At 45.7% G+C, this 72,089-nt stretch overlaps 1 pseudogene; it reads left to right on the forward strand.

Moving 5' to 3' along the window:
* Positions 1 to 5,797: 5,797 nt before the first annotated feature.
* Positions 5,798 to 52,387, forward strand: LOC127188486 (vacuolar protein sorting-associated protein 16 homolog; annotated as a pseudogene).
* Positions 52,388 to 72,089: the final 19,702 nt, after the last annotated feature.

Here is a 72,089-nt window from a genome sequence, read left to right on the forward strand (position 1 = left end):
TTTACTGCCAACTCTATAAGCATTCAGGAAGAATGTAATTAAAATAGAGACAGGAGATGTGTAATAGTCTTGCAAACTTCTGTTGTTCCATTGTGCTTAGCATTTATAAAACCTTTAATTAATCTGCTTGATAGAGATGTGAGGCATGGCGGGCGGCAGGCCTGGGTGTGTCCCTGCTCTTCCTTCCCTTGCTAGGATGCTGTACAGTGGACCGATGCTCATGGCGGGGGGGGGGGGGGGGGGGGGGGGTGTGCGTGATAGAAACGTGAGGCTGAGTGACTGGCATGGAGCCATGGGTTCCTTCTGTCACTGACAGTGTATTGGCTGAGAAGTAGGTCCATGTCTGCAATGGCATTAAGCTTCAGAAGTGGACCTGAGGGTGTTGCCGTTACTGATAATATTTCATTATCTATCTATCTATCTACCTACCTACCTACGTATTTATTTATATGTATGAGTGCTCTGTCTGAATATACATCTGCCCACCAGAAGAGCGCATTTGATAGCCACCATGTGGTTGCTGGGAATTGAACTCAGAACCTTTGGAAGAGCAGCAAGTGCTCATAACTGCTGAGTCGCCTCTCCAGCCCCGACTGAGAACATTTTAAAAATCACAAACAAGAAGACAAGAATCCACATGAAAATGTAAGCTTTGAGATAATTTGAGACTTACAGGAAAGCCCAGCAAAACCATGCTACAATCTTTACCTGACTTCCCTGGTCTTGCTGTCTCGGAGTGATCAGCATACTGAAGTTAAGACGGATGCTTTACTATTAGCTATATTACCAGCCTTTTGAACTCACGAGCCTGCCCTCCCTTCCTCCCTCCCTCTCTCCCTCCCTCCCTCCCTCCTTACTCTCCTTTCTCCTTTTCTTCCTTTTTCTGGTACAAGGTGTCACTTTGTAGTCCAGGCTGGTCTTGACTCTGTCATTCCTCTTTGCCCTGACTTCTAAGTGGCAGGATTTACAGGCATGAGTCACTGTTGTCCTGCTGTGGCCGCGGCCTCCTCCTGGTATTCTTGGCTAGCTTTTACAAGGAGGCACAACTGCATGCAGTGTCATTGGCTTTTGTTTTAGCTGTGTAATATTCTAAATGGCGTTTAATTACAGCTGTCCAATCTGTAACAGCTCCGTGGTTGTTCCTTCTGTTTCATGACCGTGACATCGTCCACATGTGCTGGCATGCTGTTCTGTAGACTGTTCTCCAGTTTTGTTTTTGTGGCTACAGAGAGGCATTATGGTGTGGCAGGAGTGTCAGCTTGTTCAAAAGCGATCTTGTTGTTTTCTTAGTGCGTCATTAGGAGGTATGTGACCCCAATTTGTCTCACTGTCGGATGGTAGCCTCACCTCCTGGTTAAGGTGGAGTCTACCAGATCTCTCCATCTTTTGGAAAAGCCTCACCCCTCCACTTTCCTGTCTTCCTTCTCAGCATGGCAGACAGTTCTTTCTTCTTTGCAGAACAAGAGCTCAGAGGGCAGACAGCATTGCCGCTGCCGCTCACCCCACCCTCATCCCGTTTCCAGTGTAACAGCCCAGAATCCCTTCCTGGGCGGAGGCCAGCCTAGAGTCAGAAGGCGATGACAGTAAGGATGCCTGTTCAAAGCAGCTTAGGATGTTTCCTTCATACCACGTGGCTCCTTGAGTTCCAGCCTTTTCCTTCTTTGTGCAAAGTTCTCTCAGAACACGGAGATTCCTTAACTAGGGATTCTAAATGTTATGAGATCTCTGAGAAATAAGGCAATAGGTTTGAAAAAGAAAAAAAGCATTCCAAGGTGGTGACAGAGTAGGGTTCCCTGAATATTGACCCTTCGAGATGGTAGAGGTCACATCCTGTGTGGCCAGGCTGGCCCAGGCCTCGCAGAGCTCCCCTGGCCATGCTTACTCATCATCTTATTCTTGCTGGGACTTGGTCACACTCGCACGTGAGGCGAGTGTTGTACCATGAGCCACGTTCTTGGTCCTCCGTGGGCTTTGAGCTATGCTTAGGGACCTACAGTGAGCGAGGGCCTCAGGCTCGGCTTTCCACTCTGCCCTCAGCGGGCTGGAGGTCCCCACTGACCTCTGGCTGCTCCACTGCGTGACGGCGTTCATGCTTCCTTCCTCATCCTCCCAGGCATTCCTGCCACTGAGGGTGGCTTGGTCCTGGGAGCCGGACGAGCACATTGAGAGGCAGCGACCTCCCTGGGTTTTCTTTCTGCTTCTGCATTCCTTTTGGTTTTCTGTAACTGCTCTCCTGTGTTATTCTGCTTTACCAGTGTTTTGGGAAAGATTTAGTTAAGATTTTTTTGTTCAGTCTAAACAGGTTTTTTTTTTTTAATGGCATGTTGCACACCTGTAATATATCCCATAAAACCCAAGAGGACCCTAGTGATCCTCAAATGGTGTTCTTTAAGCATCGGAGCAAATTATGTTAATTTATTAGGTTAAAGAAGACTTCTCTGAGTCCTAAAGGTCCTTGCTGTTTAAATTTAGGTATTGTCCAATTTCACATCTATAGCTCTTCCTGATCTTGGAAATTCCTACAGGTTTCTATCTTCTGGCTCTCCAGCAGGTGGCAGCCAGCGAGCACAGAAGGACCAAGGTGACCACGGGCCTTCCTCAGCCTGTAGCCTCTCTTTGCCTTTCCCTTTCAGCTAGAGGGGCTTCTCCGGCAGGAGACAGTATCTTGGCTTGCTGTTATGTGGACAGGAAGAACACAGCCAAATTTGCTTTACTGATAGAAAAACATGTGTTTCTGTCAAGTAAGCTTTTAATTCTAAGTGTTTTATTTCCTCATTATATTCCAAACTTCTACAATTGCACTATGGAAAAACTATTCGTTTGGCAAGTTTCTGTGTTATAGAAAAATGACTCTTTTGGCCAGCTTTTAAGAAGTATCAACTCTATAAGCCATCTGTGCACGTGGACAAGGTGTGTTTGTATGTAAGCCTATAAGCGCCTGTGTGTGTATATGCTTTTGTGTGAGAAAGGGACAGATGTGCCAGCCACCACCTGACCCTTGCTCTCAGACATGGATTTAGAGCAACATAAGCCAGAAAGGTCAGAGACCATGAAAAGGGTCCAGGAAGCATAGGACACAGGGAATGTTCTGGCCACATAGCTCAGGCTCTTCCTTCAAACTGTTTGGGGCCTTCCCAACAGGTGTAGCAGTCACCACGGCTGGAGGGCTGTACCCCCATGGTCATCCCTTTCCTTCTGCACCATCTTGCTAGCTCCCCGGCCCCGTCTACACTCACCTGTATTCCCTCTCCAGTCCAAGAAGAGGCCAAACAGGCCTTCCGGTCAGTGGCGGCAGCATCTTCTCAGAGGAGGAGCACCCCTGTACCCACCAGTGCAGTGTGCCCCAGCACTGTCACACTGCCTTGCTGACCACTTCAAGAACTCTGTACCACCTGTCACTGTCTTCTTACTCCTCTGCCTAGCCCTCTTCTTCACCACCACTAAGATGTACACCCCGTGTCTTGTTAGCTGCTGTGCCACAGTAAGTGTGCCCAGGGGTGTGTCATTTGAATGGAACAGCACCAGGTTGGCGGTGGGGTGTGCTGACTGTGAATGTCCTGAGGTTATTTATTTATTTAAATTCATAGAAATATTTATTACATTGAATACATAGCTCAGATATAAAGTTTAAAAAAATTCATTGACACTTCATGCGTTCATATAATGCGTTTTGGTCATTAAAAAAAAAAAATTCCATTACTTTCCTCTCATCCTTTTCCTTCTTACAAGGAAACCCTTCCTTTTCCCAAAAAGCATCTCACCTAGTTTGGTTATTATTTGTGTGTGTGTGTGTGTGTGTGTGTGTGTGTGTGTGTGTGTGTGTGTGATGCACTGACTTTTGTTAAGGTTGCTTGCATAGGCATAAGTGAGGCATTATTTACTGGAGCCTGGGCAACTTCTCCTGATCAGAAATGACAGTCTTTTCAGCAATCATCACGTGCTGTTTTCCTGTAGTGAGGGTTGGGGCCTCATGAGTTCTTCCCCCACGATCTTCCTGGTTTAAGAAGGCCACTGCCATTGCCGCTGCTGAGCTGGGCCAGTTTTTCAGGGAACAGGAGGGCTCAGCTGACCTTCATGGTGGACAGAGAAGGGATTCTCATTGTTTTCGAACTTGCACTTCAAGAACAGATAGGTTCTTGTTTTCAGGAGTCCCAGTGCTTCGTTATCGGTCAGTGAATGGTGGAGACAGAGCTGGTAAAGGTAGCCAGCCGTTGGCCTGCCTTAGCCGGAACTGCTTGTTCCTGGGACTGGCCACTGCAGTGTTGCAGAACGTTAGATCCCAGTGTGATCCCTGAGATTGTGAACGGTAAAAACCTGTGTTTTGTTTGGCATGGTTGAGCCCTAGCACACACCTTTAATCCAAGAGCTTTCTGTACAGAGGATTTACTAAAGTTAACCCTAGGTCAAGAGGTGAAACAAGAAACCAGCTGACAGTGATTAAAGAGTAGGAGGGGCTTTGAGTTGAGGAGTATTCAAGACACCTGGAGAAGTAGAAAGGCTCTTTTTAGCTCGTTAGCCCTTTGGCTCTTAGCTCTCTCGCTCTTGAGCTCCTTAGCTCCTTAGCCTTTGGCTTTTTGGTCTTTGAGCTACCCAGCCTTTGGCCTTGAGTTTTTTGGCCTTTTCCTCCTGGTCTGTCAGCTGATCTAGTGAGCCTTTTGAGCCTTTTTCATCTGGACGTGAGCTGAGTAGGAAGGTCAGCTAGGTGCTTTCTCTGCTGCTCTGAGCTAGTAGGTTTTTCACCCTAGCATCTGGCTCCCGAGTCTTTATTGGTAAAATAGAATGATCTGGGATTTTCATTTAAAACAGCACTGCAGCATCTGTGTCTTTCCTACAGTCACGTTGACAGCATGCCTGACTATTTTTTAGGCCGCAGTTGCCCTGAGATATGCTGGGATGTGAGAAGAGGCTTCAAGAAGAGCATCCATTCTTCCTCTGCAGGGCCTCTGCAAGGGTCTCAGGCTCTGCACGGGGCGTGGGAACTGCTTCCCTGGGGCTTGTGGTGGGAGAAGAGGATTCTGGAACATCCCGATGCTTTCCTAGTGTGTGGTCACAGGTGCCTGGGGTCTGCAGCTGCCTGGACGGTGGGAGATCAGCTCGCTAGCCCCCAATCCCTAGGTAGAAATGTGTTCTTGTTTTAATCTCACATGACCTTTCCTGAGTCTGGCTGTTTTCCTGGCCTTCACGTGGATGAGGTGACATTATATAAGAGCAGATGGACATTTCTCCTAGTGTGAGGCAGGGCATTAGGTAATTGAAGGGTCCTTCTCTGGGGTTCAGAGCCCTCCTATTTCATAATATGGCCATTAATTATTTATGTTCTTATTTATTTACTGTGATTGAAAGCCGGACTGAGTAGAAACACTGGAAGAAGCTAGAAAAATGAACCTCTAACACATGTCTTTGCACTAACTCACGTGTTGATTGACAGATTACTGGAAAGAGTTGACTAGGGCAGAATTCTGCCTTTAACTTTATGAAGCTTTTAATTTTATGCTTCTTTGAGTACCGCTGTTGTTTTGGCTATAATTTCCTCTGTACACTTATCAGCGAGTGTCTGCTCTGTGCCTGAACCTTGGAGTGTGGAAACAGGAGGATCTGGAGGGAACTGGTAGGGTGGAGCAGAAAGTGGAAAAGAAGTCCATTTGGTTCATTTGCTTCTCCTTCTGGCAACAGGAGTGGCCTTTGATCAATGCTATGGAGTTCAAGTGATACCGAGAACAGACAAACACACATGGCTTCTGCCAGACATCCCGATACGGGTGTCCAGACATCCCGAAGCAGGTGTCCAGACATCCCGATGCGGGTGTCCAGACGTCCCGATGCGGGTGTCCAGACGTCCCGATGCGGGTGTCCAGACGTCCCGATGCGCGTGTCCAGGCAGCCCGATGCAGGTGTCCATGCACCCCAATGCGGGTGTCCAGACAGCCTGTCCATTTGTGGATTTGCAGTTGAGGGACCTAGCCAGAGAGAAATTCTGTCCAGAAGGAAGAATCACATGGATGCTGGCCACTTTGCTTTTTCATGGAGGAAATGCGTATGCTCCCTTTCCACTATTTCTTATGTTTAGCATCTAGTTCAGAATCCTCCAACCTTGCTTAGTTCCAACAGGCTCTGGTACTCGACTCACCGCAGAGGATGCTTGCAGGTCTGGTTGCTGGCATGGAACTTGGGTCTTACCACTTACTCACAGTGTAGTAGTCTGTTCTGTCACATTAGTTTACTAAAGAAGTACTGGCTGAATTTGCTTTATTTATGCTTCTGTTGCTCCTCCATTATACAGTTTGTGCTGTTGCTGTTCTGCAGTGTTTGTCATGGTCAGGGTTCTGGTGACACTGGTTTCTGGGATCCAGCCTGCTGTGTTGAAGGCTCCCACTAGGGTGAAGCAAGCATCTGGCTAGACCTCTTACCACATGTGGAATCCTGCCTGGTTTCTGGTTCTTTTGGTCTGAACATCTGCTTTCCTGTGAGTTATGAGCTAGTAACAGCCCTGTGGAGAGTGGGTTGGATAGTGGGGGCGGGGGGTGGGCTTCTGACCTTCCTCAGCTCTGCCCACTACCAGCCGCAGGCAGGTGTGTACCGGGCCTTGTTTACACTCAGCAAAATGCCCACGAACGACCACCCCAAACTGGAAAGGCTGGATCCCTCTACACGTCTGCAAGCAGACTCTCCCTGCTCGTGGGGAGTTGCCAGGGGGCCCTTTTGTTTCAGTCTTTTAGCTCATTTCCATGTGGAGAGTTGTCCTAAGTCATTCCACTGTAGCCTTAAGAAGAAGCCTTTCCAGGACACATGTGACCATGCCTCTCTGCTTGCGAGCCTGTGGATTGATGGTTGGATCAATTGACTTTCAACCATCTTGAATCTATAGCCCCAGTTAAGAAAATTGCAGAAATTGAAGTTGTTCCTTGTGATTGGACTTTGGATGGCAGTTTTGAGGCTATGATTCACAGTCCTTCTCTCTGACACACACACACACACACACACACACACACACACACACACACACACACACACACGTTTCTAATGGTGCTAAGGCCAAGCATCTATATCGCTCTACACCAATCCCTCAGGACACGAGTGGATTAGAAGTTTAAGCACTTCATTTGCTCCTGACACATTCGTGGTGTCAGGAAGATCTGGAGGGAATTTGTGCTTTGTACTTTGGGCGGAGTTTTCGTTATTTTAGCCTCTGGCCTCATTTGTGGTAGATGAACAATGAACTCTTCACCTTGCTGACTTGATCTGCCAAAGATTAAAACATCCCTTTTGTTTCTAAGAATTGGTCAATTCTGTTTACCCCTGGCCTTATGTTTTGAACATAGCAATAATTTCATCACAGAGACTCATGATTTTACTTATGAGTGATTTATCAGGGATCCTAGGTAATTGTAAGAAAATATTCTGCCATTCAGCTGTGTTTTGTGGAAAACTGTGTTAAGCATATCAGCTCGGAGCAGGAAGAATGGTCTGGAAATGATGGAAATGCAGCGTTTGCTCTGATTGCTTCAAGAAAGAGTTTAATAGAAAAGCACCTAGCTACATAAAGATTTCTGCCAAAACAACACGTTCTGGGGGCAGTTTAATGCTTGGAAAGGCTTTGCTGTTATCGAGCCGGGCTCTAAGAGAAGGTCACATTTGGGCGAGTGGGGCCTTAATTGGCTCAAGTGGGCTTTTGGGGGTTTACAAACTGTTTTGAGCTGAGCCTCGTGGTGTGTGTGTGTGTGTGTGTGTGTGTGTGTGTGTGTGTGTGTGTGTATGGAGTTTCAAGGACTTTTGTCACATTTGCCAGTGGCCTGGAAAATGGACTTGGGCCTGCTGTGTCTCCATCAGTGTCACTGTGGCCTGGTGACAGTATTAAATGAAGGGTGAGCTCAGGACTCAGGCCATGCAGGTACCTGGGGTACTTGCTGTAAGGCAGAGCTCTGGCTGTACCCACATTTTCTGAGCCAGAGCTCTGGGCGTGTCTGGGTGTGGGGTGCAGAAGAGAATAGATTTCTGTTTCTAGTCATGTTCTCCACAAGCACACAGCCACAGGAGAGCAGCTGGACCACAGGAGAGCAGCTGGGCCACGGGAGAGCAGTTAGACCACAGGAGAGCAGCTGGACCACAGGAGAGCAGCTGGGCCACAGGGAATCTGACATTGCCGTTTCCATCTGGCTCAGGTGTCGGTTTCTTCCAGGCCACCCCCTCCCTGCTGCATCATGTCTAAAAATACTCTGCAACCTGTGTTTGTGCAGCTGCTGGGGAGCAAGATGGCGGCTGGATTATTGAGGTCACACAGGAAGCTGCTCTGGTCTGTTAGTGCCCCTCCATCTTCTGACCCCAGTCCTATACATGCAGTGGCAACAGTGTCCCCCGAGTATGGCGCCTTCTTGACACAACTGCAGCTGTGTTTGGGAAAAGCCACTAGAGTACGTTAGTGACTGATGACTGGCCGCTCTGCTGAGCAGCACAGAGGAGGCTTGTGCTAGTGGAACCCTTGTTCCTTGAAAGCTCAGGACTCAACCTGTGCATTGTCTGATGGCCACACAGTGAGGTTATTTCTCAAAAAATAATTTACTGTTCTCTTTCCCTCTCTCCCCCTCGGGGGTAGGGTGGGGTGGGGTGGGGTGAGGTAGGGGTAGGGATGGGGTGGGGTGGGGGTGAGGTACTAGGTACGGACTGCCTCACTCATCTGTTGACATATTAATGGGACTCAAGTAAAACCCCAGGATAATCCACATCTTAGTCTTTGCATGGAAATTGCAATTTCTTGAAATCCATGAATGCTGATGTTCCCCTGGGCAGCTGGTGGCCGTTTACATTTAAATTCATGCTAGGCATTGTTAAATGCTCCCGTGTTATAGTGTGTTATTACCCATGAAGTTCACAGTGAAAGCTTCCGTTAGTGAATTGTCAGCCAGGTTCCTGCAGTTGTTTTCTGGTTGTTGAATAAGCATTATGACTCTTTAATTCCTCCAGTATAGTTCTATTTATCTATCTGAAATTAATTCCTTTTTTGTATGTATGTTGACATATCCCCTATTTTATTGTTGTTGTTGTTATTATTATTATTGTTATTATTATTATATGTGTGTGTTAGTGTGTATGTGTGAGAGAGTGTGGGAGCGTACTCCAGTGCATGTGTGGAGGTCAGAGGACGACGTATGGGAGGGAGTTCTCTCCTCCCACTTTGCTTTGAGGTAGTGTCTGTTGCCTCGGTCGTGCTTGTGCAGCGTGCTCCAGGCAAGCTGCCCCCCCACCCCAGCGCCTGCGCCATTTCCCCCATGTGCTTCCGTGTGCTCCAGGCAAGCTGCCCCCCCACCCCAGCGCCTGCGCCATTTCCCCCATGTGCTTCCGTGTGCTCCAGGCAAGCTGGCCCCCGAGCGCCTGCGCCATTTCCCCCATGTGCTTCCGTGCACCCACTGACGGGCCAACCGTCCCCATCTTTTAGGATCCGTTCCGGATAGTGTTTCATTCATGGCGCTTTCCTCAGTTCAGCTCTGACACAAGCATGTTCTCAGGGGAGGAACATACAAAATAAGTGTAATTTGAAATTGTATCAATAGTAAGAAAGGAAATGGGATCAGCTCTAGTAAATAAATGCTGCTCTTTCAAGCACAGGTGCCAAGGAGGGCACTGAGCTAAGGGCAGCAGGCTGCGTGCGAAGCAGGAAGTAGACTGTGGATGAGCAGGTTCAAACTCCAGGCCAGCGTAGGTGGAGTGCGGAAGTGCCACGTGGGCAGCAGGAAGTGACCGTGGCTTGGTCTGAAAGAACAAGGCAGCCAGGGCCAGGCAAGCCAGCAGTTACGACTGTGGCATTAGTGGACCAGGAGTTATAGAACGGGGAGCTTGCATGTGTCCGTGGCTGGAGGTGCTGTGGGTGAGGAAGGATGGGATTTGTAGACAGGGTGTCAAGGAGAGCGTTGCAAATTGCAGTAGCAGGTGGGTGAGCGGATGAGAGATTCTCCATGTGACGCGGAGGCTTAGAACTGCTCTGATGTCTGCCCCCCCCAGTAGAGTTTTGTTTTGTTTTCCTCCAGTGCTTCATGCTAGATTTCTTCCATCCTGTGGTCTGAACATCAGGACAGACTGAATTCTAACCTTCCCTGACTCATTGCAGGAAAGACCTTATTCTCCGAGGCAGGTTGGTGGAGGGAGTCCTTTGTGGGCCTAAGACAACAGTATACACTTGGAATCAAGGGTGTAATTTTTGTCCTTGGGCGTAGGCTGGGCACAAAATGAGATCCCCATTCAAAGGAGTTTTGCTGAAATAAAGGAAAAAAGAAAAGCAAGCAGATCTAGGGAAGCACTTCTCCTTTAAGGTCAGCAGGAAGCCAGATGTTTCACTGTTGCCCAGTTTCCTCTAAAATGCAAGCTAACCCTTGAGTTATACAGAGCATTCTTTTTTTTTTTTTTTTGGTTTTTCGAGACAGGGTTTCTCTGTGTAGCCTTGGCCATCCTGGACTCACTTTGTAGACCAGGCTGGCCTCGAACTCACAGCGATCCACCTGCCTCTGCCTCCCGAGTGCTGGGATTAAAGGCGTGCGCCACCACGCCCGGCTATACAGAGCATTCTAAACACCCAAGAAACAACATTTATATTGAATTCGATTTATGTACACCGCTGTAGCTGATGTTGTCAGAATCTAATTTTTTTTTCCCAGAATCTAAGTTTTTAGAGTTTGTCAGAGAGAAAAAAGATTTATTTTTGGAAAAGTATGCTCCTTGGTGTTCATTGATCTTGCAAATTGCAGGAAATCATTGTCAGAGGGAGGCGGGAGGTGGCAGCTGGGGGGGGCCAGCTAGAGAGGTGCCGCGGGCAGGTGGGCGGGCGTCCAGGGTGAAGGCGACAGGAGGCTCCGGCCGTGGACGCCAGTCCTTCCTGCTGGCGGCCTGTCCAGAGGCAGTCTCGTAGTCTCTTCATACCCTCCCGTCTTCCGCCATCTCAGTCACTTTTTTTCCCCTTTTTGTCAGTATGGAACACAAAAGCATTGCACTTCTGTGAAGATTCTTCACATGAAATTATTCCTTTGACTATTTTCCATAAAATGTGAAGTCAATTTCTTTTTCTATTTTTAATCATGAAAGTGAAGCCCGGAAGCCTCAATTTATGTGTAATGGAAAGATCTAAGTCTGTGGCCTTGTTTCCATTTTCCAGCCCTCCTCCTCTGTCAGGAACACGTTCCCCACATCATAGCCCCCGGGTAGTGGCTCCGTTTAGAAATGGCATTGCTGTTAGACTTCGGAGGGAGGGCAACGGCTTTTATTAACTGTTGGTGTCATTGTTGGGTCACGAAACCTTCGGGGGATGAATACAATTCCTATAGAATTTCATCAATCTCCAAATTCCAGACTGGGTTTCTGGGGGGTTTCTGTGTCCCCTCACCAGTTTCATGTTCCTTTGCCCATTCATTTCTCCTGGGATGAGTCTCTTATTATTGTAAATATTATTGTTTTTACATTTAAATGAGCAAGCATATAATGAATGGAAAGAACTAATTTAGAAAAGTTATTTTTAACAATGAGCTTTTAATAGTATTCCTGTGTAGAAAGGTATTTTTATAGAAACAGTTCTTTTTCCGTCATTTATTTTTCTTGTGAGCCCAGAAGACAGCATTTTATATCAGTTTTTTGTTACATGTAAGACATAAAATCAATATTCTTTGAAAAATTAAGGAGTTTAAGATATACCAAAACCACTTGATTCTAATCTTTCCTTCTTTGAAAATCAGTATTCTTTGAAAAATTAAGGAGTTTAAGATATACCAAAATCACTTGATTCTAATCTTTCCTTCTCTGAGGCAGAACTATTGATGAGTGGGTGCTGTTGATTTTCTAATCTTAATAAGATATGTTTATTTTCTCTCTTCATGGGGACTATGTAGTATCTCTTGGTATACAGACAGAAGTTTTATGTGTTGTGGTGGAACATACATGAACATGTGGTGGAACAGAACTTACTGTTTACCATTTGGGTACACTTGGTTCAGTGGCAATAGCACACCCATGTTGTCTGCAGCCATGATTACAGCTGTCCACCACAGAATGCTCCTGTGTTTCAGAACTCAGGCTAGACTCATTAAGTAGTAATTGCATTTCTGCCCTCTGGTCCTTGACGTGACGGCTCCTCTGTGAGTTTGGCTGCTGTGTATGCCGTCTGAGAGCCACACACTCTGCACATTGTCTGTAACTGGCTTTCTCTGTCATGATGTCTTCAGAGTTCATCCATGTCCAACCTTAAGCATGGGTCAAAATACAGTCCACTGTATAAAAACATGTTTTGTATTTTGTTTAGCCGTCATGGCCATTTGAGTTAATGTTCACATGTGATGTAAGCTATTCATACTTAGAGACCAGCTGGCAGAACACTGCTGAGGACTTTTTTTTTTCTGTGGGGCCATTTAAGAGTGAGTTGTTGGGGGCTGGAGAGTTGGCTCAGCAGTTAAGAACATTGGCTGCTCTTCCAGAGGACCTGGGTTCAATTCCCAGCACCCACATAGCAGCTTACAGATGCCTGTAATTCCAATTCCACGTGTCCTGACATCCTCACACAGACATACATGTAGGCAAAACACCAAGTAAAAATAAATAAATTATAAAAACAGAGTACTAAATTGTTGATCTGATGTCCCCGGCCTCTACACTCATGAATATATTTCCTCAAAATAAGGACATCCTCTCATAGAAATCCCAAACTCCTATAGAAATCCGAAAATTATCATTATTTTATGAGCATCCAACCCTCCAAAGCCATTCATATTCCACTACCTTTACCAGTAAAGTCTTTTATAGTGAAAGGATCCAGTTGAGACTCATGTTTTGTATTTAATTGTCATGTATTTTAGTGTCTTTCATTCTAAGTTAGCTTGTTCTTTTGTCACGACCCTGATTTGGTAGAGTCCAGGCATTGTTTAGAAGACTGTCTTTCAGTTTGCTCTATATGATGTTCTTCTGGGGCTGGATGCAGTGTTCACGCATGCGGACAGAAGCCCTTGGCCTAAGTGGGGTACCATGTGCAACATAGTTCTGAAGCTTGCTCTTGCCCGTCCTGCAGGGCGGGCACCTTAACTGCGAGGCTCTAGTTTATGAGTGGAGCATTTTGTTCAGCTGTCCTCTTCCTGATGGTTTATGGAGTCATTGGAAAGTTTCTGCTTTTATTAGTGATGCAGAAATTATTGTGGATATTTCCTTTTGTACATCAGGGTTTTCAAGGTAATAGAGAATTGCTTCTCTATAATATTTGTTATTAAAAACCCTCTGTGCTTTTAGCAAGTTTAAAATAATATGACAACTCCTAGCTGTACAAGAGGCTGATACTGGCTCTGAAATCTTTAAGTTGTTAAATTATCATCCCAGGCAATAAAGGCTGAGCCAAAGAGCGTTGCTGGGGCTTATTCTAAGTTTCTGTCTTACAGAGTGAGAATTATTATTAGTGATAAAATTGTCTCAAAAATATATGACCTTTTCAAACGCAAGATACTTTGGCGGAAGTTAGTCAGAGTGAAAAAAAAAAAAAAAAAACCAGTAGAAAATGTGGGCTTACCTCCCAGATACAATCTGTGAATACAATACCAGGTAGGCTCAGCCAATTTCTCTTTTAGTTTTCTTTTATGTCTATCTTAATAGGATTTAATAAAACGAAACAGGAGGAGGAGTCATCACAGGTTAAGAATAACAGGCCTGAAAGACTTGCCTGGATCCTGCCCAGAGTCGTCCCTCATCCTGATCCCTTGCTTGGCTCAGGTGGTGAGATGATACACACAAGGAGTCCCAGTGTAGACTTGTGCTAAGTCAGTTTGTAACCAGGAGAGGCAGCAGCAAGCCGAAGGGAGGGAGGGACCAGATCGGCTTTCGGCTTACTTTGCCAAACCGGTATTCTTTGGCGGACAGCAAATGAATTAATTGATCCAGGATTTGGAAAAGTGGTAATAACAGTGAAAAGAACTGTTCAGAGCTGAAGGAGGATCCCATCTCCTAATTGACACACCTGCAGGAAGAAGTGACCGGCCCACAGTCCCTGGACTGCCTGCAGCAAACACACGCCTTCAAAAGCATCACAATCCCACAGGCTCTGGGAAAAGGTCGTCATCATTTAGATACCAGCTGTAACCAGCTTTGGAGCTATGATTTAGAACACAGTCTCCTCACCTGCCTTAGTGGAGGTTTTGTGAGTTTTAAAATTGCTGTTTTGAGATGGGCCAGTCATATACATATTGATAAAGTACAATGTGATGCACACACACACACACACACACACACACACACACACACACACACACACACGAATGAGAATATGAGTGAACCCCAGGCTTGCCTTGAACTTGTAAACCTACTGCTTTAACCTCCTGGATAGCACGCACCACTCCATCCAGGTCAACATGACATTTAAATGGATACCATATGTAACAATCAGATCAAGGTAACTGGCTTAGCTGTCTACCACCGTCAGCATCTGTCGTTGCTTCGTATTGGGAGCCACTTCCCATTGGCTGCTTTGGACTCTACAGTTGGCCATTGCCAATCTTAGATGCTGGACTGTGCTGTACAACACTGGAAGTTCTATTAGAAGTTCTGTCTGCTGACCTCTCCCCAGTTCATTTCCGAGACACTGGTAACCTCTGTTCTCTCTTCTGCTGTGAAGTCAGCCTACTGTCTTCTGCATGGAAGTAAGAACACGGCATGTTTGCTTTCCTGTACTGACTCATTTCACTCGACTTAATGTCCTTCAGGTAAACCACAGTTCTCTCTTGAACGGCGGAATGACACTCCATTGAGTATATGTATTCATACCATATTTTGTTTATTCCTTTTCTGTTGGAGGACAGTGGTGTTTATTATTATCTTGGCCATTATGAATAAACACAGGGCTGTATTTGCCTCTTTAGGACCCTGATTTCCTTTATAAGAGGCTAAAGTACAATTGTAAAAACAAAGTGTCATTATGATTTGGAGTGAACGGCCTTTTTCATGCCCAGATCTTGTTTGTGGTCAGCGTGTTGGTGCAGCAGACCACAGCGTCCCTTCTTGTGGCCAGAGCATGTCATTTGCTCCATTTTCCTCGTTTTTAAAGGCTGTAGGAATGCTCACAATGCCCAGCATATCTTCTTCCTCTACTTTTCCTCATGGAGGCCTTTGGGGGCCGAGAGCAGAAGAGTAGATCAAAGCAAGGCTGGCAGCTCCATTCCTGGGAATTTCAGGCCATGTGCCCTGCTTGAGTCCTGGTCCTAGCTGGCTTCAGGTTGGAAGTTTGGGCCTGTGTTGTTTGGAGACCTTCCTGTCTCTGTCCTGGTGTTGACCCTTGGCCTCATGGAGGACTACTCGGTTGCTTAGCTGCCCTCTTTGGCTGTCTGCTGATACTTTTTTTCTTGGGGCTTTGTTTTCAAGAAGACATGGGCAGCCCAATTCGAATGGCTTGGAACTCTCCACTGGGGATTCTTGCGGCTTTGCAAGCTTTAGTCTCTATACCTTGATGGAAATCAGATGTCAGAGGAGAGCGGCGTGCATGTTAATGAGCCATATGGGCCTGATTGCATTTCAGGCTCATCAGCCCTGACCTTCAGAGATGAACCACTTACACTTGGCGTTAACTCGCGCTCAACAGAACAAAGTGAAGTGCCGGCACTGGGGGAAAGGCATCCCCACTTTCTCTGCCCTTCTAATCAATCAACCCCAAACTCTCAAAGGCCAAGTATTTCAGAAATAACAAATGCAAATAACTTCATGTTTGTGTTCCAAATACATGTTTTCCAGAACAGATCAGTGTTTTCATTGGCTTTGAGTGGGAGTCTAACCTCTATACTTGACCCACAAGCATATATGTAAAAATTGGCACAGTCGCCTGCATTTGGTTCCTTTTCATAAACCCTTGTTGACAGTTTTTTATATGTCAGATTCTTCACCATGAGAGAGAAGTAGGCATGGCTTCTTTCTTCAAGAGGTTGCTACTTCAGGAGGACAGAAGTCGTGCTGGGGTTACTGCTAGCGAGGTGTGCTTGTTAGGGCAGGTATATACCAGCACCTTGTAGACATCTGGGTGAGAGGCAACCAGGTGTGCTGGCTAGTCTTATGTCAACTTGACACACACATACTAGTTATCTGACAGGAGGGAGCCTCAGTTGAGAAGATGCCTCTGTAAGATCCTGCTAAGTCATTTTTAAACCAGTGATTGGTGTGGAAGGGCCCAGCCCATTGTGGGTGGTTCTATACCTGGCTGGTGGTCCTGGGTTCTATGAGAAGGCAGGCTGAGCAAGCCAGGGGGAAGCAAGTCAGTAAGCAGCACCCCTCCATGGCCTCTGCATCAGCTCCTGCCTCCAACTTTCTGACCTGTTTTGAGTTCTTGTCCTGACTTCCTTCGGTGATGATGAGCGACGTGTAAGGTGAAGAAGCCCTTTCCTCCCCAGCTGGGTTTTGGCCATGGTGTTTTTGTTGCAGCAATAGAAGCCCTAACTAAGACACCAGGTCTGAAAGTGTGATGCCTTTCTGCAAGAGTGGGAGCCAGGAGGAACAGCAGGTCTGCTGGTGCAAGAAAGCTACAGACGGGGAGAAGGACAGTGGGCCTAGAGAGGCTGCCAGATGAATGTGACACTCAGAGTGCTGGCATGGAACGTGCACTTGGCCCCTGGGCACTCTGCAGCCACTGAAGAGAGTTAAGCGCAGGGCTGAATGGGCAGATCTATTCTGTAGCTGTGACCTTGTAGTAAATGTCAGACAGTTTGGTCCGGACATGGCAGGGAACCTACTCTGGGTCTGGATAGAGAGTTGCAGAGCAGGAGACAAATGGACTGGGGATGACAAGTAGAGTGAGATCATCAGCTTAGGTGGGGCTCTACATTCGGGCAGTGCTTTCTCTGCACCCCTATATGTCTGTGTGTGTGTGTGTGTGTCTGTGTGTGTGTGTGTGTGTGTGTGTGTATGTATGTATGTATGTATTGTTCTTAACTATTTTATTTTATGTATATGGGTGTTTTGCTTGCATGTGTGTCTGTGTACTATGTGAAGGCCTAGTGATGACATCATATACCAGGAGACTGGAGTTATAGATGGTTGTGAGTGCTGGGAATCCAGCCTGGGTCCTTCGGAAGCACAGACAGTGTTCTCAACTGTTGAGCCAGCTCTCTGTGCCTGGGCAATGCTGTTCAAAGGGCCCTGCTGATCCCTGAATTGATGTGGCTCAGGACCAGTTGTTCATCTATCCTTTTGCCATCATTACTGGGGTATCCCTTGACAAGACTGGGATGCCTGTGGGTGAGTAAAGGGAGTGGAGATAAGCCCCTCTGCAGACAGTGTCAAGGAATAGTGTCTGCTTTATTGCTCGTGAGCAAGCACTTATAAAGTGGAGGCCTGTTGGCTGTGATGGCTAGCACATTACCTTGGACGAGATGACAAGCACTCACACTGCCAGGGTCTCCATGTGGAAGAAGAACACTAAAGGAGACATGGAGAGTGCAGACTCGCCTGTGGGCCAGCTCCTGGCTCCTCATGACTTCACAATTCTGACTATAAGAGCGTGGTGTCCCTTGCTTCTTATTTAGAAGCACAGTGTGCCAAGGAGGCCACTAGGTCATGTCAGCATTTCTCGTACATCCCTTCTCTTCATTTTGATAATTTTTTTTCCCTGCTGTAATTTGGGTCCAAAATGCTGCCCTCCATATGTTCAAGACTCACTTTCTAGCTACCTGTGGCTTAAGTGTTAGGCTGAGCCTTTAGGAGACGATGCTTGGAGGACTGAGGTTGGTGGAGCTGTTCACAGGCTGTTGGAGCCCAGCCCTCTCGCCTCTCTGTCTGCTTTCTGGCCACCAGAAGGTGAGCAAGCCGAATACTTCTTGCCATGCTTTGCTGCCGAACCCCCAGGTCAAAACAGTGGGACCACACAACTTTGGCCTAATACTGTGAGTCCACATGATCCTTTCCTCCCTGTTAGCTGCCCTGTCTAGGCTTTGCCACAGAGATAGAAGGCTGCCTCACAGAGTCCCCGATGGCCCTTGTTCCCTAGTTTTGTTTTGTTTTTCCTTTTGTTACGGCAACCACCATGACCCAAAACAACTTTGGGAGGGAAGGGTTTATTTGGCTTACAGCTTACAGTCAGTCCATCATAAAGGGCATTCAAGATGGGAACTTGAGGCAGGGAGGAATGCTGCGCACTGGCTGGCTTGCTGGCTCACATTCAGCCACCTTTCTTATATATCCAGGACACCTGCCCCAGGGTGGCCATACTCACAGTGGGCTGGTCCCTCCCATATTAATCATTAATTTTAAAAAATGCCCCATAGAGTTACCTACAGTCTAATCTGATGGAGACAATTTCTCGGATGATGTTCCCTCTTCCCAGATGACTTTAGTTTGTGTCAAGTTGACAAAAACTAACCGTCACACCTTAGGTATGGATGAAAGGCCAGATGACGGCTACAGGAAACTGCTGCGTTTTCTTCTTTGGTTGCTAGAAGGGCCAACTGCAGGGTCCACATGCTTGGGAGCTTCTGTTTAAGCTGCACTTTTCAAAACTGGGCATACAATCACCCATTGCCTGGCCTGCTCCCTAGACCAGAGGCAGCAGATCCTCTGGAAGGAAGGGGCCAGACATGGTTCCATCGAAAGTGAAGTTTGAGATCAAAGCTGGCCTGGACAAGGAGGGACCATGAGGACAGGGTTGGATGGACCTTTTTCTGGCCTCAATGAAGAAGGAAAATGCCAGATTACTTGGTCAGAAGGCACGGGGTTGTGGTGGCGGTAGTGCCCATAAAGGCACTAAAATGCCAAACTTTTTCTATGAACTCTAGTATCTGTCACGGTGCCTTTCCTATTAATATCATTCAAGCGAAGGAAGAATAAACATTGACGGCATGCACATGGCCTTTACCATTCTGAGCTGAGCATGCAGTGCCAGTTTTAAACACAGTTGACTCGCATGTGAATCACCAGAATGACTCACTTTGTATTTTGTAGTTCATTCATGTAGGTCGTGCAGTTCATTCCAACAAGAACAGTAGGAATTGGCTTAGTGGGTTTTGTTCAATGCTCATCACGCACATGTCTGCCAATACCCCCTCCATTACTGAGGAGTAATGAAAGATAAGGAGCCGGCAAAGGAGCTGCCAGCCCTGTTCTTCTTCTGTGTTGCTGCATCTAAGGCGGGTTATAATTCAGGCTGATAGTACAGAGCGAAAAGGCAGTGATGAGGCTCTTCCAGGGTTGGGTACCTTAGAGCCCTGCTGTTCTTTCTGTGCTCAGGGCAGTCCTGCTTAGAGGAGAGCTGTGGCCCGAGGGCTTCCAACCTCGCTTGTTCAGTCATAGGTTTGACTCTCCTATACTACACTTGCTTTGAGTACCGCTGGACCCCTAGGCATTGTGAGTCCATGGGAACCCTGCACCCAGAAAGCTGTGTGTTGACGGCAGCAGGGTAGACAGCACACACTCATACTGTGTGTCTCCTTTGTGCATGAGCATATGGCACGGCCTCATAAGACTTCACTAAGGAAAAGTAGATTCATGGGTAAACTTATTAAGAAACTCAAGATGGCAGTGGCAGAGCATTAAATAAATGCAGACCTTAGTGAGTGTGGGGACCATGTGCTTGTTCAGTTCCCATGCCTGTGAGCTCAGCCCTGTCCTCCTCCCTCCAACTGGTCTACCTTCCCATCCTCCTGGCCTTCCACTCACATGGTTTGTCATCCATCCTGGGGCTGCTCCGTGCCTCACCCCCAGGGTTTCATACTGCCCTTCCCATTCTTTTGTCAGATTTATTACCTCTAAAATCTTGTTTCGTCTGGTTATTTTACCTTTGGAACTTGATGTCTAGATTGTCAGTTCCCCAGGCCACGGGGTAGACGAGAGGCAGCTCAGAATGAATATGTGTCCTTTACTGCAGAAGTTTGGGCTGTGTGACAAAGGAGGCATCATACACTCATGACAGATGGAAGATTTCTCAGGAAGTGGTAACTGGGCAACTGGTTGGCAACTATGGAAAATTAATCATTTTAGATCCTTAGTTTATGCTACCCCTTAGAGTACATTTCAATGGAGTTAAAGAGATAAGTGCAATTTAAAAGAATCTCACAGAGGGTCCTGGCCTTCCCTAAATATCAAAATGTATTACGCCGCTGTAGTAACGAAAGCAGATGGTGCTGGCAGAGTGAGAGAGAAAGCTATTAGGAGCCTAGATGGAAGACCCGACAGAATCCAATTATTTATGTAGAGTTGGGCTCTCGTAAGGGAAGTATTTCAGATCAGTGGCCAGAGGTGGATTTTCAGAAAAGGCATTAGGACATATATTCAATTACTTTTAAAAACTGAGTGAATAGCGTGAAAATGCAGTAGATACACCATTATATAAAATAAGCATATCTGTAAAAAAAAAAAATACATGTAGTGTGATTCTATTTATGTGAAAACAGAAACCATCTGTTGGTATGCAATCAGTCTGGCTGCCTCCCACTATTGTGGATCCCTTGTGTCTAACACGTTCTGGTAAAAGAGTTTTTAATCCCACCCTCTTTTTTTGAGATATAGTTTAATATGTAGCACAGTCTGGCCACGAACTAGGGATTGCACTGCTCATGCAGTCTGCGTGCTGGGGTTGCAGCTATGTACTGCTATACGCCCCAAGGAGAGGGTTTACTATACCCCCCCCCCCCCCGCCCAAATCCTACGGCCTTTCTGCAGAGCTCTGCTGCTGTACTCCTGGTCCTACCGCAGACAGTGCCGAGCCTGGTAGCTGGACTGCTTCCTGACAGACCAGAGCCATAGACCATGCAGTGTGCCCTGAGTGACTCCACTTGCACAGCTGAGGCTGAGGCACCTAGATCTCAGGATTACTGTTTAAAGGGTTAAGGCATCAAACGAACACATTTTTTATCTATGCTGGGAGGCAGAATGCCTGCCAGTTGTCTGTCCAGAGGATTTGAGATGAAGCCTGGACGCCGACACACGCCCGCATGGTTTTCATGGCTTTGGAGAAAGCCTTGGAGCAAAAAGATCAGTGATGAGGCAGCATATGCATGGAGCTGTCTGAGGTGGGGACACTCCAAAGTACCCACACTTCAGTATGCACACATAATTTGTATTTTATTCTTAAAGATAAGTGCTCTTCTAGGCTTTTTGGAGGGTCCTCAGTAAATATCAGCTGGAAAATACTGGTTATATAAATAATTTTTAAAGTGGTGAGAGAAATGCCCCCTTTCAGCTTTCTGTTTTCTGTCTGGTAGAGTAGCTCTTAGGAAGAGTGAGTGTCAATCAAACTCTCGAGAGATCCCTTTACTTTCTGAGTTCCTACTCATCTTGCACAGGAACTGGCAGGCTGTCCAGAGAAGCACCTCTAGGTTTTGGCTTGAGCTGTGTATAGCCTGAGGGCCTCAGGGCTGGGGCAGGATTCCAGCCCTTGCGAGGTGGGGGGAGGGGGGAGGCGACAGCCCTCTTGGCTCATTTGTGATGTTGTCTGGGCAGCTCTACCCTTTTCTCTATTAGATAGGGAAGCATGGGTTGACTAGGCTCAGGTGATCCTCCTGAGGCCTCCTTGAGAAGGTGCAATGACAGATGTAGACCACCCAGGAGCAGGATGTGAGGGTTGCTATGCATTGGTTGTTTTCCTCAGTGCTGCCACCACCACCTTGGCAAGGAGCGGCTTTAGGGAAGGAGGGTCATGTGGCTCTAGTTTCACAAGCCATGATCACTGTGATGGCAGAAAAGACATGGTGGTGGCAGGAGCCAGGAAACAGAAAGGACAGGAGATGGGCAGACTCAGAAACCTCCATGCTCACCCCTGGCCTCCACTGTCCAGTTAGGCCCCACCACGAGGACCCCCTCTGCTGGGGATCAGATGGTCCAACCCACGGGCCCATGGGGAACATTTCACATCTCAGCCCACAGCATTCTACTTTCATGGCATCTTGGCCATCTCATATAACAAAATACGCCCATTCCAAATTCAAAAGTCCTTGTAGTCCTTAACACTCCAACAAAGTGTTCCAGAGTTCTGTTTATCACTCAAGGCAGCCTCTTCACTGTAAGCCCCTGTTTGTTTTTCATAAGGGTTTTATGTTTATTTTGCTTTACAGTGTATGAATGTTTTGTAAGCATTCATGTATGCCAGAGAGGTCAAAGAGACAATAAGAATGGGGTTGGGGATTTAGCTCAGTGGTAGAGCCCTGGGTTCGCTCCTCCACTCTGGGAAAAAGAAAAAAAGACAAAATAACAAAAAGACAAAAACAAAACAAAACAAAAAACAAACAAACAAACAAAGAGACAACAAGAAGACCTGCAAAATCAACTAACCTGGGCCCATAGGGGCTCACAGAGACTGAACTACCAACCAGACGGCATCTATGAAATAGACTTATTTCAGTTCCCTCTCCTACCATCCTCCCCACACGGATCCCTCATGTTCCCCTTCCCACCCCCTCTCCCACCTAGTTACCTTCCTCCATCCACCCCAGATGTCTATTTTATTTTCCCTTCTCAGTGAGATTCAAGCATCCTCCCTTGGGCCCACTTTGTGTTTACCTTCTTTGGGTCTGCGGACTGTAGCAAGGTTATCCTGGCTAAAATCCACTTGTAAGGGTTTCCTCACCCAGGGTAATCTTTCTAGCTTCATTCATTTGCCTGCAAATTTCATGGTGTCGTTGTTTTAATAGCTGAGTAGTATTCCATTGTGTAGATGTGGCACAGTTTCTTTCTTTTTCTTTTCTTTTTCTTTTCTTTTTTCTTTCTTTTTTTTTTTTTTTTTTTTTTTTTTTTTGAGACAGGGTCTCTCTGTGTAGCCTTGGCTGTCCTGGATTCACTTTGTAGACTAGGCTGGCCTCGAACTCACAGCGATCTGTCTGCCTCTGCCTCCTGAGTGCTGGGATTGAAGGTGTGCGCCACCACACCCAGCTTGTACCACAGTTCCTTTACCCATTCTTCCGTTGAGGGACATCTACATTGTTTCTAGGTTCTGGCTTTAAGAATAAAGCTTCTATGAACATAGTTTAGCAAGTGTCCTTGTGGTGTGGTGGATATCTTTTGGGTATATGCCCAGGAGTGGTATAGCTGGGTCTCGAGGTAGCACTATTCTCAATTTCCTGAGAAACTACCAAATTGATTTGTTGGTCTCTCACTTTGTAGTTAGTGAGCAGAGGCTGCTGATAACAGCTCATTGGCGAGAGTGTTTGCCTTTCATATACAAAGTCCTGAGTTTGATTTCTAGCATCACACAAAACTGGGCACAGTGGCACATGTAATTCCAGTACTTGGGAGGCAGCTGGCAGGAGGCTGAGAAATTCAAAGTCATCCTTGGATATATAGTTTGAGGCTACTCTAGGCTGCATGAAACCTCACCCCAAAAACAACAGCAATAGCAACAACAACCAAAAACAAAACAAAACAATATGTAAAGCAAAACCCAAGAAACCCAAAAGCAGTGTGTGGTGACTGTGACAAAGCCTGGACAAGATCCTGTCTTGTAACTCCCTCTGGCAAGCAGTCTATTACTTTAAAAAAAAAAAAATTAAGTTTTATTCTACATGTATGGATGTCTTGCTTACATGTGTGCCTGGTGCCTGCAGAGGACAGAAGAGGGTTTTGGGCTTTCTGGAGCTGATACTTCGAATAGGTAGTTATAAGCCACCATGTCGGTGCTGAAGATCGAGGTCCCTTATGGAAGGGCAGGCAGTGCTGCTAACTGCAGAACCAGTCCTCCAGCCCTCCAGCTCCCAGCTCTCTGGCTCTCTGGCTCTCTGGCTGTCCGGCTCTCCAGCTCTCCAGCTCTCCTGCTCTCCAGCTCTCCTCTCCAGCTCTCCAGCTCTCCAGCTCCCAGCTCCCGGCTCTCCTTCTCTCTGGCTCTCTGGCTCTCTGGCTCTCTTCTCTGGCTCCCTGGCTGCCCAGCTCTCCAGCTCTCCAGCTCCCACGACTGTTCTCATTAAGTCAGTCTCGTTTTACTTCTTAGCATGTAGGCAGAGCAAAGCCAGATTCTTTGTCAGAATACGACACAAATGCAAATGGTTCTAACTTCATTCCCAACAGGTTCCTTGTTTCCCTCCAAAACGCTGCGGTCCTTCCTCAAAGGCCTGAAGCAACATGCTCAGGGTTGTGACTACAGCAGCTGCCCCTCTTCTCAGGGCTGTGACCAAACACCCAACATGGAGCAGCTTAAGGAGGAAGGCTTTATTCTGACTACAGTTTTTTTTTTTCACCTGGGTATTTTTTTTCACATATACATTTATCTTATTAATAAATACAATAAACTACATACAGCAGGAAGAACCATGAAACAATCAGGAATTATAAAAATGTTACATTCATAGTGTTTTGGCTACTTGAGTTTGGCAGCCTTGAAGAAAACATCTTTCCTGTATTGGTGTGTCCAAAATTCTGAATGGAAATCAATATCTATTGTATCTTATCATTATCCACTTAAAACTTCTATCTACACCTAAAAACATCTTAACCCCTAAACAACTAAGCTTAATTGTAAAACTAAACTATTTGGTCTTCAACTCCATCAGACACTTGAGAAGGAATGAAAATTAATTACCAAAGTAAACCAGAAATGCAGGTTAGCAGCTTCCAAAATGAAAATGACAGACAGTTTGCAGCCTGAACAGCCACCCAAAACTCTACAACACTGGAGCATCATCTTCAGCCTTCTGGCCCAGTATATCTGGCAGACATATTTGTGAGGCAGGAACTATTGAGGACTTGCCTACCCTGTCTTGGCAGAGTTTGGCCGTTGACTCTGCCTGCATCCAAGCTTGCCCCTCTTTAGGCAGAATTCTGTCTGTGGGCAAAACATTTCGGCCATAGAGAGAATTCTGCCTGATTACAGTTTAAGAAGAGTACATTCTGTGGTGGTAAGGAAGACATGTTGGCAGGAGGGTGAGGCAGCTGGTCACATTGTATCTGTAAAGAAAGGACAGGAAATGGCAACAGACTAAGACATCTCAAGGCCTACCCTCAGTGATCCATTTTATCAAACAGGCCCTATTGCAAAGTCCATCCCCAGCTGTGGACCAAGTGTGCAAACACGAGAGCCTATGGGAGATGTTTTACATCAGACCAAAACAGATGCCTACCCTGTTACTGGTGTTCTGTTACTGTGACAAAGTTCCCGAGCAGATTACTTTGTAAGGAGGAAACGTTGATTTGGTTCACGATCTATGGTCAGTTGGTTTGTTGCTTTTGGGCCTCATCATGATGGGAGTGTGAGGTAAAGGAAGGCAAGAAAGAGGAAGAAGAGGGGGCTGGGGTGGCAACTCTTTTATGGGCATTTTCCAGTGACCTAACTTACTCCCTCTAGGCTCTACATTCTAAAAGCTCCATCAGTTCCAGGAAGTAACACACACCAGGCACCATGCTTTCAGCACACGGACATTCGAGGGACATTAAAGATGCGAACTACAGCAGCCACATGAAGGAGCCAGGTGTGATGTTTTCTGCTTGTTGGAGCCCTTAGGGAGAGGGAGTGCACTCAACTTGAGTCGTGGATGTGAGGTGTGTTAGCTGTGAGGAACTACAGCAGAAGAAATGGGGTCACAAAAGGAAAAAGTGTGTTTTTTAGACTGCAGAAGTCTGTGCCTATGCTGGGTATCATTGAAAATGACAAGGAAGGAGGTAGGCTTTCTCCAGAAGGACTTTATTTTTGTTGTGGTTGTTACTTGTGCTCACATGCTATGTGCATGTGGGGGTGTGGTTCATGAATGTGGAGATCAGAGGGTAACTTTGTGGAGTCGGTTCTTTCTGTCCATCTATGACTTGTGTGGTGAACACCTCTGCTAGCTGAACCAACCCCCTGCCCACTGTTGGATGGAATTTAGAAGAATTGTGAAGGCTGTCACGCATGCCCAGGGGTTAGCTGACCTCAGGGTTTGGAGCAAGGAGGTGCTTGGGAACAGGTATTGACTGACTTTATTTATTTTTTCCCTATTTAATTAATTTATTTAGATTACAACTCAATTTTTATCCCATCACTTGTATCCTCCCATTCCTCCCTCCCTCCCACTTTCACCCTATTCCCCTCCCCTGGGTCTAAGACCAAGGGGGACCTCTTCCCCCACTATATGGTCATAGGCTATCAGGTCTTATCTTGGTAGCCTGCTTATTCTTTCTTTGAGTGCTATCAGGCCTCCCCACCAAGAGGAGGTGGTCAAATATGGGGCACCAGAGTTCATGTCAGAGTCTTGACTGACTTTCTTAAGAAACAAATTTTTTTCTGCTAGTGTGCCTGAGACTCTTTTAAGCAAGAATGGTGTGTCATCCATGTCTAGGGCTCTTAGCAAGCAGATTGTGGTTGGATCCCATCCTACTTAATGAATTGAAGAATCATTAGAAGATTCATAAATTAGCTTTCTTTGAACTTATCTGTTAATTTAAAGTATATTAATATATGAAAGTAGTTGCTGAGTTTGACTTCAGAGTATGAAATAAGAATACTCAAAAATTAAAGCAGCTTTTGAAATCTGAATAATTTTACTTATTAGTGGCTTATAATTAATGTAAGAGGACTGTAAGCTGCAAACAAATGGTATGTTTTAAAAATGAGCTTCTAACTCATAAAATGCTAATTAGCTTTCTCTCTCTGGATAATGGCTCTGGCATTCTTCTCCCAAATTTGCTTTCTGTGTTTAGGTCAAATGTTAGAGAGCTGTTTTGGACAAATATATAACTTTAAAATTAGGCTTTGGTTTTGAAAAAATGAAGTAATTATACCCAAAGGAGAGCATTGTTAAAAAGCAGATCATGGTTATTAATGAGTCATATTGGAGAATCAACAATTTATGTTTCATAGCTTCATAGCCACACAATGGACCTGCACAGTCACCATGAAAGGGAAATATTAGGTCGTCCCCGTCAATGATTAGGTCAAGGTCACGTGGCATAGCTATTCGGTAAGAGAGAGAGGCTCTAATGGAAGATATCCTTCAGGCCACATTGAGTCAGATTCCTTCAGCTTGTATTTTCTCAGTTTAAAGATGGTCTGTTTAAACACTAGCATCTTGTCATTGCTCAGGCCAGCAAGTGATACTTGGTCCTCCAGGAGTCAGCTGCTCCACAAAATTTCCATGTTCTTGTCATTTGGTCACATGAATAGGTGAGTTTCCTGCAAGGTGTAGGAAGTGGCCTTTCTCTGCAAAGGCTGGGTGAGGCTGAGAGAATCCCTCAGCATCTGTCTGCAGACCTTCTTCAGCACTCATCTCCAGGCCAGCACTCTGAGAATCACACTGGCCAGCCCGCAGCACCCGCGCATCGCGCTGCTGACGATTCTGTCTGTATTTGACAGGTTGGAAAAAATGGTTGAGTGAAAGGTTAAATAAATTAAAGCCTTCAGCTTTATATATGTACAAGCAAAGGTTTTCCTGGTGTTAAAAGAACCTCCCCTTTTGAACATTTATCAGCATTAATGGTGTTCTTTTGGAGAGGTTACATTATTATTTTAAAAAGTAACCACGACTTAGGAAACAGGTGTTCCTGTAATCCCAGCACTGGGGAGGCAGAGGCAGGTGGATCGCTGTGAGTTCGAGGCCAGCCTGGTCTACAAAGACAGTTCAGGACAGCCTGGGCTACACAGAGAAACCCTGTCTTGAAAACTAAAAAATGAATAAAAAAAGAAAAATGAAAATGAGTGTTTATGGCTCACACTTCTGCCTTTCATTTTAACGTGCAATTTAAAGTAGCAACTTACTTTGAAGGATGCTTTTGGTTATTAAATGTTTACAATGTTATGGTAATCCTCTTTCAGCTTAATTTCAGTAATGACAAAACAAGAATCCAGATACTTAGGGTCAATAATAGTCAAGGGAATAAGTACCTAAAGCGAATGTTTCCAATTTGGTGTCCCTGATTTTCAAACAAGGTCATGAACTCTGGTAAATTAATCTAGATACAAATAGCTTCGATTACCACAGAATTTATGTGAGCGATGAGAGTGGACTAATGAGCTCATCCATTAGCAGCCTACTCCAACCACTGATGCCTTAGCCCAATTGCTTTCTTTGCCTGAATTAGTTTTCTTGCTTCTTGTAGTGAGTGCAATAATTTCTGTTTATCACAAGGGTTAGTCTGTTTTAATTATAGCAATTTTTCTGAGATACTTATCTTTTTAACTTTGTACTATAAAACCCTGAAACCCACATAAGTAGAGGTAATGTAACAGATTGTCATCCTTAATTCAGTGATCATCAGCTGTCCAAAAATGCAAATTTTAGTGTTGCTGTGTGTGGCCAGGCTGTAAGCACTATTGACTGAAGCCCAATTAGAAGCAGCGATCAGAATCCAGGGCAGGGGAATGGGAGGGGCCTCAAGGAAGCATGGTATTGAGTGGTAGGTAGTTTGTCCCAATAGATATCCTTGTTTATCAGTACTGCCTGTTCGTATTGTGTGGGCAGAGGAAACACCTACAAGATGAGTGCATATGCCTTTATTATGTTAGTTGTTACAGCAGACAAGCCCTAAGATCTCACTGGTGCAACACGGTGAAAATCATCTCACCAGTGCACTCCCTGCCTTTTTAAAGTTTAAAAAAGAACTTTATTCTTTTGAGAATTTCATACATGCAGATTGTATTTATATAATTTCTACCTCTTCCTCTGCCCTTCCAACTTCTATGTCCCCCTCTCCTTCCTTTCCAATTTATGACTTTTCTTAATTATTCACACACACATGAAAACATACAAATACATGCAATACTACTTATTTATTTTGCTTCTATGTACGTGTGTTTGGGGCTCACCATTGAGATTGGTTACCTGTAATGGGGCTTATTCCTGGAGAATATTGATTCTCTATTGTGTTCTAAAATTACATATATTATCGGTAGGCCCGGCTAGCGATCAATTAAGATATAGACACCTGTTATATTTTAAAATAGTCTCCCCGCCAGGGCACCTGCAGGCTGGAAGCACTGGCCAGCTTTTCCTGTCTCCTCTGCTCACGCTCCCCTGTGACCCTGTAGTGCATGAGAAGGGACCCTTGGCTGTGGGAGGGGGGCTCTGTGTCTGCTCCAGCTGTCAACGTTCTGGGATCTGTAGCCCCACCCCCCACATATGACACAACACACACCCAAACAACAGAGAATGGGAGGTTTGAAGTCAAGCTGAAGCCCCCACTCTCAGCTCCTTCCTTAATTGTGGCTGTGTTAGACAGGCCTTCCTAAGTACATTCTGGAAAACTGACACCAGAGTCCTTCAAGGAATAGTTTAGTGCCATTTAAATTTATGCCAATATTTTTTTGTCATTATTGTTTTAAGGTGAATTTTGTTTTTAAAACATTTAAATTTCAAGATAACTAGTTATAACCTGGGTGTGATGGCACATGCCTATAGTCCTTGCACAGGAGGCAGAGGCAGGTGGATCTATGTGAGTTCAAGGCCAGCCTGCTCTACAAAGTGAGTTCAAGGACAGCCAGGGCTACACACCCTGTCTCAAAAACCAAAAACCAAAAACCAACCAGTCAAACCAACTTAAAAAAAAAAAAAATCCAAACCACTACCACCACCACCACCACCACCACAAGAAAACCCCAAACAAACAAACAAACATAACTGGTTGTGCAAAGAAGTTACAGAAATAGCACACAGACTATTCACACATTACAGTTCTTCTATATCCAAAATAGGAAGTTAGCCTGGATCTGAGAGCTGTTTTGTCAAAGGTCAAAGGTAACCCTTTCATAGCTGAGGTCATGGTTGTGTTCTGCATTCCTCCTGAGTAAATGCCCAGGACACACTGAGAACCCCTCAGAGTGTTGCCCTCTGGGACCTGTGCTCCTCAGTAACTGCAGCCTAGTACTGGGCCTCTTTCCAGGAGCCTGCAGCCAACATGGCTGTTGGCAGAAACTGAACCAAAGAAAATGAAGGCAAAGCAGGGACAAGAACAGCTTTTTTTACTTATTAGGAAATAGACAAAGAATCCCCAGTAGTTTTAAAGATCTTTAAGAGAAATACTGCCTAAAATTGTACTTTGACCTTTATTTTTCCATAATCTTTTCCAATTGTGTGTAGCCATAGACAACACCTCTAACCCGTAGTGAGTTACACAGAAAGTGGCTTGTCACAAAAAGAGAGCAGAATACCCAGACGAGTCAAAGTTGTCAAGTTAACAAGCATTAGTGTCTAGTGAGCTCCTGGAGCACTAGAAAGATCCACGTATGCTTGCATTGTCACTGTGTGACACTTAAAACAGCGAATGCGTCCTGTCTCATACAGTTCCTGTGGGAGGAATTGAGGAGAGCTTTGCTTGGGCCTGCTAGGACTGGAGGTGGTGGTGGTGGTGGGGATCTTGTGAGGATGCAGTGGAGCTCTCTGCCCTTTGCTGGGCTACCATTCCCTGATGACTGATGGGACTGGAGGCTTCCTCTCCCAGGTACCTCATTCATACACTGTGCAGTTTGTGGCTGGTCAGTGGCAGAAAGTGTCAGTTCTTGCCTACATGGGTCTGCACAGAGAGGCTGCACACGGCCCAAGAGACAAGGTGGAGGCCACAGTGCCTTCAGGGCCTACCTTACAAACCGTGCACATGGTCATTCAGTATTGGATAGGACTACACAGGCCTGGATGTCAGACATCGATGGCCCTTGGGGTCCATTTGGAAGCAGGCTATAGCATTTGGTAGAAAGATGTAACAAAGCCCTGGACACTGAATCATGGTTTTATTCCTGGGCCATTTCCCAACAATAAATAATGTGAAAATGTAAGATTCTTCCATAGAGGAGTTTGAGTCAGGGGCTGAGGTACCTGTATCAGCTTCTGCTTTCTGCAGGTGAACAGAACAGGTCAGCATTTCCTGGGGCTTGCTCTCTGTAGCCAGGGTGGTGATGCTGGCTCTGCAGCCCTCACAGACTGATGGGAAGTAAAATTTTACCTTTTATAAGGTTTGCTATGGTTAATTTTAAAATACTTTTAAAAGAATGGCTTAAAAAAGTCTTTAATACAGATATGATGCCTCTTCACATAATCACATAAACACAGGGCACATAAAGATAAGTTTAAGTATATAAAAAATTAAGCTCAGCTTTATCATAAAAAAACTTAGAAGAAAACAACTATACTATTAGAAAAGTATTTTAAAAATTGCAATTAAAAAAATTGAGACAGGGTCTTGTTGTGAAGTAGTTTCCTCTAAGTGGAAACCTTCCTTTTTGGAGTTTTTCTTAAGACTCAGGAAGTAAACAACTCACAAGTTTGAGGAGTGCTCAGAGGCTTTGCACAGGCTCTTCCTCCTCTCTCATTATATAAGAGGTATAGACTTCTGAGAAGAACTACTCTGACCAAGGTAGGTGGGACCTTGGAGCTTCAGGGTCCCCTTTTTATGAGTCATCACCTGTGCTGGTTGAGCATTTGGTGATGTAGCTACCTTGAGTTGTCCAGGCTTCTGTAAGTAACCCCTAACCCCGTAGGTAACCTCATTAAATAAATAAAAGATAGAATAGCCTGTAAAGTTTTCCATGGTCTCTCAAAGTTAAAGCTGTTTGTTTGTTTATTTGTTTTTGAGACAGTGTCTCACTATGTAGCCCTGGCTATCCTAGAACTCACTATGTAGGTGAGGCTAGCCTCGAACTCACAGAGATCCACCTGCCACTACCTCCTGAGTGCTGGAATTAAAGGCATGTGCCTCTATGCTTGGCTCAAAATAAAAGCTTTAAGGGGGAAAAAGATTTAAAAAGATGTTCAATATTATTGAGGAATCAGAAATGCAAATTATAGGATCCCATTGTTTTGTTTGTTTCTATTAGTAAAAACTGAAAATAATAGTCAGAGGATGTTTGGTCTGGAGGGATGGTGCAGTGGTTAGGGTACTTGCTGCTCTTCCAGAGGACCCAAGTTCAGTTCTAAACACTCATGTCAGGCAGCTCACAACTGTGTATAACTCTAGGTCCAGGGCATCCTCGGGCACTGTACTCATGTGCACTTACATACACATACAGACAGACAGACAGACAGACAGACAGACACACACACACACACACACACACACGTGATTAAAAAATAAACTAAAAAAAGACTATTGACAGACATGGAAGGCTCTTTGGGACATCCTTGGTGAGGAGGAGCTGATGAAACAGTTTTTGGAAGACAGTTATTAACACTGACCAAGAGGAAGAGCACACGAGTCAATCTATTTTATGTTTGCAGATGTCTCTAGAAGTAGGCCCAGCATTCCTGAAGTAACCAGTAGATGAGACAGCAGGCACTGCCTCACACTTAGTGAAGGGTCCTGTGCACAGTTATCAAGGAGAAGACTTGCCTAAGTACACTGACATTTCAAAACAGGGGAGGGTGAGAGGTATCAGGTGCTTCCTGCTCCTTCAGTGCAGAAAGGCCATTGGTGAGTTTGGGCGTTTTGGTCAGGTGCTGAACATAGCTGCCTCAGATAACTCAGTTCTGATGGGGAGGTGAGGCCACAGGTAAGCTCTTTCTTCTCTGGCTCTTGCTGGACAGTTCCTTTTCTCTTATTGCTGTCTTAGAAGGAGGGTCCAAGACTCGGGGGTGGGGGCGTGACTAAGGTGGGAGCCGTGTGCATCTGGCTGTGCAGTGTCCCTTTGGTTTTCTGGTGGGACAGAAGGGTGCCATTAGTCCCCGATGAACATGTAGGGAGTCTTGTGTTCACCTTCCAATTTGGGAAGAAAGTTCATAAAAAGTATCCATTCAATAAGAAATTATAAGGCCACCCTGGTCTACAAAGTGAGTCTGGGACAGTCAAGGCTACACAGAGAAACCCTGTCTCAAAAAACCATAAAAACAAAACAAAACAAAACAAAAACGAAGCCTGGCGTGGTGGCACACGCCTTTAATCCCAGCACTCTGGAGGCAGAGGCAGGCGGATCGCTGTGAATTCGAGGCCATCCTGGTCTACAAAGTGAGTCCGGGACAGTCAAGGCTACACAGAGAAACCCTGTCTCAAAAAACCATAAAAACAAAACAAAACAAAACAATAAGAAATTATAAATAGCTCCTTTAATTTAATAAATAAACGTAATTTTCTTCATAAAACATATAGCTTCTGTATTCCAAGCTCATTTTGTGTGTTCTTTTCACTTTTTCCCAGTTAAAAATCTTTACTGTGAATTATTTACGATATAAAACAAGCAATATGATGGCATTTCTGTGTGACCACCTCGCAGTGTAAACAAGGTTTTTGCTCATTTGTACGTTCTTCTAGAATGTTCTAATGACAAAGAGACAGGCTGTGCTGATGTCTCTCATGCTACTGCTCTCTGAGCACTACTATGCATGAAGTTCAGTTTCATGCTGTTTCTCAGGGTATCCTCTGTATATTTTATTTGTATGGTGTGTTGTCTGCATGTATGTATGTGTTCCACATGTCTGCAGTGCCTGAGGAGGTCATAAAAAGGCCCTGGGTCTCCTGGAATGGAGTTACAGATGACTGTGAGCCTCTATGGAGGTACTGGGGCTCGAACCAGGATCCTCTGTAAGAGCAGCCAGTGCTCTTATCTGCCGAGCCATCTAGCGCCCCTCTAGCCTATTTTTTTAAACAGTGTGTGTGTGTGTGTGTGTGTGTGTGTGTGTGTGTGTGTGTGTGTGTGAGATAGCACTCTCCCATTTCCATGAGAGAGACCTTCTGACATTCCTGATAGGTGCTTGAAAACAGTTATAGTACCAAGCTTTAGCTGGGCAGAGTGGTTCATGCCTATAATCCTAGCACTTGGGATGTAGAAGGTAGAGACAAAAAGCTGGAGGATTTAATTTCAAGCTAGCCTGAGCTACATAGCAAAATTCTGCCCGCCTAAAACAAGAAACCCTATGAGATCAAGTTCTACATAGTGTGTGCTTTTCTTTCTTTCTTTCTTTCTTTCTTTCTTTCTTTCTTTTTTCTTCCTTCCTTCCTTTCTTTCTTCTTCTTTTTTTTTAAGACAAAGTTTCTCTTTGTAGCTTTTGCTGTCCTGAACTCCCTTTGTAGACCAGGCTGGCCTTGAACTCACAGTGATCGGTCTGCCTCTGCCTCCTGAGTGCTGGGATTAAAGGCGTGTTCTAGCACCTCTTGGCCCAGTGTATACTCTTCTTATATACAGTGCAATACAATGTATGTTGGCAAAAGGATAATTCACACTCTGGGAAGCCTGGGACTTATTTCATCATAAAGCATTAGATGCTTAAAAAAATATGAACTGTTTATTTCTGGAATTTTCCATTTGCTGTTTTTGGACTGTAGCTGACCATGAGTAACCAAATCAAGGGAAGCAGAGCCATGGATAAGGAACTACTGTGTGTGTAAACATAGATCTTCATATACACTGGGGAGAGGGAAGGAACGTGTGTGTGTGTGTGTGTGTGTGTGTGTGTGTGTGTGTGTGTGTGTGTGTGTCCAGTCCAAAGTGAGAACTTACAGTGCAACTAAAATGTCTTCTTCATTCCTAGGCAACAAATACCTCTAAACTTAGTGACTGCAGAGTGCGAAGAGCAGACTGGTGGGCATTTGTGAATCTGGGTCTCTGTGTGGCTGCTATCAGGGTGTCAGTCAAGGCCACAGCCATTGGAAATCCCAACCTGGGCTGGCGTGTCCTCTTGCAGGATGGCCATTCACTTGACTGGCAGGTGGACATTGGCTGTTGGCAGGAGGCCTCCCCAGGAGCTTGAGCACAAACTTCAAAGGCTTTCACATGGCAAGGGCAAGGAGGAAGCTGTGCTGACTCTTCTGACACAGCCTCAGAAGTGACTAGGCTGTCATTTCTGTAGTGTCCTGTAACTGTCTGGGCCATTGCTGTGGATGGTGGGCAGGCAGAGGGACGTGAAAACACAGATGCTAGGAGGGAAAGGTCTTTCAGAAGTCACTCTGTAGAATGGTGCTGAGTCTGCAGCAGATCTGGATGATGGCAGCGGGGGCATTGATTGATTGGCTGATGACCTTGGGGGAGGTAGCACAGAACCTTGGGGAGCCCTGGAAGGATTTTTAATAGGAAAATGGCATGCTCACTTTGCATTTTCAACTATATTCAAAGAAGTGGGAAGCAGGTGTGTGACCACAAGGTAGGTTCTCCTCAGAGGCTTGCAGCCCTACCCAGCCTGAGCATCTGGAGTGAGCTAGAGCCTCCTAGTGCCTCAAGTACCCTCTGCCCATTTCCCTCAAGGGAAACCCAGGCCACAGTTAATGGTGCTAGGGACTTAATAAGCTGGCAGTCACTAGAGTGGGCTTTGGAGGGAAAAAGCTGTCACAGTACTGGAAGTGCATATCATTCCTTATACGTTGCTTATTTTCTAAAAATTCAATGTGAATTAAGTGAAATGCTGAAGAAGACATATTGTTTATAGGTAAATGACTGAGTATCACTGGAACCATGAATACCCCTTTTTACCAATGAAGTGGGGGTGCCACTCAGTTTAGACACTGTTGAGAGCGCTTGGGGCAGGGACAGTTGGCAGTAGCGTTCACTGTCTGTATCTCTGTCTGGCCCTTCACTGGAGGACCTGAGTACTAGTCAGCTTGGCATCACTGTGAAAAGTCCTTGGGATATCCAGCTTATCAGGGGGAAAAGTTTCCTTTGGCTCATGGTTTCAGGGGTTTCAGCTCGTGGTAAGTTGGCTCTGGTACCTCATGATGGAGCGTGTGCTGGAGAAGCTTAGTACTTCATGGCAGTCAGGAAGTGAGAGACAGGGAGGGGCCAGGCTCCCAATATTCTTTCAGGGACTCAACTTCATTATCCTAGGCCCCACCTCCTGAAGGTTCCACCACCTCTTATTTGTACCTCGGGCTGGGGACCAAGCCTTCAAATGGTCCTCTGGGGGGACATCCAAGATCCAAATGATAATTCCCTGACATCCCCAGCAGCTGTCCTCTGGTTGTGGAGTCAGAGTGGCACTTCCAGCAGGCTCTCATGCGTCTGATTCTGCCTGTCGGACTAGTGTTTCATGGGATGTGTGACATGGCTGGATACTCAAGGGCCGGGGCAGACTCCCTGACAGTACCCAAAGCAGGAACTTCAGGCGCTGGGAAGGAACCTGCCGTTGCCTTTACCGTCATGCTCACATTAGATCCTTAGGCCCCAGGAACAAACTGAGTTCCAGGAAGAGCCTGGCCTACCTACCTCACTTACATTTCCATCAAATGCTGGGCTGAGCTAAAAACTCCACAAGTAGCTGGGATGATAGTGTGACATGTCCTTGGCATTTGGGACAGCCACTCTTGTCATGTTTGATGAAGCACTCATATTTTATGGCCTCGTTTGCAAGGATTACTTTGAGTCTGAGATGTTACAAAATGAGGCATGTCAGCTTTCATAACCTGCACTGTAGGTGAGATATCTTTGTACAAGAATTCCTGTGGCTGGGTGTGGCGGTGCATGACTTTAATCCCAGCACTCAGGAGGCAGAGGCAGGTGGATCGCTGTGAGTTTGAGGCCAGCCTGGTCTACAAAGTGAGTCCAGGACAGCCAAGGCTACATAGAGAAACCCTGTCTCAAAAAACCAAAAACAACTAGCTCTGAGACTGGCTGAAACATGAATGTCTAGGCATAGATGCTTCGTGTTGTCTACAGAACTCCTATGAGTTACTATTAGATGCCATTCTTCACATGGCATAAATGAAGATTTACAGAGGTCTCCTTTTCCTGCTCATACAAAGAGCAGAAATCCAGCCTTAATTGTTCTGTGCATCACGCACACCTTACACACTTATAATTTAGGACTGTATAATGCTTGTGAGAAATTGTGTCCTTTCAGAACAAGTGAACCAGACACTGACGTTGGATCAGGCCTGACAGGATGCACTCCTTGCAGCATACTGGACGCTGACATCCTGTTTGGAGAAAGGGGTTGAAAAGAAAGAAGGAGGAATATAGAAATATATAGGGAAGATAGGACAAAAAGTAGATTAGTGAATCTACTCCTCAACTTAATGCCTCAATTGTCACTCACAAGATATTTTTAATTCACTGGTGTAGAATTTTGTATGTAGATGCAAAATAAGTTTAATTCTAGTTACAGTGGTATATAACTAAAATGTAAGGTTATTCTTCACACATACACTATATATATATATATATACATACATACATATATATACATATATATATATATATATATACACTCTAATACGAGGTATTCTACCCATATAGCTCAATTATAATACAAGGTTTACTTCCAATGCTTTGAAAGTGCCATAGGAAGCTGTTTAGGAGAAATAAGTTATACAAATTAAATGTTAGTAGATTAAATTATTGTCATGTCAATTGCTAGTCTACTTTTACCACAAGAAGATACAACTTAGGAGCAGCAGATAGATATGACTCTGTAGAAAGATAAGGAAGGATGGACAAGGTCTTCAAAACCTCCAGAGACATGCAGAATATGACATTTAAAAATGTTTTTGTTACTTTAAAGATTCACTGACAATGAGACAGGTTAACTCCTGGCAACACCCAGCCTACTTCAAAGAGGATGATGAGCATCAAAAAACCTCCTTATGGAGATGGCTTCAAATGTGGCAAACAAGCCACTGGCCAAAATGTCCTAATTTCTACCACAGACAGAATTTTGCCTAAAAAAGGGCAAGGTTGGATACGGGCAGAGTTGATGTTCAAACTCTGCCAAGACAGGCTAATCAAGTCCTCAATAGTTCCTGCCTCACAAATATGTCTGTCAGATATATTGGGCCAGAAGGCTGAAGAAGATGCTCCAACATTATAGAGAGTTTTGGGTGACTATTCAGGTAGAAAACTGTCTCTGTCATCTTTTCATTTGGAAAGCTACTAACCTGCACTCCTGGTATACTCAGATAATCAAGTTTACTCCTTCTAAGTCTGTGATGGAGTTGAAGACCAGCTAGCTTAGTTTGACAATGAAGCTTAGTTGTTTAGGGGTGAAGATGGTTTAGATCTGTATAGGTGTTCTAAGTTGATAATGACAATATGTGATGGAGACTGATTTACATTCAGAATTTTAGATGCACCAAGAAAGGAAAGATGTCTTCTTCAAGGCTGTCAAATACAAATAGCCAAAACACTGAGAATGTAACATCTATATAATTTCCCATTGTGTCATGGTTCTTCTTGCCATAGGTAATCTATTGTATATATGTGTAAGAATATAAATGTATATGTAAAAAATAAAATACTAATACTAATAAAAAGAATATAGGATTTAAAAAACGCTCTCTTTTTTAACAGATTGTAAGCCTTGAAGCAGGTAAATGATCATTAAAAAATGCTTGCTTAGAGTTGTCACTCAAAAAAAAAAAAAAGAATTCCTGTGGCCTGCTGGTGTAGATTTAGCATCTCTTGCATGCAGCTTGCAAAGTGCATCTTTAAAAACAACATTTATTTTGAAATAATAATTTTAGACATGGAAATATTGCAAAAACAGTAATAAGAATTTCCCATCTTTCCTGAGCAAAGCTGAATTATCAAAAGTAAGAGATTATTTAGTTTTTTTTTTTTTTTTTTTTGATAGTTAAAAAGGAATTGTACTCACTAGTCTGCTCTGGGACCCACTTGGGCCACTGTAGAGCATTTCACTTGTCTGTGGCAGTGACTCAGACTAGTCACTGGGGGTACTGCCTGGATGCTCTGGGCAGCGTCTGAGTTTCTCTCTCTTTTTCTTTCTTTCTTTCTTTCTTTCTTTTCTTTCTTTCTTTCCTTCTGGACAAGGTTCTAGGCTTTGGCGAGGAACAATAAGATGAAGTGCCCTCCATTTCCTCTGCATGTTAGTCACCTGGAACATGCAATACTGCCCAGTCCCCTCACTGTGAAGTCACCATCTTCCCTTTCCCTCTTCTGATTATTGAGAGCAAATTACTAGTCACAGTCATCAAGATTAGGAGGGCATGCCTAACTCCACGGGGAGAAGTACCCACACATCTTATTTGTAGGGTTGCAGGATACCTGGATAAATTTGCCTTTCAGATTAACAAGGGTTAATCTTTTTTGGGGGAGAGCCCTCACAAGCTAGATAAGTGCTCTCACCGAATCATAGCTCTTAACCCAGCAACAAGTGTGCTTAAGTGTATATTCCTTGTGATATTAGAATTGTAGACTTAGCTGGGCATCCTGTGTCCTGTTAACTGGCCATGTCCAATGTTTGAAACGTGAGGTGTTTGGGGGAAGACTCTTCTCTCCCCTCCACCCCTAAGTTCGTCATCCATCTCCCCCGGTATCGAGTCTGATATGCTTTCGGGATGGTGCTTTGTCTACTTAATTTTCTTTTAAAGGGACATGGAAAATCATTTTGTTTGCTCCGAAAAAGGGATTAGTTTGTGTGTGTTTTAATAAACAAAAATTTCTCATTGCATGAGCCAAAGATCACATTAGTTTCCAGCTCCCATAAATGAAACGCAGAGTCGAAGGAGACAGGAGATTTGTGCTGAATTTCCAAGCAGGGATCACGGGCAGGGCAAGGAGGAGACACCAATGTCTCTTTAAGCAGAACCGCAGGTTACAGCAGCGCCTGGCAAACGGATTCCTTCAAACTTGGCAGTGCAAGGCACTCGTGATTGCTAAAGATCCCTCACGTCTAGCAGGTGTGAGAGGATTCTAAGTGGAAACAGAAATGAAGAAGGGTTGTTGGGAGTGGGTGAGGGGAGTGGGTGAAATGCTGAAGGGATCCGCGTGGTTTGCTTTTAAGTGGAGAGCGGACCTCTGGCTTCCTGGAACTGCACCTAGCCCGTCAAATCATGCTGCTTTTCATTAAAGCAGCACTCCTGCAGTCACGGTTACCTTGGGTGTGCTGTCCTCAGCAGCTGGTACCCATCAAATCAGAGCCTGCTTTTCATCACCAGCAGGTGCTCCAGGAAGCAGAAGTGACTGCAGAGCTCCAAAGATGGCTCAGTTCCTCTCGAAGGAGAGGCTGCGCTGTCACAGGGTTCCTGGTGAATGGCTCGAGGGCCTGCTGATCGGGCCAGGCCGAGATGGATGCTGCCTTCTCATCAGTTCATGCGAGAGAAGGGCGGCACTGGCTAGGACGCGTGGCAGTTGAAGCTGGAACACTACCTGCACACAGTAGGCGTGTTGTTAGTTTGCTGCTCCAGTGTGGGCATTCGTTTTTCCACCTGTCATGTGACATGTTCAGGCAGTCCTAAGAGATTGTGGTCTGGATCTGGCCACCTCACCTGCACTGACTTCGGTGTTAAGGTCACAGTCACCTGTCATTTCTAATTTAAGCCACTTTTTCTGAGCTCTAGGGTCTGCGGCTTGGGACCTGACTCTGTTGGGTCTCCATAGGCATCCTCAGTATGTGCCCCAGTGCCTGGCTCTTTTCACTCCTAGAGGCCATCCTTTCTGCCCAGGCTTCTCCTTCTGCTTTGCTCTCTTTCTGCTGCCACATATTCAGTACCCAGCACCGCACGTGATATGCAGCTCTTGAATTAGCAGACATCTCTACCTCAGGTTAGAATGCTTGCCTCTCCCGAGTGAGAAACACTTACACGCCCAAGATGGCCAGGGCAGGGCTTTCCTACAGCTGCACCCTACCGCAAATGGTTCATCAGAGCAGTCTGGGGCTGCCAGTTCCTGTCCACAAGAAAACGAGGAGCGGCCGTGTAGCACAGCTTTCTGCAGGTGTTGTAAATGTGTGTGTTTGGGTCTCGTAATGCTCTTGAACAGAATAGCATATGTGTGTCCATGTTTTTGGACTGTTTAGATGCCAGATGTCTGTAGTACCAGTTTTTATTGTCTGTTTTTGAATTATGTTTTGAAGCGTAACACATTTTGGGATACTGCAATAGAAATGAGTGCTGAGCGCTACCTGATTGCAGGCTATAGGTTGGCAAGCATTTTGAATTTTCTTGAATTTCTGCCTGTGGGATACTAGTATGTCAAATATGCAAACTGTAAACTGAGGCCACCTCTTGATGATCCTAGAAGAGAGCAGGCAGTTGTGTTTTCTGGGAGAACTTTGACTGTAAATGTGACCCCAAAAAATGGCAGCTGGGTTCTGTGGTTGCTTTTTTTTTTTTTTTTTTTTTTTTTTTTGAGGTGGGGCATTGTGTATAGCCCCCTGTTGTCATTATGTCAGCAGACCACACCTGTGGGGAAGCTTTATTTTGAATGTCAACAGAGGGCTTGTGGCTGGCACTACTGTTGTGGTGGGGATAGAAGCTGAGGCCTCCAGGAATTATGGTGAGGTGTGTCCCTCTGGGTGGGCACCCTTCCCTTTCATTTGCAGAGGATGTTCAGGCCACACTCTGAGCTGAGCTACTTACTCTTTCATGAGGAGAGTTGGACAGCTTCACCTGCCCTTTCCAGAAGGTTCTGCATCTCCACCTTTATACCTGCGCAGGGGGTCTTCAGGAGGTTTTCTTTTCAGCTTTAATGCCATCGAATTGAACATTTTTTGCAGCTGTGGCCTCTTTGTTTTCAGGTATCTGTTCCCCTTTGTTCTGGCTAACAAGCTCTCTGAGGTGCTGCCTCCCCCTGGTGTGTCTGTGGGAAGCCTAGCTTCCAGTCAAGGAAGTGGACTCCAGCGAGCACTTATTTCCAAACTGTATTGGCAGGGGAGCCTCAGTAGACATCTAATTGTATCTGGACACCAGTGAACAGCATGAGTCATTCTGTGAGGTGGAGATTGGGGGTAGTAATGTGCGAGGGGCTCAGAGCCATGCCTTTGGGGATGTGCCAGAAAAAGGCTCCTCCGGAGGGACCTCTGAGGAACCCTTGGTCACAGTGTGACCAAATGGCCTCATCTGTGCAGTCAGACATTCACAGGCATGCTGCTCAAGGGGCTGTCCTCAGTGTTGCCTCATGTTGTTCCTGAGATCCCACCCCTCCACCCCCGACCCTGGACAGTGACTCCCTCTGAGTCCTCCTTCTGGGCCTGCATTAAATTACAGGCCAGCTGCCTCTGCTTAGAAGTAAGGCACTCCTGCTGTTCCTCGGCTGGGTTCCTCTTTCCTTGTCCTTCACAGAGTTGCCATTGGCCCAGGCTTCTGAGACCTACCCCACTTCCTTGGCTTCCTTCACTTTCCTCCAAGGCCTGTTTGTCCACATCTTGGTCGTAGTAAATACAGCTTTAGAAGTAAAGGCTGGCTACGCCCTTGCTCCACATCAGTGCTCTGCTCACCTCTCACCAAGCCTCTAACTGATACATGGCCCACGCTCTCCATTTTTGATGTCACCATTCAAGATGAGCGATATCGCTTCCACAGAGTTATTCTAATTGCTCCCATGGCTCTGCATGCAAGGGCTCCTGCACTGCGCTGGCATCCCACCGGCTCCTTGGCGTGCTCCGAGTACTTTGATCACAGTAGTCTCCTCTGCAAGTCCTTGCAGGATCAGTTTCCTGTGGGGTAAATATCAAACTTAAGCCCATCAGGGCCCTGTCTGCAGTGCATGCTCCACTGCTTCCCTGTGGGCATCATCAGCATATACACGCTTGTCCTTGTCATGAGCCTGCACCGGCAGCTTCACCTACCTGCCTGCACTTTTGTGCACGTCCCTCCGGCCCTCCCTTTGCAGGTAGGAACATGTCTCAGCCTTGGATGTGAATGGCAGCTGTGGCCACATGTAGAGACTGCTGACCTGTGCAGCTGTTTGCTGACACGCTCCTGTCCTGAAATGTAGTCATTTCTATTTGCGTTCTCAGGGGCACATCTCCTGTTATGAAATTACATGATGGGCTCCTTAAGACCAGAGCCAGCCAGAAGGTAAACATCCCAAGGCCCAGAGCAGGCTCTGACAAATATTTGCATTCCATCACAGTTGTAAAGAAAGTCATTATGAGAGAGAAAGAGGGAGACTGTGGCATGGCTAATTCTCTCGCTCTGCTTTGGTCTTGTGCTTCATGGCTCCATGAGAGCCTCACTCAGAACTCAGCAAGCAGGACAGTGTCTGTCTGTCGAGACACTGAGTCACCATTTCCACCAGTGCACGGTGTCTGCAGTGCTGCTCCGTTCATGATAACTTCGCATCATTTCTTTTAGAGTTGGTCACGTGGACTGACTCTGTAGGTTCTTGGGTGTGCTGGCTATGGAGCTGTGGGCCACAACCCTGTCGGGGTGGGAAGTAAAGAGGTGCTTTGCTACTCAGCCAGCGCTCCAGGAGACCGTTTGTGCCCTGTAAATGGACGTGAACCCTGCTGTGCACAGGGGCTTGCACTGCTCAGTAAAGGGCTAGGGGGTGGGCGGGGGTGGGGACCGTGGTGGCAACTGCTTCATATGACAGTTTTGCTCTAGGGCTCTCTTCTCTCATCTGAGATCTTGGCTCATTACTGTTTAAAACGTGTTCTCCCACTTTTTAGCAGCTTGTTTAATTGAAAGCATTTCAATGAGAGAATGTTTAAAACATAGCCATGGTAAATGATCTGGGGTCACGCGGAGGTTTTAATTGATCCCTGTGATGAATGGTACACTCCCCAGCAAGGGCCTCCTTTTCGTTATTTCTCAAGGCCTTTATCCCAGCCGCAAGCACAGGGCAGCTTAATGTTTCTGGCTGGTTGTACTCTGAATTACGGTACTTTTTTTTTTTTTAAAGCATTGACTTTGTAACCTAGAGCTGAAGCCAGAGTAAGCTGGCTAACTTATCCCTGCGCTTTTTATTGCATAAGGCATTAAAACAGCACCAGCTCCGTCATCTGTTTTGCTTCTCATAGGCATTGTCATCACTTTATTTGGCTGTAGTTAGAACAGATGTTTTAAAGGGACTATTTTGGCCTGACTATATTTGCTTACTTTCTGAAGACTGTGGAGTGTGTGTGTGTGTGTGTGTGTGTATGTGTGTGTTTTGGTTTTTTGAGACAGGGTTTCTCTGTGTAGCCTTCTCTGTCCTGGTCTTGCTTTGTAGACCAGGCTGGCCTCGAACTCACAGAGATCCACCTGCTTCTGTTTCCCCTAGTGCTGGGATTACAGGACTGCGCCACTGCACTTGATGTGTGTGTGTGTGTGTGTGTGTGTGTGTGTGTGTGTGTGTGTGTTAATGGAGAGCTCAGTATTGGGGAAGCAGACTAGTCCTTAGGCTTTTACCAGACCTGGTCCTGGAAAGAACCAATGGGGTTGCCGGGGAAGAGGTTTGGGCACAGGATGGTGAACTTGAAAAGCTAGGCTTAGTTTACAGCCAATACAATGTTCAACAGCAGCTAAAATGTCAAGCTGCCTTGCAAGACGGCTCTTAAGAAGTTTATGCCAAAGCCAAGTTACAAGTGTTTAAAAGTAAGCAAAATCCAAGAGAAAACTGTAAATCTGTTTAGAGAGAGCATGCAAATCAATTAAGGTCCTATAATTTCACTACCCTTGTAAAACCATGAATTGATTTCAGACGTGGATGCTCATTTCCCATGTCACACCCAGTGTCGAGCACGTTTAACTGGTTAGTTTTAGTCTGAGGTTAGGCATTCATAGTAAAGCTTATGGAGACCGGTTGAATGTCATCTTGATTGCTATGATAAGAGCATGAACAAAAGCAACTGAAAGGAGGAAAGGTTTTAGCTCACAATTCCAATGTACAGCTCTTCACCAACAGAGTTACTCAAGTAGCTAGTCAGGTGGTGTAGTCAGGTGGTGTAGTCAGGTGGAGTAGTCAGGTGGTGTAGTCAGGTGGTGTAGTCAGGTGGAGTAGTCAGGTGGTGTAGTCAGGTGGAGTAGTCAGGTGGTGTAGTCAGGTGGTGTAGTCAGGTGGTGTAGTCAGGTGGTGTAGTCAGGTGGAGTAGTCAGGTGGTGTAGTCAGGTGGAGTAGTCAGGTGGTGTAGTCAGGTGGAGTAGTCAGGTGGAGTAGTCAGGTGGAGTAGTCAGGTGGTGTAGTCAGGTGGAGTAGTCAGGTGGAGTAGTCAGGTGGTGTAGTCAGGTGGGTAGTCAGGTGGTGTAGTCAGGTGGAGTAGTCAGGTGGAGTAGTCAGGTGGATAGTCAGGTGTGTAGTCAGGTGGAGTAGTCAGGTGGAGTAGTCAGGTGGTGTAGTCAGGTGGAGTAGTCAGGTGGAGTAGTCAGGTGGTGTAGTCAGGTGGAGTAGTCCGGTGGAGTAGTCAGGTGGTGTAGTCCGGTGGAGTAGTCAGGTGGAGTAGTCCGGTGGTGTAGTCCGGTGGAGTAGTCAGGTGGAGTAGTCAGGTGGAGTAGTCAGGTGGTGTAGTCAGGTGGAAGTAGTCAGGGGTTGTAGTCAGGTGGAGTAGTCAGGTGGTAGTAGTCAGGTGGTTGTAGTCAGGTGGAGTAGTCAGGTGGTTTAGTCAGGTGGAGTAGTCAGTGGTGTAGTCAGGTGAGTAGTCAGGTGGTGTAGTCAGGTGGAGTAGTCAGGTGGTGTAGTCAGGTGGAGTAGTCAGGTGTGTGTAGTCAGGTGGAGTAGTCAGTGGAGTAGTCAGGTGGTGTAGTCAGGTGGTGTAGTCAGGTGGAGTAGTCAGGTGTGTAGTCAGGTGGTGTAGTCGAGGTGGAGTAGTCAGGGGGTGTAGTCAGGTGGAGTAGTCAGGTGGTGTAGTCAGGTGGAGTAAGTCAGGATGTGAGTAGTCAGGTGGTGTAAGTCAGGTGGAGTAGTCAGGTGGAGTAGTCAGGTGGTGTAGTCAGGTGGAGTAGTCAGGTGGTGTAGTCAGGTGGAGTAGTCAGGTGGAGTAGTCAGGTGGTGTAGTCAGGTGGAGTAGTCAGGTGGTGTAGTCAGGTGGTGTAGTCAGGTGGAGTAGTCAGGTGGTGTAGTCAGGTGGAGTAGTCAGGTGGTGTAGTCAGGTGGAGTAGTCAGGTGGAGTAGTCGTGTTTAGTCCAGGTGGAGTAGTCAGGTGGTGTAGTCAGGTGGTGTAGTCAGGTGGAGTAGTCAGGTGGTGTAGTCAGGTGGAGTAGTCAGGAGCAGAGAGAAATGAATGCATCCATGCTGCCAGCTAGCTTGTTTCTGTGTTTAATTGGCTTTCTTCACTCATCCAATTCAGGGCCCTGAATAGGGAATGGTGCTGCCATTAGTTAGATCAATTAGCATCAAACAGTTTCCGACAGAGGTGCCCACAGGCCAACCTCTTCTAGACAGTTCCTCAATTGAGAGTCTTCTCTGGTTATTCTAGGTTAAGGCAAGTTGACAAAAACTAACCATCTCACATGCCAATTAAGAAACAGGCTTGTTTCCATGCAAAAGTAAAAAATGTATTTCCCAAATTGCTATTTGCTAACAGTGTTTGCAAAATAATATTGTAACAGCCAGATGATTTAGATTTAGAAGAAATCACTAAGGATGAAAGGATTATTTTAAGGGGTCTTTCCCCTTATATTATTTGGGTAATTCTCAGTCTCCTTTTGGAAATTTGAACAGAGGTGGGATTCTTGGTTAAAACAAAGCAGCTACCCCTTACATTGACCCACCCCCCCAAAAAAAATCACCATTTAGAAGAAATCACCCTGTATCCCGAGAAGCACAGAAAATTGCTTTTTGCTTGATATAGGAGCTGATTTGGGGCTGTACCAGTGTGGCAAATCCTTGCTATAATCAGTTATGAGCCAGGCAGATAGATGGTGCGAAATCCACAGTGAGACGTGCTGCTGCTGTCCTGAGTCCCGGGCACGAGGGCTGTCTGGACCATAACAAGCTCTCAGTAGCTGTCCATGGAGTTAATGAGTTGTGGAAAGAGTTAACTGGCCAGATACCATTTGTACATAGGGAGCCGCTTATCGATGAAGGGCCATCTGGTTTTCTTGGTCTCACTGTTATCTTGGAATGCTAATTGATAGCCTGGCTCTGCAGTCTGTTAAGGATCTTCAAGTCCTAACTCAAAGATCTAACGTTTGCTTGGCTGTTAGTGGGATTTGTTTCTCTTTGATGTCTTGAACCATTGGAGGCCCATTGACGAGTTGTCTTATACTTTATCTCATTTTGTACTTTCCTGACACCTTACAGTTAATAAGATACTTAACCTTTTCTGGTATGAAAATGCTATAAATCCAACCACATGGCAGCATGTTCCTCTGCATCATATTTCCTTTGTGTCTGTTACTCATTTTTACATTTCACTGATGGAGTGGGTGGAAGAGACTTAATTCTTATGAGGCTTCTGCTCTTCTATAACAAGAAGGGAATAGTCTAGATGGAGAGTTTTCATGTCAAGTTTATGATTATTGACTTTGTAGTTATCTCAGTTGATTAGGAAAATGGAAGCGTGATTTTGGAATACTGTCACTCATCATCGTCAGAGGAGCTGTAAGTCGAAAGCCTGGTCTTTTCATATCTAACCCTTACAGAATGGGGCCCTGGTATTTCTAGTCTGCTCTGGAATAAGTGCAGTCTTTCCGCCAGCGGTACAGGGTTAGCTTGCTGACTAAACTGGCATAGAGTGCTTTTCAGCATGGCATCCCACTAGGTCACTGTCAGTGTGAGTCTGGTTAGATTTTCCTATTAAAAATGTTTCTGCTGGGCATGGTGGCACACGCCTGTAATCCCAGTATTTTGGAGTAAGAGGCTGGTGGATCACTGTGAGTTCGAGGCCAGCCTGATCTGTCTCGAAAAACCAAAAAAAAAAAAAAAAAAAAGCAAACAACAACAAAAAACCAAACAATGCAATGCTGGGCTGGGGCTATGGCTCAGTCAGTAGAGTGTTTGCTTGGCATGAACAGAACCCAAGCACACTATAAGTCAGAATGAGGGATGCACATCTTTAATCCCAGGAGGTAGGGCAGGGTCAGAAGTTCACGGTCATTCTCATATTCATAGCAAGCTCCAGGCCACACTGGGCTACACAAGACCTTGACTCAAAACAAATAACAAGGTTGTATGAAAATCATGTAAAACTCTACATTAAGATTTTTTTTGTCCATTTAGACCTCACAGTTTAAAAGCTCTAGTATGTGTATTCTTCTTTGATGGCAACCGTTTCGGAGTCACCTTTTCAAAAACATTGGTGATAAAGGAGAAAAGATACCCAATTTTTCTTCTTAAATTACCTAATTAAATTTCCCAGGTTCATGGGTTTTTCTTGTGAGTGCATTTTTAAATTTACTTACTCCATGTAGATTTATTTCAGAGATACTTGGGTGACTTTCCCTCCATTTTCTAACTTGATGTGAGGTTATAAATATACCCAGGAACCATTGCAACTCTAAGCGGTAATAGTTTTATTGACTTGGAAGCCCAGCTGTCTTGATTTCCAGTGGTGACTTGCAGTGTTTAAAGTAACTGACAACCCTGCAATCATTACCAAAAGTTTATGATTTGGAAAAAAAAATAAAAGAGGAATGAGGAGAGTGGGGAATGGAAAAAAATGTTGTTTGAATTACAAACTGCTTAAAGCAGCTCCATAGGGAGGGCCATTAACCAGGTCACTTACAACATGGCCCAAACATTGAGAGTTAAAAATAATTATCTCTGGAGAGGACCTTAGGAACAAATCTCAAAAGAAAAACCCAAAGGAGCTCAAAAGCACACTGGAGGGTTATAGGCCGAATGCACAACTTTAAGAGTTTCTTTGTGGGAAGTTATTTATTGTGTGTGGTGGCTCCATTTTGGGGACACATAGGGTCTTGTGACCCCAATTAGTACCCATGTTTCTACTGACAAGGTTCTGAGCTGGGAGAGTTGGTGTCCTTGACCCCTCTGGCTCCTACAATCCTTTCTCCCCCACTGCTCTGTTTAATGTTTGGTTACGGGTCTCTGCATCTGCTCTCATCAGTTGTAGGTGAAGCCTCTCAGATGACAATTATGCTAGGCTCTCGTCTACGAGTATAGCAGAGTATCATTTGGAATCATTTCACTGACTTTTTTCCCCATCATATTTGGTTCTATCTAGACTCTGGCTCCTGACCCTCCAGGCAATGTCATGGGTGGGCTCCCTCTCGTGGTGTGGGTCTCAAGTTGGAGAGCAGTTATTGGTTAGGACTGAGTCCCTCTGGGGCCCAACCACAATGAACAGTCTAGGAAGTCTCAAGTCTACTTGCATGAGCCCACGGGAGGCAGCCATGGGAGGCAGTTCTAGAGAGTAGGGGCCAAGAATCAGGTAAGAGGAGGCTGGCAGTGGAGAGTCTGGTGGGGATGGCCCTACCTGGGTGGCTAGGAGCACAGCCTTCCACCTGACCCTCAGCCATAAGCCTGAGGTCAGCAGGTGGCCCACACGCTGAGCCTCCTACTTGCTACAGTTCACTTCTTGTGGGACTGAGAACTGTGCAGTTCCCACAGAGCGGCTGACTTTTGCCGCCTTATCCCTCCAGCAGGGTGTTCAATGTATAGTAAGGTTTGAAAGTGTAGAGACTGGTCGCCTTGGACAGACGTCAGTGTTGTCTGTCTTCCCACTCCTAGTGCACTAAGAGACACCACCTGATGAGGACATGCGCCTTCCGGCTCAGCATGGCTGTGCCAGTAATTCATTTCATAAGTGTCTGCTTACTTATTTTTTCTAGTCTTTGGTCTTCACTCTTGCATTTATGGCTCATGATGGTTTTGCCTATCTCCAGATATTGCTCAGTTAGGACTCAGGATTGTTCTGTACATTTCTCCATCTGGTTGACTGTACAGCACTGTTTTCTATACTTTTCCCCTGTATCTCACATTCTTCCTTCTTCCTCCTCCTTCTCTAACCTTTGTACCTCCTCCTCTCTTACTCCTCAGTTGTAGCCTCCCATAGCTTTAACAACCACTGCAATCTGTGGACTCTAATGGCATCCCATGTCCCTCCTCAGCAAGTGTGTAGAGATACTGAAGCAAAGCCGACTGATGCTGGAAATGGAAAACAGAATGTTGTATCAAAGGCATTGTGAAGTCTCAGCAGTAGGAGAGGACAGAGTATCTGAGCTTAAAGAGGAGCTGGAGCAATCAAAAAAGGCCAAAGATAGGTATGAGACAGCAGTGGGAACTCAGGGTGTGTGTGATACTGTGAAAGGACCAAATCCATGCATAGAACCATTCTATGCCTTTTCCCCCCTAAAGACATAGAAAACATTTCAAAGAAAAGTCATAACAGAAAATTTCCCAGACTCCGGAAAAGAGATGCTAATCCAGATATAGAAAACATATGGAACACCAAACAGAAAGGAATCCCCACTTCGTGTTATAGTTGAAACACTAAACATACAAAACAGTGAAAGGATATACAATGAAAGGATTATTGAAAGTGGCAAAAAAGAAGCATCAAGTTGTATATAAAGGCAGGCCCATTCCTCCAAACAAAAACAAAACCCCAGCAGACTATTGAACCGAAACTTTAAAGCCAGGAGGGCCTGGAGAGGTGTATTTCAAGTTCTGAAAGACCACAGCTGCCAGCCCAGGCTACTATATACACAGTGCTGTTTGTCACAACTGAAGGAGAAAGAAAAGCTTTTCATGATAAAAATAGGCTAAAAAGCATTTATGAACACTGAGCCAGTTCTGCAGAGGATATCTGAAGGAATATTTCAGGCTGAAGAAAAAAATCCATATACAAGTCACAGGGAGAAACAGAACACATATGGAACTCAAAGGGAGGAATACTGGGGGTGGAAGGTTTAGTTAAGGGTGAGGGTGAAGGGAGAGGGGAGAGAAAAAAGTGGGAAATGGGTCAACCCAAACTAGGGACATATGGAAATAAACTCAGATGCATTCAGAATCCAACATACACATGACCGGAGAAGAACTTCTCCACAACACGTTAAGGCTAAGTTGCTCAAAATACAAAACAAATAACAGTTTAAAATCTGTAAGAGAAAAATATATCTCACGTACAAAGATGAAAACTTCATAATAACTTGAAAACTCTTAACAGAAACCATAAAAGCGAGGAAACTGTGGAATGATATATTTCAAGCCCCCAAAGTGGTTGCTAACCAAGATAGTTATATAAGCAAAGTTATCTTTTAAAATTGGAAATACAAAGACATGTCAAGAAAACACAAACTAAAGCAATCATGCCCTCCAAGCCAGCATTACAAAAGATACTTAAAGGACCCTAAACACAGGGAGGGAGAAAGTCTCAATCACAAGAGCAATGAAAGAGCAGTTACCTCAGAGGAAAAGATGAAAACGCTGAGATGGGCAACAGCCAATCATGTCCAACATAGTAAACCAGCAAATGCCTATCATGAATAAAGCAGAAAGAAGAGAACACACAATAATCGAACCAGCCAGGAACAGAAGCAACAAGATCCCAAGAGTCCGCAGCACGCCACAGTAATAATGCTACATGTAAAATCTTAATTCTTGGGTGTTGCCTTGGGGCCTGTAGCCACCAGCTGTACCAGACATGGACTGTTACGCTGCGGACTTGAGGACTCTGCCTTTTCCCAGGGTATGAACTGTACAGCATGGACCGGGACCTGACAGAGGAACTCAAGGACTGCGTGGTGGCTGCTGCACCCTATGAGGGTTCCATTGCTCTACTGAGGAACTGTTGGAGAAAAGGGAAAGCTGCCAGCGTGTGGCCAGTACTGGAGATCTACTCCGCTTCTGGCATGTCACTGGCCAGCTGAGTGTGGAAGAGTGGTCCTGTGGCAGCCCGTGGCTGTCAGCTGAGGAGGAGCTGCTCTGTGTGCAAGAAGATGGCGCAGTGCTAGCCTATGGACTTCATGGGGACGTCGGAGGCAGTTCAGCAGGGGCAACGAGGTACTTCAGAGCCATATCCTGGATGCTCGGATCTTTCACACTGAGTTTGGTTCTGGGGAAGCCATCCTTACAGAGCCTATCGCTTTACCCTGAGTGCCAACGTGGGTGACCTCAAACTCCGTCGGATGCCAGAGGTGCCAGGTCTGCAAGGTGCACCCTCATGTTGGACCATACTGTGCCACGAATGCACATTCTTCTGGCCTGACCTTTACCTTCTGGGCCATGCCACCTTCTCCACAGTGACGCCTGCTGGCCTACCCCAGGAGTGAGCAGCTTCCTGCACATGGCTGTAGCCATGTGCTGTACCTAAAGATTGAATTTAATCAAGGAGACTTTTTTGTGATTCTCCAGAGCCAGCCTATGGCCCTGAGTTTGTGTTGATGGTTCTGGCAGTGTCAGGAGCTCACACGATGAAGGATCTCTATAATTAGGTTGACGGCCACCAGGAATCGGGCAGCTTCCACATCAGAGCCAGCTATCTCTGCAGACAGCCGCTGATGCCTTCTAAAGGCCAGGAATGGATTTGTAGCCAAGGCCACAGAGGATCCAGGGAGACTCCTGCAGCTACAGCAACGTCTGGAAGATGAGCTGGATGGGGCGCAGTTCCTAGACGTGTCTCTGGGTGACACAGTCACCACTCTTAGCCTCGGAGGCCACAACAAGCATACAGAGCTGCTGGCACGTGACTTTTGCATCCCTGACAAGAGGCTCTGGCGGCTAAAGCTGGCTGCCCTGGCAGAGTTGGGAGACTGGGAGGAGCTGAAGAAGTTCTCCAAGAGCAAGAAATCACCAGTCGGCTACCTGCCCTCGGTAGAGATCTGCACGAACCAACACAACAAATCTGAGGCCTAGAAGCATGCTTCCCATGTGGGCTCTGAGCAGCAGGTCAAGGCTTTGCTTCTTGTTGGGGACGTGGCTCAGGCTGCAGATGTGGCCACTGAGCACCAGAGCAAAGCAGAGCTGAGCCTAGTTTTGTTCCACTGCACTGGAGCCACAGATGGGGCCACAGCTGACAAGATTCAGTGAGCCAGAGCACAAGCCCAGAAGAAGTGAAATGCCTGTCTTTTAGGGGCTAGTTAAAACCCAGGGGTGTCCAGATGTAAATAAATTTGGAATACTAAAAAATAAAATAAAATAAAAATAAAAGAAGAACAGCAACAACAAAAAACCCCAACAACTTAATTCTCAAAAGTCACAGATTCATTGACTGGAATAAAAAGTGTGGCCCAACTATGTGTTGTGTATAAGAAACACTCCTCATTGGAAAAGACACATAAGCTAAGAGTGAGATGACAGAAGTCAATATATATAAGAAAATGGAAGCACCAAACAAGCAAGGTTAGCTATCATAAAAATATCTGATAAAATATTCATGAGGCCAAAATTAGAATAGATAGGAAAATCATTACTTATTAATAAAGGGAATAATCTATCAAGACAATGTAACAATTATGTATACACCCAACACTGGAATGCTTCCAAAACTTTTTATGAAGCCAGTTACCCTGAACACCAAACCCATATCAGAGAATGAGAAAGATGGCAACTATATAGATCAGTTTCTGTGAACATAAATGCAAAAATTTTCAGTCAAATATTTGCAAATATACACCACCATTAGGCTGGTTTCATTTCAAGGATGCAAATATATACAAATCAATAAGTGTAATACAACAGAGAGTTAGGGATCACACGATCATCTCAATAGATATAGAAACACTCTTAGACTAAAATTAATATCCTTTTCATGATAAGAGAAACTAGGAATAGGTGGAGCACATGCCTCAACACAATAAAAGCCACATACAATAGACCTGAATGCTGGGGTGGGGGTGCGCGAATTGAAAATGTTTTCTCTAAAAGCAAGAGACAAGACACTTTCTTCTCTCATTCAATATAGTGCTTGAAATGTTAACTAGAACAGTAAGACAAGAGAAAGAAAGAAAGGGTATATGTTTATAAAGGAAAAAGAAAAATGCCTGGTATCTGTAGACGGTATATAAGATTCTATACTTATATGAACTTGAAGACCCACCAGAAAACCGTTAGGTCTAATAAACATTTTGAGCTTAACTGCTGAAAGAGAAATCAGGGTAGGAGGGGAATCCCATTCACCATAGCTTAAACACATCTAGAAATAAACCTAACCAAGGAAATGAAAGAACTCTGTAATTATGACTGTAAGACACTGACTGATTAAGGAAATTCTAGGACGGTTCTAGAAGACGGGAAGACTTCCCATGGGCATGGGTTGACTGATTAATACTGTGAACATGCCTAAATCACTAAAACCAGCCTTCTGATCCAGTGCAGTTCTCATCAAAGTGCCGATGACATTCTTCACAGACTAGGACAAACAGTCCTAAGCACTCATATGGACAAACAAGTGACATGAAGTAAGTAAAAGAACCTCAGGAGAATGAGCAATGTGGGAGGGATCACAACTCCAGGCTTGAAGTTGTGTTGTGTACACGTGGCAGACATGGTTAATAGCCTGGCGATCTTTGCACTATCCATGTGGCTGATACCTTCCCCCAGACCCTTAGCTTGAGATTGTTTTCTTAATCTGTAATGCTTTCTGTGTGGCTGAGGCCACACTGGGTCCTCCTGATTTTGGGTTGTTTTCTCAGTTAATGCATAGTTCCTGTCTTTATAGAAGAGGTCATCTGTGCTTTACAAAGAGTTTCAATGTAGTCATGTCTGAAGTGCTGTTGTATACATGGAATTGAGTTAATAATCACCAGGAAACTTTTAACCAAATTGTGCTGTGCTTAAATTTGCCTAAAATAAACTACTTGAGGTCAGCCGACTCTCTAAGTTTGAACAAACACCAGCTGCTGGGTCTGTTGATCTGATCTTGCCTCCCGCAGATTGTTACTCTGCTGGCTGAGGTGGTCGAAGAGGCCCCCTCATGTCCACATGCAGAATTCAGAATGGATAAAACCCTATAGTTTAGGACCCAAATCTCTGAAACTGCTAGAGGAAAACACTTGGACAGGCAAGGACTTTCCGTTTCAGGATGCCCAAAGCCCAAGAAATAGCAGCAAGGACTGTCAAAAGGATCACTTGAAATCAAAAGCTTCCGGGCAACAAAACAACATGGTGAAGAGACAAATGGGAGAAAACTTTTGTCAACAATACAGCTGACAGAGGATTAATATCCAGGGTCTAAAAAGAACTAAGACAATTGAGCACCAAATCCTCAAAACGGCCAGGCAGGATAGTGCATGCCTTTAGTCTCAGCACTCAGAAGTGGATCTCTGAGTTCGAGGACAGCCCAGTCTAATAGGGAGTTCCATGCCAACCAGGCTATGTTAGTCAGGCCCTGGCCTCAACAAAACCAAACAAGATACCCACAACCATCCAGTCAAGAAATGAGTAAATGAACTGAGCAGAAAGTTCTGTGGAGCAATACAAATGGCCCAGAAGCACACTCAGATGCACCCAACAGACTTAGCTTATATGGAATGCAAATTAGAACTATGTTGAAATTCTATATTCCCAGTGGCTATGGTCAGGCAAATGACAACAAACGTGGATGTAGGTGTGACTGAAACAAATGAGTGTGGTTATGTGTGAAAAGGAGCTCTGATGCACTACTGTTGGTGGGACTGCAAACTAGTGTATCCATTATGGAAAGTAGTATGGAGGCTTCTTGAAAAAAGCTAAAATGGAACCATCACAGTCCTGCCATGCCATGCCTGGCATATTATCTGGGGATCTAAGTCAGCATACAGCAAAGATATTTGCACATCCGTGTTTGCTGGGGCTTTCCAATAGCTAAGATGACACAATGGCCTAGATGCTCATTAGCAATTAGTGGATAAAGAGAATAGGACACACACACAGTGAGGTTGTAGTCATTGTAGAAGAATGGCATTAGCAGGCAAAGTATAAAATAATGTATATTGTGCATAATAAAATGATAAGTAGTATAACTTTATATTGATATAATTTCATATAATATAAAGGTGACAAAGGTGTCAGAAAACTGCATATTCATGTGTAGAAAAATAAAACTAAATCCGTATCTCTCACTGCATATAAAAATCAATTCAAGATGGACCTACCTGTTTTATGTCTTATGTATATTAATATAGTTATTTATATATCATATGATCATAAATTATATGTTGTATATAATTATAAATGATAGTGCAATATAAAATACAACATGTTTTAAGACTTAATGCATGCATATATAATACACAAAAATACATAAAATACATGACATACAAATGGGGGTCCTATAAGAGGAAAAGGGGTATAAGTGGAAGGGCAAGAAAGGTTAGTGCCGTGCAACTTGGGCAGAGGAGGATACCCAGAGGCCCGCACACTGCCACGTGGTGTGGGCAGGCAGGCAGAAGTCACCCAGAGGCCTGCCAGCCAGCTATATGGCCTTCCCGCAGCGGGAGCCACTACAGTGTGCAAGACTGTGGCGGGCACATGGGAGAGGAGGAGAAGCAGAACAGTTTGAACATCATGAAGTGAGGTGGAACTGGAGATACAAGGTGGAGAGGAACAGCCTGATGTGAGTAGCCTGTCTGCCACCTGAGGCCATGGTGAGGTCCCAGCCAGCCCTGAGGGCCATGTCTGGGTCATGGCCACACAGCAGCAGGAGTCCGTGTGTCAATGTCCAATGTCGGTGGCTCATGCTACTACTAAAGACCATGTGGACGTCCCTGATTTGGCCTAATGCCCAGGCCTTGATATCCAAGGGCTATGCAGGGCTGACCCCACCCCTGACTGGCTGTGGCATTCTGGAGAGCTGGCCTCACCTCTCACTAGTTGCAGGCCCTACACCTTGCCTGGGTACAGCAGAGCTGGTCCTGGTGGTGATAGGGGTGCTGTGGGGCAAGTAAGCTGCCAGAAGGGCGTGAGCACAGCACAACTGGCCCTGCCTATTGCCAGATGTAGGATTGGGTGCGTAGATGGGACAGGGCTAGGGAGCTTGCCCTGGTGGTGTGGCTGCGGGAAAGCTGGCAGGATGACCAGCTCCACTACTACCCAGGCCTAGATCCAAGGCTTTGGGTTTGGCCCGTGCCAACACCTGCCTCATCGTGAACTGCTGGAGCGTGTGAAATGGCCAGCCCTACAGACCCAAAGCTGCAGCTTTCATAGGGGAAGGTTTCAAGGCTAGAGAGTGGATTGGGGTGCATGATGTGAAACTCACAAAGAATCAATAAAAAGTTTAAAAGAAGGTTAGTGGCATAGAGAAAGACAAATATGTGTTTGCTCTTGTATGCCGAATGCGTATGTACCTAGATCGATCATTGCGGTATTTTTGCCCATCTTGGAATATTTTCTAACCTCAGTTTCAAAACATTCTTTACTCTATCATAAGATGTGTCATGGTTCATTCAGCAATCTTCCTGTTAGCAGGCACAGAACTTCTGCACTAGCTTTCCTCTTGGAGCACTACTGAGGTGAACTGAGCTGTGTCCTGAATCATGCTGGGAACCCAGGTTGATTGGCTCCTAGCATGGATTTCCATGTCTGTCACAGCCGGACCAGAGAGCATAGACATGGCTGAAGCTTTGACGCTGCTCCCTGCAGTCCCCTTGTGTGACATTTGTAGCATTTCCCTTTAAAGGGCGGAGTCCATGTGTGCCCCACCCTTCCCCTACTCACTCTGAATCTTTAGAGCTTGTGGATTCTGGAGAGAGAAAGCAATTTTGATTTTCTGAGATATGTTTCATCTTTTAAAAATCTCAGCTAACTCCTAGTCGCCCAAAAGAGGCTGGGTGGGAGTGGCTTGTGTGTGTGTGTGTGTGTGTATGTGTGTATGTGTGTGTGTGTCTTAAGGAAGTGGGGAAGAAGGAGGAGGGTGAAACACAATAAGGATGTCTGAAAAAGTTGCGAGGAATTATATTATTAACTATTTACTTAAAAACCCTAATACACACAACTCAGTGTATAAGTATACATATGTAGTTGTAATGAACCTCTCTCATATGGGCTGACGGGAGTCCCTCCGAGAGCCAACGGCCATCTAACCAAAGTCCCCACAGCAGACGTGAGGCCTTCTTTTAAGTTGTTGGCCAGTGCTGTTCAAGAGACTCCTGAAACATGGTCCATTGCTGCTGTCCTTCACTGCCCCCCAGAGGTAAGTCCTTATTGCTGGAGGCACCATGCAGTTCAGAAAAAGCCCAGAAACAGCCCAGAAACCGCTGAGACGGAGCTGGCCTGACAGCCCCCTCCCTAAGGACTAGTTTTCATGGTAGCAGAAGGCACCATGCAAGCTTCCAAAGGAGTGAGGTAACCGGTTGTCCTGCTCAGTTTTGGTGCCTCTGAAGCACATCAGTAGCCAGCAGCCTAAAGGGTGCAGTGGTGGCCTGCGCGCCGTGGTGCTAGCCGGCAGCTCTAGAGCTGGGCTTGAGACCGTCTCAGCAAGAGGGAGCCTGTCCCTGGTGCTGGGAACATACCTGTCTCCTTAGTGCTAGTGAAGTCTTGGTTATGGGAGGAGAACCCACAGCCACTATTTCACTAAACCAACAGAATAGCTGACAGCCACCTCCACACACCGTCCTGACACGCAGGGGTAAGTGTAGTCTTCACGCTTTATCACATAAATGTCCTTTTGCAACAGATGGAGACCACGACAGAAGACCACAGCCAATCAAAGTGCACAGTTGTAGAGTCCCGCCCCAACGGATGCAGCTACAGAACAGTCCCGCCTCTGAGGCTCAGGGAGCAGTGTGGAAGAAGATTGTTGGAGCCAGGGCATAGGGGAGTTTGCTGTGAGGTGATGCCTCCTAGTCACAGCAGGAGCTACACCCGGAAAGCCTCACTAGCATGTCTGCCATGCCAAAGTGCATGGCCCACCAGGCCTCAACCCTACACCAAGAGGTGGAGGCAACCGAGGCAGGCTGGGAGTGAGAGAAGTGGTCTTTCCCAGGGAAGAGTGCACCTGTTGGTTATCCAGTACGAAGCGGCCAGCCCTAAAAACACACGTGTAAGTAACATTACACAGAGAGAGCAGGTTATATCTAGGACTATGCGTGTGTATAATATGCATATATGCAACAGTAACAAAGAAGAGGCCATGAATTGAAGTGAAGTGGGAGGAGTATACGGTAGTATATGGTTTAGGGGGATTAAAAAGAAGGAAGAAATGTAATTAAAAATCTCAAAAATTAAAATATAATAAAAAAGTGAAACCAAAACCCAAAACCAAATTCACCTAACTCCTAATCACTCAGAGACTGAGTGGGAGTGGCTTATGCAGGGTGGGACTTAACACTCTAGACAGAATTGTAGCTGCCAAACAATTTAGTCAGAAACCCAGAGGCTTCCCCTTCAAGAAGCTGTGCTGTGTATTATTCCTTTAAAACTTCCTCCTGCATGTGAACCTTATGAGCAAGTCAATATTTTCTCACTTGAAGCCTTTGTTTTCTTGACCTTGATTAAGACCTTTACAACCTGCAGGGCATGGTGGCGCATGCCTGTAATCCTAGCACTCTGGCAGGCAGAGGCAGGCGTGATTTCAGTGAGTTTGAGGCCAGCCTGGTCTACACAGTGAGTCCAGATAGCCAAGGCTACACAGAAAAACCCTGACACAGAAAAAAAAGAGACATTTGTAATCATTCATATCCCTTAACAGCCCCATGTGCATATTAAATGCTCTGGACTTGTGTTATACGGCTTCTGTTTTTAACAGTACACACACACACACACACACACACACACACACACACACACACACACACACACACACACTTTTCCCATGAGTAAATGATAATATGTGTGTGCGCTCACTCACCTGTTGAACTTGGTGCTGTGGAACCCTTGTGGTTTCTTGAATGGTTGTAGTTATCTAGGGAGGATTTCAAGGCAGAGCCAGTTCTGGTTTACGTCGTCTCCTCTGAGGGTTTGTGTGTATGTGTGTGGTTTAAGTGTATTAGACACAAGGCCTTGGGTGGGCAGTGCCTCATCAATAGTTGTGGTGTGGCTTGTGGATGTTTGTTTCCACTGAGTGCTTTGTACAAGGCTGCAGCCCATGCTCTGGTGTTCAGCAAACATGGCTTACTGAGGCTCCTGCTTTCCAGTGTCCAGACTTAACGCACTTCTTGGTCTGTTGAACTACCCCCAAGTCTCAGAGATGACCTGCTTAATTTTGCTGATGGGGAGGGTGGAAGCATAGAGACTAAGAAACTTGAGAACAGGGCCTAAATTCTGTTTTGTTTTGTTTTCTTTCTCTCTTCCTTTTTTCTCTTTCCTGGGACATGACCAAATTATTACTCAAATGCATCTACAAAAAACGCAAGTGCACCCACTCTGCTCGTTTTATGTAGTAACTTGAGAAGCAGTTGTTTCAAAAAATAAAATGAAGTCTCAACTGTTGTTGACACATGAGTGCAGACTTAGAGGTGCTCCTGAGGAGCTACACACTTGGTCTTCCAGCCTTGCATAGAATGAAGTAAGATGCTGCTTTTTCTTGGATTTTCTGGGAATATCCACATGGGATCTTATGAGTGGAGATGTAAAAGGACAGCCTGGAAAAGAATTTGGAGTCAATTCAAAGCCACCAAGCTGGGCGGGGGCCACAGGGTGGCAGCTGAGGTGTAGTTAACATTCAGCACCTTTGCATGGCGCGGCGCGGGGCGGGGCGTGGGGCGGGGCGTGGGGCGGGGCCATCTCCTGGCTGGCTGTTGTTGCTGCAGATCATCACCTGGTGGGGGAAAAGCAGCTGCTGTTGAGAGACTTCTTCATGTAGGCTGGGCAGTTCACAGACTGCAATTCCACTTAGCCCACAAGCTGGTCCTTTTCTGGGAATGGGCACCTCTGTGCGAACCCAGGGCTTTATTTTCCCTATGCCCCGCAGGGTATGCCCATCGTCTGAGCTGCCATACCTGCTCATCTTATGGAAATCCTTCATCCTAAACTCTTGCAAGAAGTGAGCATTTGGAAAGTTGATTTGCCTATGTTGTTTCAGGTCTGCCTCCCCCTTCTTTTTCTGCGTTGCCAGTGTCTCTCTGCTGAGCCCGAGCTCTAGGGAGAGATTTTATCTTTTCAGTCTGCTTTGGGCTGTGATTAGTCAATCTTTTCAGTCTAGGGTCTTGTTACCTTGTAGTGCTCTCTTCCAGTGTATCTGTGTGGTGGCACGGCAGGGGAAGCACGGGTGGAGCTCTTCTTTTCCTGCCTCGTTTGGTGGCTTATGAGGACTAGCAGGGGAAGGTAGTGGAGCTGTTCCTGCAGTCTGAAGGAAGAGCAGCGTCTCGGAGTCCCCGGGGAGGAGAGACTGCTAATGGCCAGCTTTCCTCGGCAGCCTGAAAAAAGCGACCATGGGGAACAAGCACAGAGTGGGGCAGAGTCCAGGAAGCTGGATGGACAAAATGAACTTGGTTCACTATGGAAAAAGGCTTAAACTTTGGTGGCATTAATTTGTCTTAAATCTTAATGTTTTGGTGTTCCTGCGGATTGAATTTAGGGCCAGTACTCTGCCACTGAACTGTACCTCCAGCCCTTGATGTCACCTTCTTAAAATGATTCCATAAATTATTAAGTTTGTATATAAGAAACAGTTGTTTTTCTGGAATCTTAATGTCCCCAGAATGTGATTCCAGACATACTATGGGGCTCTCAGCAGGGTCAGAGGTTAGCCAAGATCCTGCTGGGCTGGAGTAGATCTCATCCCAGCATGGTCACCTGATAGTGTCCCTTGGCAGCCCAGGTCAAGCCTCTGCGAGTCAGTGTGTGGTGACTACACGTGAGCAGGCACGTGCCTCCAACTGATAGGCTAGAGCAGTAGAACAGGAGGAGGGGGGGGGGGAGAGGAGGAGGGGGAGGAGGAGGAGGGTGTCTGCAGAGCACTGTGCTTCTAATCCATGGCTGCAAGTTTGCTGCTGATTTCCTTTTGTGTGTATGTGATGGAGATTGAACCCAGAGCCTCATGCCTGCCAAGCATGTGCTGAGTCCCTGAGGCAGCCCAACTCTAGGATTTTTGTCTTTACAATGGGGTGCATGGCTTTTTGACAGTAATGGGGCAAACAGTTCCTAAATTTGAGAGACCTTGTTTGCTGAAGGCTGACGGGACTTTCTCCTCAAGCTTTAAGTGAGGTGTTCGTCTCGTGCTCCCCACCTTCACCATTTACCAAAAGAGCAGGCTGACAAAGAGGGCTAGTTTCAAAGATAGTCCAGATCTCTGAAATAGTAAAGCCCCTGCTCTGGCTGTCTAGCTCTTTGTTCAGGAACATTCTCACTCAGTAATTGATGTCTCTACCCATTGGATGGTATTGATTCTTTTTTGCCACACCTAACACAGTGATGACCAGGTTGACACAGACCCCCTCCTTACTGTGCTTGGACTTGTGAGGCTGGGCCAGATACCCTCCAAATGACCCTTCAAAGTGGTATAGTGTGTGATAAGTTCAGGAAGTGTAAGGCGATAACAGGGGAGGAATCGAGGGGCTTCCGGGGAGAAGGAATGAACACCAAAGTCCTGGCAGCAGACCAGGATAATCCCATGGCACTTTCACACAATGCCAAACAAATGATCATTCTTAGATGCCGTTAAATACACTTTCGGATCTCAGCAGTGACCCTCTGTGCATCCCCTCCCTGGAACCATGTGCTCGATTGTACTAGACAGCACAATGTTCCTTTTGTTGTCTGCTCTCCTTTTTATTTTCTAGTGTTTGTTCTTTTAGCCAGGATGCATTCACAGAAATGATCTGAGCGCAGGTTTCCTTCTTAGGGATGGTGACTTTTCTGGAGGAGATGTCACAGAGCAGGGAGGGAGCAGAGACAGCAAGGCCTTGCCCTTCTGTGCTATGGACTGGGGGGTGGAACTATAGGGCTGGTGGGGGTGGGGAGGGATAAGGTGTAGCAGACACCAGGACAAGATGACGGAATGAGAAATCAAAAATTCAGAACCCTCTGAAAACATTACAGACCATTATGGGAATTGAAATTAGAAACATTGTATGCATTTTTAATATTTCTGGTAGGAAAAAGACCGTAGCCATGTTAATGTTTAATGCACGGACCGTAATTGAGGGCCGAGCAGCTCTCCGTGCTTCCATTTCCCCAGTCTTCTTTAGAAGACGTTGGTTCTATTTTAGGCCGGTCTTTGGGAAGTGGGTGCTACCAGGGGTGAGAGTCCTCAAGTCAGAGCTGCCTCTGTCAGGGCAAACATGATGAGCCAGGGGTATGGCTCAGTGGCCAGGCACTTGCCTACCATGTCTGCGGCGCGGTCCATTGCTGGCGCGGTCCATTGCTGGCGCTGGGGGAGAAGGTCCATTCACTGTCTTGGTCCTGCTCTCTCTTGAATTTTGTGCTAAATGTCCAGTGATTGCTTGTGGTTTGGCATTTGGAGATTCTGCTTTTCACCGAATTTTTGAAGAATGAACTGGATCTCTGTTAGGAACAGAAAAGGAAGTAAACTGTGTGAGTTTTAAAGTGTTATTTTTCCTATCCCATTAAAACATCACTTGACCAGTGGCACAACTGGGACATGAGTGTGCACCTGCTGTACTGTTTTCCCGTGTCCCTAGGCAGGTTTATTTAGATAGTCAGAACATATACAAAGGGAAAAGTTGGACAGAGAGGAGTCATTTGTCACTAATATTGTCAAGAATTGCCAATATACATTGATATTACAAACCAGAATGGTTTTGAGTCCATTTCATTATTGTTTTGAAGCTTTCAGACTCATTGCTATCCAATGCCATTTCCAGTGTTGAGCATTTTATAATCCACCATTGTCCAGCGTATTAGTCACTAGCCACTTGTGACTATTGGGCAGTTATATGCAGTTAGCAAGACTGAGGGCTTAGAGTTGAAGTTCACTTAATTGGGCTAGTGGCTACCACATTGGTCAGTGTTAGGCTGGGTAAGTAACTTGGTCTTGCTGTCTTTGGATGACCATTGCCCACCGCAAAGTTGTAAATGTGTAGAATTGTCATATAATATGTTATATGCCAAAAGTATATGAGAAATCCCAAATCTGTCTCTCCCTGTAGTTCACTATTCTGTTTGTGTGCCCTTTAGCTAAGACAAGCACTAGCTCGGGGTTCCCCTTGCTTATGTCCAATCAAATAACAACATTGTACTTAAGCCATAACTATCCTTCCTTCCCTCTCTTCTTCCCTTCCTTCCTAAAATGAGGGTTTTACTATGTAGCCCAGATTAACCTGGAACTTGCAATTCTGTCTCTACTTACCAAGTGCGGGGCTTATGGGAATACGCCACTATGCTCAACAAGACCAGGGCTGTGGGTTTGGTGCTTTGTGAGTGACAGAGGTAATTTTTTTTCCTAATAAGGGAAAACCCTTTGCCATACAGATGACTTACATCAACTGAAAATGGTGTTATTGCTTTCTTTGGTACCTTATCAAGGATTGCTTTTCATCAGTGGTGTTAGGGCAAGCCATGGGAGAAGTAGTCACCTTCTCAGCCTGACTTGCCCACAGCTGACCATTAGAGAAGAGGACAAGTGCTCTGTCCACTGTTGGTCTTGCAGTAAGCAGCTCAGTGGGATCTGCTGTCAGTGGCTTAGCAGGACCAGCTGTGGAGTCATCCAGCTGTGGAGCCAGCCAGCTGTGGAGTCATGCAGCTGGGGAGAGTGCTGTGCTCTCAGCCATTGACACCATTGCCTTGAACTTAAGTTTTCTTATATAAACTCACCCAACCTGCCCATGAATTATTAATCAATATTCTTCTTTTTAAAATATGTCATATATTGAAGTCAATAAAATGTATACATATGTGTACATATGCCATTTAGGCTCTGCTTTCCCGTCCGTTGGAGTCCTTTACAACACAATTGGCCTCCTACCTTGACAGTTGGCTCCTGAGCAGAGAAGTGGTGGATCCTGAGAGGGGAAGCAGAAGTGGGAAAGGCGGTGTGTGTGTGTGTGTGTGTGTGTGTGTGTGTGTGTGTGTGTGTGTGTGTGTGTAAGAGACCTCAGGCTGCTGTGAGTGCAAGCAGAAACAGACTTCTTGGGAGACAGCCTAAGTGAGACAGCTCATTTAATGGTGGGGAGAAGGCTACTTAAACCTTTGGGGGATGGGTAGGGGTTTTGGGGGTGAGTGTACGTTATTGGCAGAGTCTAGGGTGCTGAGGATGCTTCATTTGCATAAGGAGGAATTTCAGTGCTGCTGGACATGACCTTATAAGGGAGAGGCAGTTTAACCTGGCTATCAGGGCGCAGGGCGGGGGGCGCAGGGCTGTGTGCACTAGTACACGCAGTCCTGGGCTGGGAGGGAGTGGTCCTGCTCCTGCTGATTTCAGGACGAGATTTCCAGGGTTTGGACACATTTTGACCTCACTCTTATTCCAGCTTCCCGTCCCCCACAGCTCCCTTGCCCTACGTATGCACACATTTGTATATTTTCTAAAAACATAGCAGTAATTTCCCTTTCTAGTTTGAATTGGCATCTTGGTAACTAAGAAACATTAAAAATAAATATTTATTTATGTGTTTTTGTGTGTATGATTGTTTTGCCTGTGTTTGTATGTACACCACATATATGCAGAATCCACGGAAGGCAACAGAGGGTGTTAGATACCCTGGAAGTGCAGTTACAGATGTTGTGAGTTGCCATGATGGATGCTGGGAATGTAACCTGAATCCTTTAGAAGATGAGCCGGTGCTCTTACCTGTGAGCCATCACTTTAGCCTCAACTCAATTTTTTTGAAAACTGGGTAATAATGATTGTCAAATTTACAAGGTCTAGATGACTTAGTGGACAAACCTCTGGGCATGTGTGTTTAAGGGAGTTTGTAGATTGGATTAACGAAGTGGGAACACTCACTCTGAATGTAAGTAGCAGGCTGAACAAAAAAGGAGAAAGTGAGTCAGCATCCATCACTGTCAGTTCCCTAATTTTGTATACAATGTGACCAGTTGCCTCATATTCCTGATGTGATGCTTTTTTCCACTGTGGTGGAAAAACAACCAACCTTCCTTCCTTCCTTCCTTCCTTCCTTCCTTCCATTTGAGACAGGGTTTCCCCATGTACCCCTGGCTGCCCTGGAACTTGCTTTCTAGTTCAAGCTGGCCTTGAACTCAGAGATCTGCCTGTCCCTGTTACATGTATGCTACACATATCTAGTGGCTATCAGGTGCTATGTGTATCTAGTGGGTATCAGGTGCTATGTGTATCTAGTGGGTATCAGGTGCTATGTGTATCTAGTGGGTATCAGGTGCTATGTGTATCTAGTGGGTATCAGGTGCTATGTGTATCTAGTGGGTATCAGGTGCTATGTGTATCTAGTGGGTATCAGGTGCTATGTGTATCTAGTGGGTATCGGGTGCTACGTGTGTCTAGTGGCTATCAGCTGCTATGTGTATCTAATGGCTATTGTGTGTACGTGTGTCTAGTGGTTATCATGTGCTACAGGTGTCTAGTGGCTACAGGGTGCTACATGTGTCTAGTAGCTATCGTGTTAGGTAGCACGGACTAATCAGAGTGTAGATTCTTGCAGAATGAACACTAGTTATTTGGCCCTGTTGAGATCTTATTGGAACCTTTTCTAACCACAGGGACAGTGATGAAGCTGAAAGGCCTGACCATGCACTCATGGAGCTACCATCCCATGAGGACTGGAGTAGGAAGCTAATGTGGCGATCCTCAAGCATGAATGGCCTTCTATGCACGATGATCCCTGGGCAGACATGCAGAGGAGGGTTAGAGATGTTCCCTTTCCTCAGCAGAGAGGAAAGCAAATTCCGCAACACATTTTCCAAAGGACAGACTGATGACTATGACAAAATGTAGCCTAACACCTGCCCTGTGTTCCATCCCTTCACCTCTCTGAGCCTCAGATCTTGACATTTTTGTGGCAGGGCTTTCAGTGTGTGCTTACACAGCACTTGTGGGGGTTCAAAGAAAAATGCTCTGCAAGCTGCCACTCTCTACTCTGCGTTAGATACCCGAGGCGGTTATTACCCTAACCTTTGTATTCTCATAACATGGTTTGGAAGCTAAGGAGCAGCTTCATCTGGAGCAAGGGCTGCTGGTCCTTCCTGGGGATGGAGCAGCCAGGTCCGCGCTCAGCTGGCCCAGTCTGTGTGTGAGAAATGATGGCGTTTGCCCCCATTTCATTCTCAGGACCGTCTTTATTGTGAACGGCACACCTTGGCCTCATTCTCATGGCCGCTGGGCTATGTACCCAGGCCCCACTGCCCTCCAAGGAAGGGGCACATCTCTTTCTGAACATTCTTCAGGAAGAAGTGTGTGGGCCTCTTGCTCATCCCCTGCCTGAACACGTGTGTCTCCCACCTTCTGGAAGGTAAGTCTTGAGCAAATGGAGCCGCCTGGCCGGTCCCATCTCCTACAGGTCAAAGCAAGGATGAGCAAAGTTTTGCCAAGGCAAGCAAAGACATCAAGCCAGCTTTCCATGTCGCCCACTGAGCTCTGGGGTTCCCCACCCTGTCAGGTCCTCCTGACTGGAAAGCCTCCCAACCCTGACTGGGGGTCCTGGTGTATGTAATGAAAACCAAGTCATGGGATTGCCCAGCCTGCCCCAGCAGGGTCTAAGAAGGAGCCAGTGTGTTTGTGGTGTGCTGTGATTTTTTTCCAGGAAGAAACTAGAGTAGAGTCATGTTCCAGGTTGTGTAAATCTCTTAAAAGCGGTTAGAGTCTCATTTACAAAAGCACTGGGTCCAAGCTCAGCACGTACCTCAGCAGTAGGGTGTTTGCCTAGGTAATCGATACCCGGAGTACGCATTGCAATGGAAAAAAATGCAATTTAAAAAGAAAATTATTCACTCATCTTTAATAAAACTATCTTAATTTCTTGTTTATAGTATTTTATAAACATCCATGTATCTTTCCTAATTTTTTGACTTAAAACTGTTTTTTTAGACATTTTCTCTGAGGGTGAACAAATTTTCATATAGTTTTATGTATATATATATGCTATTTGTTAAACCTATCATGAATTGTGATTTTTCCTTTGTTGGACATCTAGGCCAATATACATTTTTCATAATTGTAATATGTAATGGGATATGTATATTCTAATAAAGATAAATGTCTAAAGAGAAATTCTCTGAAGTCAATAGGAATACCTTTATGTATAAGCAAATTACTATATTTTAGTACTTAGAATTATAGCAAACTATATATAGAATTTTATAAGTTGTAAACTTTTCAAGACGTTTATCTTTTTGAGAATTTCATACATGAGCACAATTCATTTTCATCATAAACCTCTCTCGTGCTCCCTGCCACATTCCCCACTGAAATTCACGTCCACCCCTTCAGTTCTTCTACATCATTGGGGTGTGTGTGCGTGTGTGCGTGCATACATACATACATACATGCATACGCACATGCATACACACACATACACACACATACACACATACATACACACATGCATACACACATGCATACACACATGCATACACACACATACATACACACATACATACACACACATACATATATACACACACGAATACACACACACACACACACACACACACACACACATACGATTTACTTAGTGTTGCGTGTATTTATGCTGGTTAGGGCTCAACACTCACCCTTGGGCTTTTTCCAAAAGAGAAGTGACTTTCCCTCCCTTAGCCACTGTAGCTAATAGCTACTGGTGAGACGTGTGAGCTCCTCTGCCATGCATGCTAAAATACTGGCTGCTGCGGTTTCGTGCAGGTCTCCTCCAGGCAGCCATAGGTGTTGAGACATCCCTGAAATGCTCACTGCCCCTGTGTCTGGCCATGGTGAGCAAGAGGGTTAACATTTTCCTTCATTTCATTTCCTTTTATTTATTTATTTTTATCAGAAGAGCATCTTTTCCAACAGCCAACGTCCTTTTTTCTCTAGGCAGAGCTTGGTTACTGTCCAGGTCTCTGAGGCATTCTGGTCCCCTGAGCAGAGCTGCAGCAGGAAGGAAGGGTGTTGCGATGGGATCCTGCTACAGGGTCCTGGTGTCAGAAAACCTGCTTCACATAGAAAAGGGGTTTTCTCCAAAGGCTACTGTGTGGAAGGGCGAGGCCTCCATCCACACCTATCAGTGCCAGCCTTCTGGAAGCAGATTTTTCTGTGAGAGTCCTGTGAGGAAGTGAAGAGACCCTGTGAGCAGGGAGACTGACATTTTCCAGTCTGTTCAGCGTTGGGGGTTAGAGCAAGTAGGGAGGGGGAAGAAGCCAGGATTGGGCCAGCAGGAGTAAGGGAGGGATGTGCAGAAACAGAAGGGGACAGCAGACTGACAGGGGCGGCATGAGGGCTCAGCCTTGGGGTTTTTAACAGTGGCTGCAGAATAGGTGCGGGATGTGGGGTTTAGGCAGAGAGAGGATGTGCTCCCTAGTAAGTTAGGCCTAATGGCTTCTTGGTATATGAAACGCATCTACAGGTGTCCAATGAGGGCCGTAGATGTCTTAAAGAAATACTACAGTGGTTTTCTCCAAATGAGTTAGTTTCTATGAATTTGTTATGTCTGTTGCCAGACACGGATGATATTCTGGGTTTTATAGTGCTCCAAGGTGAGGCAGAAGCAGGACGGAGCGTGGCCTCTTCAGAGATGTCATCTGTAGCAGCCTCTCCAGGGGCCCCTCTGGTGGATGTGGGAGAGCACAGGCTGGGGCAGCCCAGCTCCATAAGGAATTAGCGTTAGCACCAGGCTCCACTAATGAGGCGGCGGCCTTTTGCATCTGTTGACAAACACATAAAGCAAACTGCTGGTTCTGACGTGACATAGAGCTTGTTCCTGGGGGACGTGCAGTGTCACTCAGAGCTGCTCATTTTGCACATAGACACCACTGTGCGATGCCTGAGGCCCATTCGAAAACCTTCCTGTACCACCTTAGCAGTGTTTATGGGGAAAAGTTACCTCCTGTAATTTTAAATTTCTTTCCTATACTGTTCCTGACTTCCACTACAGATGGAGTATCAGTTTGTATGTCCTTCAAAACATTGAAAGGAGAGATTCTTTTCTTGGTCCCTCGAGCTAAAATAGGAGTACGGGCAGGTAGTCTTTGAAAGCTGAAAAGGGTCAGTTTCCGCTCCCAGTCTCTGGTTCGTCTGCAGCTGTGCACCCTCTCACCTTTCCCTTCCGCCTTCACTCTTAATTAGTTTAGGAGACAATTGCGCATTCACCTGGCTGTTATTAGCTAGCGTCTATTCTAAAATCCCCTTTGTCCATTTTACAGACGGGTAGCTGTTGAGGCAAGACGGATCAGCTTCCGAGGGAGGCCACTTTTGTCTCCCGTAGGCCTCTCCCCGGGCATAGGCAGGCACTCACATGTATGTGGGGGGACAGAAGCCTCAGAAAGAGGCAGAAGCTCCGGCTGCCTGAGCTTTGAAGTTTTATGCAAGGAGTTGACAAGGACCCTTCCAGAGGAAAGGAGAGTAGCCCAGTCCTGTAAGATTAACTGAAGTAGACGTTCTAAGCAGACTTCTCCCATTGTTCTAGAAAACCTTCTCTCTAGAGCAGCGACTCCCTGCACATGTCGTACGTCATAGGCATCTGGGTGTTCGGAGAGAGTTTTGGTCATCACAAATGCGAGGGCTAGTGTGACAGTGAGTGGAGACCAGAGGTGCTGCTCAGCATCCCCAGACTCACATGGCGCTCCCTTGCCAAAGTCTATCGGCCGAGGCTGAGCGAGCGCAGGGCAGCTGTCTGCTTCTGTGGCCTTGCGGCGTCAGGTCCTGCAGTAATTCAGGATGGTTCTGTCTGGCGTATCTGCTCTGTCAGGGTGGAGTGGGCTGCGGGTAAGTAAGTGTTCGCATGTCGACGAAAGTGTGAAAGGAGGTTGTCTGTTGTCTTCACCTGTGCTCCCTCATGCGGTGGCCGCAGTGGTTATCTAAATGGACTAACATTCAATAAAATGCCAAATAATTGACTTATGCTAGCCACATTTCTATCCACTTGTGGTGACTTTTTTGGACATTTTCCATCACACATATTTCTGCTGTATAGAGTTGATCTAGGCTGTATTGGTGATGTTTTAAGGAGTTTGAAGCTAGAGACAGTACTGTTATATTTAAAATTTGAGTTTTGATATTATTTTATTTTATTTTTTAATATATTTTATTAATTTATTCATATTACATCTCAATTGTTATCCCATCCCTTGTATCCTCCCATTCCTCCCTCCCTCCCATTTTCCCCTTACTCTCCTCCCCTATGACTGTGACTGAGGGGGACCTCCTCCCCCTGTATATGCTCATAGGGTATCAAGTCTCTTCTTGGTAGCCGGCTATCCTTCCTCTGAGTGCCACCAGGCCTCCTCATCCAGGGGACGTGGTCAAATATGGGGCACCAGAGTTTGTGTGAAAGTCAGACCCCACTCTCCACTCAACTGTGAAGAATGTCCTGTCTATTGGCTAGATCTGTGTAGGGGTTTGATATTATTTTAATTATTGTTTTTTGAGATAGGACCCCGTGTAGCCCAGGCTGACCTCAGGACTGGTACATGGCCAAGGATAACCTTGATCTGATGTTTTCGTGCCTCCATCTCCTGAGTGTTGGGATTACAGGCATGCTACCACACTTGGTTCTGTGAGGTGCTGGGACTCAAACCCAGTGAATAACGGGAAAGCAGTTGAGCTGCCAGTGGAGCCAAAGCCTCAGCCCTAAAAGCTGTTTTGTATTTCAGTATATCCCAGTTAAGGGACGGGGGTTGTATTAGTTACTTATCCAATTCTTGCAGTGAAATATCTGGAAAAAAAAAAAAAGACGAGTTGAGAAATAACAGGGTTATTTTAGCTCACAATTTGAGTTTACAGTCCCTCATGGTAAGAGAGTGATGGTGGCAGGAGATTGAGGTAGCTGGTCACATTGCCTCTGTATCCAGGAAACAGAAAGTTATGGATGCTGGTGCTCACCTCTCCACCTTTTTTATTCAGCCTGAAACTCCAGTCCAGGGAATGGTGTGACCTCCAGTTAGATTAGGTCCTCCCATCTCAGGAAACCAAATCTAGAAAATCCACCATAGGCATGGTGCTTTGTTCCTCTCGTGATTATAGACCCTGTTAAGTTGTTAACCAGTATTAGCCATTTACATTGTGTTTGTAATAAATTCCATTTGCTCCAAATTCTGAATTTTACTGGGTATATTAGTCAGAGAACATAACTAACTACTGATATTCACCGGTAGTGTACCCCTGAGTTAGAAACCCACCAGTACAGCAACAGCAGGTCCCAGCCTAGCCCAGTCTCAGCCTAACCCCAGCCTGTCTCCTTTCTTCAGGGTTGATTCATAATTAGTATACGAAGAGAGAGGTGGGATTGAAGTAGGGTAGAGAAAGGCAGGTTCTCCAGGAGTGGCCAGGTTAGCAGTGCCCTCAGAGTCTGCGGGTGCTGTTGAGATTTTGATTCCAGTGTCATTTGAATCCACGATGTCCTGAGGTTGGCTGTCAAACTCAGGTGTCTTTACTAGGTGGAACATTTACAGGAGAGTGCTATCTCTCTAGGATATGTCACAGGATGCTTTTGGGTACCAGTCGAATGTCATATTTGGGGGCAGTTTAGTATCCCAGTTGAAGAACATGAGCCAGGGCCTGAACTACACCATGTATACATCACTAATCAACACTGACTTCGAAAGAAATGACATTCACCCAAAGTCTGCAGTAGCGAAAGACATGAGATGGGGGAATCAGTGCCACGGTGTCTTATATACTGGGAAGGTGAACACCTTTGCCTTCTCCAAGGGATGCTAAAAAGTCTGAGCACTCTCATGGTGCTTCCATCCTGATGGCTCAGTGGGCAGGAAGAGCCTGGTAGAGGCGATTTAGCTTAGTCCCAGTGATTGCTGGTGTCAGACATTTGTTCTGTGT

Source organism: Acomys russatus, chromosome 4, assembly GCF_903995435.1.
Source record: "Acomys russatus chromosome 4, mAcoRus1.1, whole genome shotgun sequence".
Classification (NCBI taxonomy): Eukaryota; Metazoa; Chordata; class Mammalia; order Rodentia; family Muridae; genus Acomys; species Acomys russatus.